The sequence below is a fragment of the Haemorhous mexicanus genome, chromosome 13 (genome assembly GCF_027477595.1).
Source record: "Haemorhous mexicanus isolate bHaeMex1 chromosome 13, bHaeMex1.pri, whole genome shotgun sequence".
Classification (NCBI taxonomy): domain Eukaryota; kingdom Metazoa; phylum Chordata; class Aves; order Passeriformes; family Fringillidae; genus Haemorhous; species Haemorhous mexicanus.
The window spans coordinates 4202531-4270364 of NC_082353.1; the positions used below are offsets into that span (position 1 = coordinate 4202531).

General features: G+C 57.5%; 5 protein-coding genes across 9 annotated transcripts; 3 read left to right on the plus strand and 2 right to left on the minus strand.

Annotated features, from left to right (window-relative positions):
* Positions 1-6226: 6226 nt before the first annotated feature.
* LOXL1 (lysyl oxidase like 1) lies at positions 6227-20648 on the plus strand. The gene is made up of 7 exons (XM_059857990.1): positions 6227-7208; positions 13277-13385; positions 14415-14552; positions 15443-15599; positions 16219-16314; positions 18547-18662; positions 20522-20648. The coding sequence occupies exons 1-7, from the start codon at positions 6227-6229 to the stop codon at positions 20526-20528; spliced, it is 1605 nt and encodes a 534-aa protein (XP_059713973.1). The 3' UTR covers positions 20529-20648.
* A 957-nt stretch (positions 20649-21605) lies between these two features.
* On the minus strand, positions 21606-30903 carry LOC132333174 (zona pellucida sperm-binding protein 3-like). Its single transcript, XM_059857988.1, has 9 exons — positions 29316-30903; positions 27718-27836; positions 26580-26683; positions 24103-24280; positions 22756-22876; positions 22572-22663; positions 22234-22358; positions 21973-22056; positions 21606-21884 (listed from the first exon to the last, which is right to left on the minus strand). The coding sequence occupies exons 1-9, from the start codon at positions 29721-29723 to the stop codon at positions 21775-21777; spliced, it is 1341 nt and encodes a 446-aa protein (XP_059713971.1). The 5' UTR covers positions 29724-30903; the 3' UTR covers positions 21606-21774.
* Positions 30904-33703: 2800 nt separating this feature from the next.
* Positions 33704-40676, plus strand: PML (PML nuclear body scaffold). 3 transcript variants are annotated; one of them, XM_059857973.1, is made up of 7 exons: positions 33704-34373; positions 35735-36312; positions 37427-38004; positions 38620-38657; positions 38932-39024; positions 39142-39334; positions 40150-40676. In XM_059857973.1, exons 1-7 carry the CDS (start codon positions 34218-34220, stop codon positions 40236-40238), a joined length of 1725 nt encoding a protein of 574 aa, XP_059713956.1. In that variant the 5' UTR covers positions 33704-34217; the 3' UTR covers positions 40239-40676. The 3 variants fall into 3 exon arrangements, with proteins under 3 accessions (XP_059713956.1, XP_059713959.1, XP_059713958.1); XM_059857976.1 differs by having other exon boundaries at positions 34197-34311; XM_059857975.1 differs by lacking the exon at positions 33704-34373 and adding an exon at positions 34516-35069.
* A 3193-nt stretch (positions 40677-43869) lies between these two features.
* Positions 43870-51301, plus strand: INSYN1 (inhibitory synaptic factor 1). Of its 2 annotated transcripts, none has more exons than XM_059858158.1 (4): positions 43870-44005; positions 45176-45346; positions 45887-46383; positions 50548-51301. In XM_059858158.1, exons 3-4 carry the CDS (start codon positions 46177-46179, stop codon positions 51181-51183), a joined length of 843 nt encoding a protein of 280 aa, XP_059714141.1. In that variant the 5' UTR covers positions 43870-44005; positions 45176-45346; positions 45887-46176; the 3' UTR covers positions 51184-51301. The 2 variants fall into 2 exon arrangements, with proteins under 2 accessions (XP_059714141.1, XP_059714142.1); XM_059858159.1 differs by lacking the exon at positions 43870-44005 and adding an exon at positions 44147-44177.
* A 3392-nt stretch (positions 51302-54693) lies between these two features.
* CD276 (CD276 molecule) lies at positions 54694-65920 on the minus strand. Of its 2 annotated transcripts, XM_059858049.1 has the most exons (8): positions 65855-65920; positions 62133-62250; positions 61200-61550; positions 60250-60546; positions 57884-58024; positions 56676-56717; positions 55462-55497; positions 54694-54865 (listed from the first exon to the last, which is right to left on the minus strand). In XM_059858049.1, the coding sequence occupies exons 2-8, from the start codon at positions 62170-62172 to the stop codon at positions 54843-54845; spliced, it is 930 nt and encodes a 309-aa protein (XP_059714032.1). In that variant the 5' UTR covers positions 62173-62250; positions 65855-65920; the 3' UTR covers positions 54694-54842. The 2 variants fall into 2 exon arrangements, with proteins under 2 accessions (XP_059714032.1, XP_059714034.1); XM_059858051.1 differs by lacking the exon at positions 56676-56717.
* Between the last annotated feature and the right edge of the window lie 1914 nt (positions 65921-67834).

Below are 67834 nucleotides of genomic sequence, written 5' to 3' on the forward strand. Positions count from 1 at the left end.
GACACTCAGGGATGTCCCCAACCCTCAGGGATGTCCCCAGCCCTCAATGTCCCCCCCCAGCAGGGGATCCCTCATACCCGAGCCTCCGGGCACGGCCGAGGCCGGGGCTCGCTGTCCCCCTGTCCCCGCGCGGGGGGGGACACAGGACAGGTCCCGCTGTCCCCCCAGAGGTGCCACCTCAGCGATGTCACCCCACAGGTGCCACCCTGGCGGCGCTGCTGGCCCAGAGGCGGCTGCGGGAGGAGCCGGCCGGACCCGCCCGGGCCGCGGTGAGAGCGGGAGGGAACACGGGGGTGGCGGCGGGGACACAGGGGACACGGGGGTGGCAGCGAGGACACAGGGGACACGGGGATGGCAGCAGGGACAGAGGGGACACTGCCCCGGGGACAGAGGGGACACGGCACGGGGCTGGCACCGGGGACAGAGGGGACATGACACGGGGGTGGCAGAGGGGACAGAGGGGACAGAGGGGACAGAGGGGACAGAGGGGACAGAGGGGACAGGTCCCCGGGCTGGCCGCGGTGCCGGGCCATCCCGACCCGCCGCTCCCGTGCCCGCAGCCGCTCGCGGGGGCCGGCGAGAAGCTGGAGCTGCTGGCCCGGCTGGAGCAGGCGCAGGGCCGGGCCCGGGTGCTGGAGAGGCAGGTGGGCACCGCGGGGTGGGGAGGGGTCACCCCATGGGGGCTGGGGTCACCCAGCCCGGTTTGGGGTCACCCAGCCCGGTTTAGGGTCCCCCAGGGAGGTTTGGGGTTCCCATGGCGATGTGGGGTCTGTCCCAGCCCGGTTTTGGGGTCCCCCATGGCGGTTTGGAGTCTCCCAGCCCGTTTGGGGTCTGTCCCAGCCCCTCTGGGGTCTGTCTGTCCCTCTGGGGTCTGTCCCAGCCGGTTTGGGGTCTGTCTGTCTGTCCCTCTGGGGTCTGTCTGTCTGTCCCTCTGGGGTCTGTCTGTCCCTCTGGGGTCTGTCCCAGTCCCTCTGGGGTCTGTCTGTCTGTCCCTCTGGGGTCTGTCTGTCCCAGCCCCTCTGGGGTCTGTCCCAGCCCCTCTGGGGTCTGTCTGTCCCAGCCGGTTTGGGGTCTGTCTGTCCCTCTGGGGTCTGTCTGTCCCAGCCCCTCTGGGGTCTGTCTGTCTGTCCCTCTGGGGTCTGTCCCAGCTGCAGGACACCGCCCGGAGCTGGGCCCGGGGCCAGCAGGAGTTGGGGACGCGCCTGCGGGAGCGGGAGCACGGCCTGGCCCTGGTGAGCGCGGGGACAGGGGACACCGGGGACACTGAGGACCCTTCAGGAACACTACAGGGACACGGGTGTCCTACAGTGACCCTTCAAGGACACCAGCAACCTACAGTGACCCAACAGTGAACCTACAGTGACACCAGTGTCTCTAGTGTCCCCTGTGACCCCTGTGACCCCCAATGACCCCCGGTGTCCCCAGTGTCCCCAGTGTCCTCAGTGTCCCCAATGCCCCCAATGTCCCCAATGTCCCCAATGTCCCCAGTATCCTCAATGTCCCCAATGTCCCCAATGTCCCCAATGTCCCCCAATGTCCCCAGTGTCCCCAGTGTCCCCAATGTCCCCAGTATCTCCAATGTCCCCAATGTCCCCAGTATCCCCCAATGTCCCCAATGTCCCCAGTGTCCCAGTGTCCCCAATGTCCCCAGTATCTCCAATGTCCCCAATGTCCCCAGTGTCCCCAATGCCCCCAACGTCCCTGGTATCTCCAGTGTCCCCAGTGTCCCCAATGTCCCCAATGTCCCCAAAGTCCCCGCTGTCCCCAATGTCCCCAGTAACCCCAATGTCCCCAATGTCCCCAGTAACCCCAGTGTCCCCAGTGTCCCCAGTGTCCCCAATGTCCCCAACATCCCCGGGATCCCCAGTGTCCCCAATGTCCCCAATGTCCCCAATGCCCCCAATGCCCACCCCAGAGGGGCTGGTTCCCCCCGGGTGCCCTCCCTCTGCCCCCAGACCCTTCGGGCCCTTTCCGAGCCCCCCCGGGCGCTGCCCCCCTGCCCCGACCCCGCGGGCGCCTTTCCCATGGAGCAGAGGCCAGGCACAACATTCCAGAACATTCCAGAGGCTCCAGGACATTCCAGAGGCTCGGGGCAGCTCGCTGGGACCCCCGGCCCCAGAGGGGACCCCCCACCCCCCAAATCCCCCTCCCCGCGGGGCGGCCCCGCTTTGTCCGCCCCGCAAAGCGCAGCCTCGAGCCCAGGCCGCGGCCCCGGGAGCGTCCCCGCTGTCCCCAAGCGCCACCGCGGGGGACGCGGGGGTGTCCCCGGGCTGTCCCCTGCTCAGGGCTGGCCCTCGAGGGGCCGCAGGGTCAGCTGGATGGGCTGGTCCGGGATCAGGATGAGGTCGAACTTGGTGCCGATCTCCACGCCCCGCGGGGTCTCGATCTTGAAGTTCTCCAGGATCTGGGGGGAGGGGACACGGCCGTGGGGCCGGGGGGCCTTGGGGACACTGGGGCAAGGCCCAGGGTGACCTTCCAGGCCACTCTGAGCAGAGCCAAACCAGGCTTCCACCAGATGGACCCCGCGGCCACCACGCTGTCCCCTTGTGTTGGGGACCGCACGGGGACAGACCCTGCGGCCACCGCGCTGTCCCCCGTGTGACAGACCCTGCGGCCACCACGCTGTCCCCTCACAGCAGGGACCCCGTGTGACAGACCCTGCGGTCACCGTGCTGTCCCCCGTGTCAGGGACTGTGCGTGGACAGAACCTGCGGTCACCGTGCTGTCCCCTCACAGCAGGGACCCCACGGGGACAGAGCCTGTGGCCACCACGCTGTCCCCTCATGTCAGGGACACCGCATGAAGGACACCGTGGACACTGCACTGTCCCCTGGCATTGGGGACCCCTCAGGATGGACCCCCCTGCCACCCCGCTGTCCCCTCCCATCAGGGACCCTGTGTGACAGACCCCATGGCCAGCAAGCTGTCCCCTCCTGTTGGGGACCCCGCTGGATGGAGCCCACCAACATCACGCTTGATCTTGAACTTCCTCCAGGATCTGGTCCCATCCTGCCCAGATGTTGGGACCAGATCCCTGCCCAGATGTTGGGATCGGGATCTTCTGGAGCCCCTGAATAATGGGATTTGTCCCCTCCAGATGTTGGGAGTTTCTCCTGCCCAGATGTTGGGATAAGATCCTTCTGGAGTGCCTGGATCTGGGGATTTGTTCTGTCCAGATGTTGGGATCGGGATCTTCTGGAGCCCCTGAACAACAGGGTTGGATCCCTCCAGATGTTGGGATCAGATCCTTGTCCAGATGTTGGGATCAGGATCTTCTGGAGGCCCTGGAAAATGGGATTTGTTCTCTCCAGATGCTGGGCTGGATTTAGGGATTTGGGATTTGGGGATTTGGAGATTTGGGACTTTGGAGATTTGGGACTTTTGATTTGAGATTTGGAATTGGGGATTGGGGATTGGGGATTGAGGATTTGGGATTGAGGATTTGGGATTGAGGATTTGGGATTGGGGATTTGGGATTGGGGATTGGGGATTTGGGATTGGGGATTTGGGATTGAGGATTTGGGATTGAGGATTTGGGATTGAGGATTTGGGATTGAGGATTTGGGATTGGGGATTGTGGATTGGGGATTGAGGATTGAGGATTTGGGATTGGGGATTGAGGATTGGGGATTGGGGATTTGGGATTGGGGATTGAGGATTGGGATTGGGGTTTGAGGATTGGGGATTTGGGATTTGGGATTGGGGATTGAGGATTGGGGATTGGGGATTAGGGATTTGGGATTTGGGATTGAGGATTTGGGATTGGAGATTTGGGATTTGGGATTTGGGATTGTGGATTGGGGATTTGGGATTGGGGATTTGGGATTTGGAGATTTGGGATTTGGAGATTTGGGGCTTTTGATTTGAGATTTGGGATTGGGGATTGGGGATTGGGGATTGGGGATTGGGGATTGGGGATTGAGGATCTGGGGACTTGAGGATTCTGGACTGGGGATTTGGGGTTTGGAGATTTGGGAACCCTCTCCACCCTCTGGATCTGGGAATTTCTCCTGCCCCGATGTTGGGATCAGAACCTTCCGGAGGCCCAGAAACTTCTGGAACATGGGGAATTCCCACCGGGAATGCCGGGACGGAGGCGATTCTCCAATTCCAGCCGGGAGTTTGGGGTTCCCCGGCCTCGCTATCCCGAGAAATCCCGATCCCAAAAATTCCCGGTTTTTTCGGGATTGGCTGCTCCAGGGCGGGCTGCTGGCGCCCCCTGGCGGCGGCGACACCTCCCGTGACACCCGCGGGGGTCGGGATTTGGGATTAGAGATTTGGGATCTGGGATTTGGGGTTTTGGGATTTGGGATTTGGGATCCGGGATTTGGGGTTTGGGATTTGGGGTTTTGGGATTTGATATCCGGGATTTGGGGTTTTGGAATTTGGAATCTAGGGTTCGGGATTTCATATCCGGGATTTGGGATTTGGGGTTTTGGGATCCGGGGTATGGGTTTGGGATTCGGGATCCTGGATTTGGGATCCGGAATTTGGGATCTGGGGTTTTGGATTTAGGGTTTGGGATCTGGGATCCAGGATTTGGGGTTTTGGGATTTGGGATCCGGGATTTGGAGTCCTGGATTTGGGATCTGGGATTTGAGATTTGGGGTTTGGGATCTGAGATTTGGGATCCGGGATTTGGGCTTCAGAACCTGCCCCCACTGTCCCCTCCCCGTGTCCCCATTATCAGTCCCGTGTCCCTGTCCCCATTCTGGCCATGGAAATTTGGGATTTGGGATTTGGGGATTTGGGAACTGTCCCGGATTTCCATCCCGCCCTGCTCCATCAACTCCAGCATTCCCAGAGGGGAAAACCCGGAAAATCCTGGGGGATCCAGAGGATTATGAGGATTTGGGGTTTAGGGATTCTCTCCTCCTATCCCATTTTTTATTGAACATCCCGAATAAAAAAGGAGTTTCCAGCCAAATTCCCGATCAATTCCAGGCGTTCTCCGCCATAATTCAGGATTTCATCTCCAGGGGGGAAATCCCAAACGGCCCCCGAGAGGCCAAATCTGGGAGAAAAGTCCCATTTTTGGGGCAGGGTTATTTTTCCTTTGGGAAGGGGCTTTTCCCGGGAAAATGGGGAAGCGGTAGGAACTGGGAGGGAAAAGGGATCCCCGAAGGGTTAAAAAAGCGGGGAAAAGGGAAATTCCACTTTTTTTTTTTTTTTTTTTTTTTTTTTTTTTTTTTTTTTTTTTTTTTTTTTATCCCGACTGGATGCAATTCCCGCCTTCTCCCGGAGGGCAGGACCCGCTCTGGAGGCGCTTCCCGGGACCGAATCCCGAGGAATTCCAGGCAAAATTCGCTCCGGGAGTGATCTTGGGGTTTAAAAAGTGGGGAAAAGTGAAAATTCCGAGTTTTTTCCCCGCTCGGATGCACTTCCGGAGAGCGGGAACCGCTCTGGGAGCGGAATTCCAGCAGAATTCCTCTTGGAGGAGGAGGAGGCAGAGGGAGAGGGAGGAAGGCTCGGAAAAGGGGGAGAAGGAAAAAGAGGAGGAAAAGGGAGAGGAGGAGGAAGAAGAGGAGGAAAAGGAGGGAGGAAGGCTTGGAAAAGGAGGAGAAGGAGGGGGAGAAGGGAAAAGAGGAGGAGGAGGAGGAGGAGCAGGGAGGAAGGCTCGGAGACGGAGGAAGAGGAGCAGAAGGAGGGAGAGGGGGAGGAGGAAAAAGGGGGAGGAGGAGGCGGGGTCGGGGGAGGGAGGAAGGCTTGGGGAAAAGGGGGAGAGGAGCAGAAGGAGGGACGGGGGAGGAGGAGGAGAGAGGGAAGGAGGAGGAGGGAGGAAGGCTTGGAAAAGGAGGAGGAGGAAAAGGAGGAGGAAAAAGAGGAGGAGGAGGAAAAGGAGGAGGGAGAGGAGGAGGAGGGAGGAAGGCTTGGAAAAGGAGGAGGAGGAGGCGAGGAGAAGGAAGAAAAGGAGGAGGAAAAAGAGGAGGAGGAGGAAAAGGAGGAGGAGGGAGAGGAGGAGGAGGAGGGAGGAAGACTTGGGAAAGGGGGAGAAGGAAAAAGAGGAGAAAGAGGAGGAGGAGAAAAAAGAGGCGGAGGAAGAGGAGGAGGGAGGAAGGCTTGGAAAAGGAGGAGAAGGGAAAAGAGGAGGGAGAGGAGGAAAAAGAGGAGGAGGAGGAGGAGGCGGAGGCGCTGCCGGCCCCGCGCTCCCGGCGCGCTCCGAGCGGGACGGGCCCGAGCGGCGCTGCCCCGGCCGGGGGTGCCAGCACCAGCGGTGCCACCAGCGATGGCGGCGGGGCTGTGGCGGCTCGGGGCGCTCTGGGCCGCGCTGCTGCTGCTGGCGACGGCTCAGGAGCCCTGGCGGCAGCTGATCCAGTGGGAGAACAACGGACGGCTCTACAGCCTGCTCAACAGCGGCGCCGAGTTCGTGCCCGCCGGGCAGGAGCGGCCCGCGGGCAGCCGCCTGTGGCTGGCGGGCACCGCGGGGACAGCGGGGACAGCGGGGACAGCGGGCAGCGTCCGCCGCCAGGCCCCCGCCTCGGGGACAGTGCGGGGACAAGCGCGACATCCCTTCGGGTTCGGCCAGGTGCCGCCCAACTGGCGGGACGGCCCGCTGGGCGACGGCGCGGGGGGACAGCGGCGACAAGCAGCGCGCGGGCGGCAGGCCGGGGCCACAGCCTCGGGGGTGGCCGTGTCGTCGTTCGCCTTCGCCTCGGCGGGACAGCCGCCCTTTGTCGCCGCGGGGGTGGCGGGACAGCCGCCCTTTGTCGCCGCGGGGGTGGCGGCGCACGGGGAGCCCCCCGAGAGTTTCCCCGCGTCGCGGAGCGCGGTGGCGACGGGAATGGGGACAGGGATGGGGACAGGGATGGGGACAGGAGTAGGGACGCCGATGGGGACAGGGATGGGGACAGCCATGAGGACAGGGACCGGGGCGGCGTTCCCGCTCCAGCCCCGCGCGCTTCCCGAGGATTTCGGGGAGGATGCCCAGCCCTACGGAGCGGCGGGAGTGCCGCTGGATCGCCGCTACTCCCACAGCCTGTACCACGACGCCGATCCCGAGGCGCAAGCCGGGATGGGATCCATGGAAAACCTGGGATTTGGGGCGCAGTTCCCGCCACCGCACGAGGCGCAGCCGCCGTTCCGGGCGCCCGAATCCTTTGGGGTGGCTCATCCCGAGCCCTTCGTTCCCGAAATTCCTCAGGCCGTGCCCGACAGCCAAGCCCGGCTCAGCGTGGGCAGCGTCTACAGGCCCAGCTTTGGGGCCAGGGGTGAGTTTGGGATTTCCTCGGGACGGGCGGAATTCCCGGGATTCGCCACAGGGGTTTGGGAATGATGGGAACGGGCAGGGGAGGAGCAGCTGGGATTGGGATGGGGCTGGGCCGTATCCAAGGTCATCCCATAATTTTGGGATGGGACTGGGCCATGTCCCAGGGCATTCCTGGGATCTGTCCCAGGTAACTCCGTGCTGGATCCCATTTTTCCATGGGATATTTGGGATGGGCCAGAGATGGATCCCATTTTTCCATGGGATATTTGGGATGGGCCAGGGCTGGATCCTGGTTATCCATGGGGTGTTTATCCCAGTTATCCATAGGATATTTGGGTTTTCCATGGGAAGAGACAGGGCAGGATCCCATTTTTCCATGGGATATTTGGGATGGGACAGGGCTGGATCCCATTTTTCCATGGGATATTTGGGATGGGACAGAGCTGGATCCCATTTTTCCATGGGATATTTGGGATGGGACAGAGCTGGATCCCATTTTTTCATGGGATATTTGGGATGGTCCAGGGCTGGATCCTATTTTTCCATGGGCTTTTTGGGATGGGACAGAGCTGGATCCCAGTTATCCATGGGATAGTTGGGATGGTCCAGGGCTGGATCCCATTTTTCCATGGGATTTTTGGGATGGTCCAGGGCTGGATCCCGCTTATCCATGGGGTGTTTATCCCAGTTATCCACAGGATATTTGGGTTCTCCATGGGAAGAGACAGGGCAGGATCCCATTTTTCCATGGGATATTTGGGATGGTCCAGGGCTGGATCCCGCTTATCCATGGGGTGTTTATCCCAGTTATCCACAGGATATTTGGGATGGTCCATGGGGATGGGACAGAGCTGGATCCTGTTTATCCCGGCCGGGACAGGCTCCATTCCTGGATTTTTGGGAATGACAGATGGACCAGTGCTCCGGGGTCACTCCGGGGTCGCTCAGGGGTTGCTCCCTCCCCACCCCGATAAAATCCCATGGATTCGGGCTGAGCTTTCCAAGAGTTGTTGAGCCCTCAGAGCAGCTCCCAGCCCATCCCTCGGGAATCCCATCCCAGCCTGACCCCGTGCCCTGCCCAGCCCCATCCCAGTTTTCTGGGAAAAGCCATCCCGGAGGATTTGGAGCGGTGGGAAGGGCCCGGCCCTGCCCTACACAGCCAGGGAGGGAACGCTGTGGGAAAAACTCGGGAATGGGGATTTTTGGGATGGCGGAGCAGCCAGGAATGGGGCACGGGGGGGTGAAGGATGGGAGGGATTCGGGGACACCTTCAGGGAATGCCAGAATTCCCGAGGCTCCGGAGGGACACCCAAGGACAGCTGCCCTGCCGATGACCCGGCAAAGATTCCGGCCAAATTCCCTGAGAAAGATTCTGGCCAAATTCCCCGTTGGCGGCATCCGTGTCCTTCCAGGATCCCGCGAGGTGCCGGTGGCTCCGCCAGGGAATTCGGGACACCCAAATTACCGGAGCTTCCCCCTTTCCCCTGGAGAAATTTCACGGGAATCCGGCCGATCCCCCTCCAATCCAGGTCGCTTGCGGTGTTTTGGGAATGCTGTCACTTCCCTGTCACCTCCCGGCGATCCTAATTGGAGCAAACGATGGCCGGCGCCGGGTCGTTGTTAATTATTAATTAATAATGATTAATTGCGCGGCCAAAGCTCCTCGGGAGCCTCCTAATCCCGGCCAGATCCGCCAGGAATGTTTGGCATTGCCGGCCCCTGGCCGGGGTTAATGAAGGAAGGAATCCGACCCCGCTGGTTCCAGCAGGGAATTCTTGGGGTTTCTGGGGGAATGGGGGCCTGGGGAAATCTGGGAATGGGGGCTGGGAAAATTCCAGGCCCGATGCAGAGGGGCGGGAGCAGCTCCTGGGGTGTGGAAGGGAAGGGGGATCCGGACCCCAAATCCCATTTCCAGGGGGTTTGTGGTCCCTGATCCCGTCTCCAGGGGTTCCTCATCCTGATCCCAAGGCTGATCCCATCTCCAAAACTTCCTGGCCCCAATCCCTGCCCAGATCCCACTTCCTGGGGCTCCTCACCCCAATCCTGATCCCGATCCCATATCCAGGGGCTCCTCACCCCAATCCTGATCCCGATCCCATATCCAGGGGCTCCTCACCCTAATCCTGAGCCTGATCCCATCTCCAGGGGTTCCTCATCCCAATCCTGATCCCGATCCCATCTCCAGGGCTTCCTCATCCCAGTCCTGATCCTGATCCCATCTCCAGGGGTTCCTCATCCTGATCCCAACCTCGATTCCATCCCCAGCGCTTTCCCAACCCTGATCCCAGCCCTGATCCCATCTCCAGTGGGGTTTCTCCCCCTGGTCCCGGGATTGGGTCCCCCAGGATTGGTTTTGGAAGGAAAGAGGGATTTGGGAATTCCATGGGGTGCTGGGAATTTGAGCGCCACCAAGTGGGAGTTTGGTGTGTCCCCCCCCAAATGGGCCAGGAGGTGTCGGAATTCCCAGGAAAGTCTCCCTTTGGTGGGGTCAGATTTTGGATTGGGGTGGTTCCAGGGGCTGGGAATCCCTGGATTCCGTGGAGATGGAGGAGGGAATCTGCTGGGGTGGGGTGGGATTGGGATTGGGATTGATGGGATGGGACTAGGAATGGAACTGGAATTGGGGTTGGGATTGGGAATGGAATTGAGATGAGATGGGATGGGATTGATGGGCTGGGATTGATGGGCTGGGATTGGGATTGTGAAAGGAATTGGAATCGGGATTGGGAATGGGATTGGGAATGGGATTGGGATGGGATTGCCAGGATGGGATTGGGATTGTAAATGGAATTGGGATTGGGATTGAGATTGATGGGATGGGATCGGAATTGGAAATGGGATTAGGATGGGATTGATGGGATTAAGATTGGGAATGGAATTGGAATTGGGAATGGGAATGGGATTGGAATTGGGATGGGATGAGATTAGAATTGGGATTGGGATGGGATTGGGATTGATGGAATGGCATTGGGATCGTGAATGGAATTGGAATTAGGATTGGGAACAAGATTGGATCGATGGGATTGGGAACAGGATTGGGATGGGATTGATGGGATTGGGATTGGGACTGTGAATAGAATTGGAAGTGGAATTGGGAATGGGATTGGGATGGGATGAGATTAGAATTGGGATTGGGATTGGGATGGGATTGGGATGGCATTGGGATTGATGGGATGGCATTGGGATCGTGAATCGAATTGGAATTAGGATTGGGAATGAGATTGGATTGATGGGATTGGGAACAGGGTTAGGATGGGATTGGGGATTGTGAATGAAATCGGGATTGGAATTGGGATTGGGAACGGGATTGGATTGATGAGATTGGGGTTGTGATTGGAATTAGGATTGGGAACGGGATGGGATTGATGGAATTGGGATTGATGGGATGGGAAGCTGGAATCCCCTGGGTCTCTCCGGCTCTCCCCATTTCCATTCCCTCCGTTCCCGGCCTGCCCCACTCCTGCTTTTCCATGGCTCCCAGTGGGATTTTCCCACTGATCCCACACACCTGCACAAACGGGGCCGATGATCCCGATTTTCCCTGGGAACAGATGGAAATCTCCTCTGGCAGCTCCCGGGGCACCTGAGGGGCCGGGCAGGAAAACCAAAAACTTTTTCCCAACAGGATTGTCCCGATCCAGGGCTGATTTTCCCTGGATTTTTGGGAAGCCTCAGCAAAACCCCCCAGAATCTGGGGTGAGACGGGGACAATTCCAGGGGTGGGGATCCCAATATCTCGTGAATTGACCCCAAAAAGGAGGCGTGAGATCCTATAAAAACAACTGGGCCATCCCAGGGCAGAATCCAGAGGGAAAGGGGGAAAATCCAAATCCCATAAAACTCCCCGTTGGTCCCGGAGTCGGATTTCGCTCCGGAGCTTCCAAGAATTCCTTGGAATAAACAACAGCAGGGAGGGGAAAAAAAATTCTGAAGGGATGGAAAACTTTTCCTTGGCCGGCCCGGGGTGGTTTTCCATGGGGTTTTTTTTGTTAGGAATGTTTTTAAGGGATGGGGGAGAAGTTTTTTTCCAAGCTCTCCTGGTTTGTTTTTTTTTTTTTTTGGGGTCCCCCCCGGGAATTACATCAGCGGGAATGGGGCAGGAAATGAGCTCCAAAGGAATGACGTGATCCCTCCCGGGAAGGCAGGCGCAGAAACAAGGAGGCATTGTTCTCCTTTCCAGGGAGAAACATGGAAAATGGGGAAAAAATGAGGGAAAATGGGGAAAATGGGGGGGGAAAAATAGGGAGAAAATGGGGGAAAAAAATTGGGAAAGCTGTTGTAAAATAGGGGGGAAATGGGGGAAAATGGGGGAAATGGGGGAAAAACATGGAAAATGGGGAAATTGGGGGAAAATGGGGGGAAAATGGGGGAAATGGGGGAAAATGGAGGGAAAATGGGGAAAATGGGGGGAAAATGGGGGAAAAAATGGGGGAAAAATGGGGGGGGAAAATGGGGGGAAAATGGGGAAAAAAATTGGGAAAATGGTTGTAAAATAGGGGGGAAACGGGGGAAAATGGGGGGGAAATGGGGAAAATGGGGGGGAAAAATGGGGAAAAATGGGGGAAAAGAGGGAAAAACAGGGGAACTGGGGGAAAAGAGGCAAAAATCCCATGGGATGTCCCTGTCCCCAGGGATGTCACCGTCCCCAGGGATGTCCCCATGATCATTCCCGGATCCTAAACATGTGCAGGCCTCCTGGAGCCATGTCCCCCATCCCAGAGGATGTCCCTGTCCCCAATCCCTGTCCCCAATCCCATTCCAATTTCCCAGCAGGTCTCCCGGACCTGATCCTGGATTTCCCCAATCCCGGATTTCCGCATTCCCGATCCCGTTTCCCAGCAGGTCTCCTGGACTTGATCCCGGATTTCCCCAGTCCCAGATTTCCCCAATCCCAATCCGATTTCCCAGGAGGTCTCCCTGACCTGATCCCAGATTTCCCCAATCCCAGATTTCCCCAATCCTGATCCCATTTCCCAGCAGGTCTCCTGGATCTGATCTTGGATTTCCCCGATCCCGGATTTCCCCAGTCCCGATCCCATTTCCCATCAGGTCTCAGATCCGATCCTGGATTTCCCCAGTCCCGATCCCGTTTCCCAGCAGGTCTCAGATCTGATCCTGGATTTCCCCAATCCTGATCCCGTTTCCCGGCAGGTCTCAGATCCAATCCTGGATTTCCCCAATCCCGATCCCATTTCCCATCAGGTCTCAGATCCGATCCTGGATTTCCCCAGTCCCGATCCCGTTTCCCGGCAGGTCTCAGATCCAATCCTGGATTTCCCCAGTCCCGATCCCGTTTCCCGGCAGGTCTCAGATCCAATCCTGGATTTCCCCAGTCCCGATCCCGTTTCCCATCAGGTCTCAGATCTGATCCCGGATTTCCCCAGTCCCGATCCCGTTTCCCAGCAGGTCTCAGATCTGATCCTGGATTTCCCCAATCCTGATCCCGTTTCCCGGCAGGTCTCAGATCCAATCCTGGATTTCCCCAATCCCGATCCCATTTCCCATCAGGTCTCAGATCCGATCCCGGATTTCCCCAATCCCGATCCCGTTTCCCAGAAGGTCTCAGATCTGATCCTGGATTTCCCCAGTCCCGATCCCGTTTCCCAGCAGGTCTCAGATCCAATCCTGGATTTCCCCAATCCTGATCCCGTTTCCCGGCAGGTCTCAGATCCAATCCTGGGTTTCCCCAATCCCGATCCCGTTTCCCATCAGGTCTCAGATCTGATCCTGGATTTCCCCAGTCCCGATCCCGTTTCCCAGCAGGTCTCAGATCTGATCCTGGATTTCCCCAATCCTGATCCCGTTTCCCGGCAGGTCTCAGATCCAATCCTGGATTTCCCCAATCCCGATCCCATTTCCCATCAGGTCTCAGATCCGATCCCGGATTTCCCCAATCCCGATCCCGTTTCCCAGAAGGTCTCAGATCTGATCCTGGATTTCCCCAGTCCCGATCCCGTTTCCCAGCAGGTCTCAGATCCAATCCTGGATTTCCCCAATCCTGATCCCGTTTCCCGGCAGGTCTCAGATCCAATCCTGGGTTTCCCCAATCCCGATCCCGTTTCCCGGCAGGTCTCCCGGACCTGGTCCCGGACCCCAACTACGTGCAGGCCTCCACCTACGTGCAGAGAGCTCACCTGTACTCGCTGCGCTGCGCCGCCGAGGAGCGCTGCCTGGCCAGGTGGGACACACGGACACCGCGGAGCGGGATACGGGATTTGGGATACGGGATACGGGATAGGGGATAGGGGGGATATGGGATAGAGGATATGGGGGATATGGGATAGGGGATATGGGGGATATGGGATAGGGGATAGGGGATGTGGGATATGGGGGATATGGGATAGGGGGATGTGGGATAGGGGATATGGGGGATATGGGATAGGGGATATGGGGGATATGGGGGATGTGGGATAGGGGATACGGGATAGGGGATACGGGATAGGGGGGATATGGGATAGGGGGGATATTGGATATGGGATATGTGATATGGGATATGAGATAGGGGGGATATGGAATATGGGATAGGGGGGATATGGAATACGGGATAGGGGGGATATGGGATACGGGATGGGGGATACGGGATAGGGGATACGGGATAGGGGGGATATGGGATAGGGGATATGGGGGATACGGGATGTGGGATATGGGATAGGGGATACGGGATAGGGGATATGGGGGATATGGGATCTGGGATATGGGACACAGGAATGGGAGACAGGGGATCCCAGGAATGGGAGAGAGATGGGAAAGGGAGGATTCCTGGGAATGGGAAGGGTCCAGGATGAGGAGAAGTGCCTGGCCAGGTGAGATTCCCGGGAATGGGGGAGAGGGAAGGGAAGGGAAGGGAAGGGAAGGGAAGGGAAGGGAAGGGAAGGGAAGGGAAGGGAAGGGAAGGGAAGGGAAGGGAAGGGAAGGGAAGGGAAGGGAAGGGAAGGGAAGGGAAGGGAAGGGAAGGGAAGGGAAGGGAAGGGAAGGGAAGGGAAGGGAAGGGAAGGGAAGGGAAGGGAAGGGAAGGGAAGGGAAGGGAAGGGAAGGGAAGGGAAGGGAAGGGAAGGGAAGGGAAGGGAAGGGAAGGGAAGGGAAGGGAAGGGAAGGGAAGGGAAGGGAAGGGAAGGGAAGGGAATTCCTCCCGAGGGGCGGGGCCAGCCACAGTGCCACCACCACCGCCCGCAGCAGTGCCACCACTGTCCCCTGTCCCTGTCCCCAGCACGGCGTACGCGGCCGAGGCCACCGACTACGACGTGCGGGTGCTGCTGCGCTTCCCGCAGCGCGTCAAGAACCAGGGCACGGCCGACTTCCTGCCCAGCCAGCCCCGCCATCGCTGGCAGTGGCACAGCTGCCACCAGTGAGTGTCCCCAGATGTCCCCAGCCTCGGCCCAGTCCCTGCTGGCAGCTCAAGGGGCTTTGGTGGCATCTTGGTGGCGTTTCCCCATGTGGTGGCTTTGTTTTGGGGTCTTCCATCACCTCTTTGTCCCCAAAGCCACCATCCATGTTGGTAGCAGTGGCACAGCTGCCACCGGTGAGTGTCCCGAGGTGTCCCCAGCCTGTCCCCTGCCTCTGGGGACAGCTTTGAGTGGCATTTCCCCATTTGGTGACTTTGGGACCTTGGTGGGTGGCGTCACCTTCCTTGGGTTCTTTGTCCCCAAAGCCACTGTTCATGTTGGTGGCAGTGCCACCGCTGCCACCAGTGAGTGTCCCCAGCTGTCCCCACCCCTAGCCCACCCTGGTGACACCTTTAAGGCACTTCAGTGCCATTCCCCACTCGGTGACGTGGCTCTGGGGGTGGTGTCACCTTCCTTGGGCTCTTTGTCCCCAGAGCCACCACGCTCCGGATTTGATGTCCCCTCTGCCCCAGTGATTGTCCCCAAGGCAGGAGCTGCCATCTGCTGTGTCCCAGCGCTGATGTCCCCTCGCCATACACCCCCTAAAGGGTGGGGACATCCCCATCGTGACACCCCCTGAGTGTCACCTGAATGTCCCCAGAGTGTCCCCTCACTGTCCCCTGATTGTCCCCAGATATTCCTCTGGTTGTCCCCTGGCTCTCCCCGTGACTGTCCCCCTGCTATCCCCTGATTGTCCCCTCACTGTCCCCATGATTGTTCCCTTAGTGTCCCCAGCCTGTCCCCATGGTGTCCCCAGCCTGTCCCCTGGTGTCCCCTGGGGTCCCCTGGTGTCCCCTGCCTGTCCCCAGCCTGTCCCCACGGTGTCCCCATGGTGTCCCCACGGTGTCCCCAGGCACTACCACAGCATGGCGGAGTTCAGCCACTACGACCTGCTGGATGTCACCTCGGGCCGCCGGGTGGCCGAGGGACACAAGGCCAGCTTCTGCCTGGAGGACACCACCTGTGACTTCGGCCACCTCAAGCGCTACGCCTGCACCGCCCACACCCAGGTGACACCGCGGGGACCGCGCCATTGGCACTGCTGTCACTTTTGTCCCTTTTGTCTTCCCTTTTTCTCCCCTTTTTGTCCCTTTTTGTCCCCATTGGTGGCGCTACATCTGCCCCACCCGCACCCCGGTGACGCCTGGGGACAGCGCCTGTGGCACTTCTATCACCTTTTGTCCCCTTTGCTCCATTTTTTGTCCCTTTTCCCCCTTTTTGCTTTCTTTTGGCCCCTTTTCCCCCCATTTTCCCCCATTTTTTTCCCTTTTCCCCCCCTTTTTTCCCATTTTTGCCCAATTTCCCCATTTCTCATCCCATTTTCCCTGCACTCTCACAGCCCAGGCTGTTACGACACCAAGAGTTCCCTTTTCCCCCCCATTTCCCCCAATTTTCCCCCCTTTTTAAATTTTTTTCCCATTTTTCCCCATTTTTGCCCAATTTCCCCATTTCTCACCCCTTTTCCCTGCAGCCTCTCATCCCGGGCTGTTCCCACCCCAAGGGTTCCCTTTTCCCCCCCATTTTTTTTACCATTTTTCTCCCTTTTTTTTTCAATTTTTTCCCCCTTTTTTCCCCCTTTTTTCCCATTTTTGCCCAATTTCCCCGTTTCTCACCCCATTTTCCCTGCAGGGGCTCAGCCCAGGCTGTTACGACACCTACAACGCCGACATCGACTGCCAGTGGATCGACATCACCGACGTCCCTCCGGGGAACTACATCCTCAAGGTTGGGGACATTCTGGGGACATTTTGGGGTGAAAAATCCCAATTTCAGCCCAGAGCAGCATTTTCCCACCCCTGGCAGTTTTTTTCCAGGCTGATTTTCCTGATTTTTTTCCCTTTTTCCTCATTTATTTTTGGGGGATTTTTTTCCCCCGGATTTTCCCATTTCCCTCTTGATTTTTTGGGGTTTTTTTTCCCTAATTTTCCCTTTTCATTTTGGGGATTTTTTTTTGTTCATTTTTGTGTTTTTTCCCTGGATTTTCCCATTTCCCTCTTGATTTTTGGGAATTTTTTTTTCCCCTTCTCTTTTTCCCTTTCAGGGCTTTTTCCCTCTTGATTTTTGGGGTTTTTTCCCTGATTTTCCCTTTTCATTTTTGGGATTTTTTTGTTCATTTTGGGGTTTCCCCCCCTGATTTTCCATTTCCCTCCTGATTTTTGGGGAATTTTTTCCCTGGATTTTCCCATTTCCCTCTTGATTTTTGGGAATTTTTTTTTCCCCTTCTCTTTTTCCCTTTCAGGGCTTTTTCCCTCTTGATTTTTGGGGTTTTTTCCCTGATTTTCCCTTTTCATTTTTGGGATTTTTTTGTTCATTTTGGGGTTTCCCCCCCTGATTTTCCATTTCCCTCCTGATTTTTGGGGATTTTTTTCCCTGGATTTTCCCATTTCCCTCTTGATTTTTGGGAATTTTTTTTTTCCCCTTCTCTTTTTCCCTTTCAGGGCTTTTTCCCTCTTGATTTTTGGGGTTTTTTCCCTGATTTTCCCTTTTCATTTTTGGGATTTTTTGTTCATTTTGGGGTTTTTTCCCCTGATTTTCCATTTCCCTCCTGATTTTTGGGGATTTTTTTTCCCTGGATTTTCCCATTTCCCTCTTGATTTTTTGAGGGTTTTTTTTCCTTCTCTTTTTCCTCTTTCAGGGTTTTTCCCCTCTTGATTTTTGGGTTTTTTCCCCTGATTTTCCCTTTTCATTTTTGGGATTTTTTGTTCATTTTGGGGTTTTCCCCCCTGATTTTCCCATTTCCCTCCTGATTTTTGGGGATTTTTTCCCTGGATTTTCCCATTTCCCCCTTATTTTTTGAGGGTTTTTTCCCCTTCTCTTTTTCCCTTTCAGGTTTTTTTCCCTCTTGATTTTTGGTTTTTTTTCCCTGATTTTCCCTTTTCATTTTTGGGATTTTTTGTTCATTTTGGGGTTTTTCCCCCTGATTTTCCATTTCCCTCCTGATTTTTGGGGATTTTTTTCCCTGGATTTTCCCATTTCCCTCTTGATTTTTTGAGGTTTTTTTTTCCTTCTCTTTTTCCTCTTTCAGGTTTTTTTCCCTCTTGATTTTTGGGCTTTTTCCCTGATTTTCCCTTTTCATTTTTGGGATTTTTTGTTCATTTTGGGGTTTTCCCCCCTGATTTTCCATTTCCCTCCTGATTTTTGGGGATTTTTTCCATGATTTTCCCATTTCCCTCTTGATTTTTGAGGGTTTTTTTCCTTCTCTTTTTCCTCTTTCAGGGCTTTTTCCCTCTTGATTTTTGGGTTTTTTTCCCTGATATTCCCTTTACATTTTTGGGATTTTTTGTTCATTTTGGGGTTTTTCCCCCTGATTTTCCATTTCCCTCCTGATTTTTGGAGATTTTTTCCCTCCTGATTTTCCTATTTCCCTCTTGATTTTTGGGAATTTTTTTTTTCCTCTTCTCTTTTTCCTTTCAGGGTTTTTTCCCTCTTGATTTTTGGGTTTTTTTCCCTGATTTTCCCTTTTCATTTTTGGGATTTTTTGTTCATTTTGGCGTTTTTCCCTCCTGATTTTCCCATTTCCCTCTTGATTTTTGGGAATTTTTTTTTTCCCCTTCTCTTTTTCCCTTTCAGGGTTTTTTCCCTCTTGATTTTTGGGTTTTTTTCCCTGATTTTCCCTTTTCATTTTTGGGATTTTTTGTTCATTTTGGGGTTTTTCCCCCTGATTTTCCCATTTCCCTCTTGAATTTTTGGGGATTTTTTCCCTGGATTTTCCCATTTCCCCCTTGATTTTGAGTTTTTCCCCAGATTTTCTCATTTCCCAGTTGATATTTGGGATTTCCCCCAAATCTTTATTTAAATAAATTCCCTTCAGGCTCCCACCCTGACCTCTTCCACCACCCAAGACCTCCTTTTGGTCCCTTTTTTCTCCTTTTTCACTCCTTTTTTCCATTTTTCGATGTTTTCCTGCCCTTTTTGCCCAATTTCCCCTTTTTTCAGCCCGTTTCTCCCCCGTCCCAGGTCCAGGTCAATCCCAAATATTTGGTGCTGGAGTCGGATTTCACCAACAACGTCGTGCGCTGCCACATCCACTACACCGGGCGCTTCGTGTCCGCCTCCAACTGCCGCATCGCCCAGTAGGGAATTCTGAGCCCAAAAAAACCCCCAATCCCCCCAAAAAATCCCTAATCCTAAAAATAAACCATCCTGGAAAAAAAAACCCCGATTCCAAAAAAAAAAAGCCGGTCCCAAAAAATCCCCATCTGAAAAAAAAAAATCCCCAACCCAAAAAAATCCCTAATCCTAAAAATAAACCATCCTAAAAAAGCTCCCATTCCAAAAAAAAAAACCTAATCCCCAAAAACCCCCCCTAATCCTAAAAATAAAGCATCCCAAAAAAAACACGATTCCAAAAAAAGCCGGTCCCAAAAAAACCCCATCTGAAAAAAAATAATAATTGGAAAAAATTGCCAGCCCAAGAAATCCCCATCCCAAAAATAAACCATTCCAAAAAAACCCTAATCCAAAAAATAAACCATCCCCAAAAACATCACAATTCCAAAAACACCCATCCCAAAAAATCCCCATCCAAAAAATAAACCATCCCCAAAAAATCACAATTCCAAAAACACCCATCCCAAAAAATCCCCATCCAAAAAATAAACCATCCCAAAAAACTCCTGTTCCAAAAAAGAACCCCATCCCAAAAAATCCCCAATCCCAAAAAATCCCCATCCCAAAAATCCCCGATCCCAAAAAAAAAAACACCATTCCAAAAATCCCTGATTCCAAAAAACCCTGATCCCAAAAAAACCCTGATTCCAGAAAAAACCCATCCCAAATAAAACCCCATCCCAAAAAATTCACATTTCAAATAAAAAAACCCATCCCATTCCAAAATACCACCATCCCAAAAATCCCTGATTCCAAAAAAACCCTGGTCACAGAAAATCCCCATCCCAAAACCAGCCCTATCCAAAAAAACCCATGATCCCAAAAACCTCCACCCTAAAAACTCCCCTTCTAAATAAAACCCCATCCCAAAAAATCCCCATCCCAAAAAAAAACCAATTCAAAAAAACCCTGAGCTCAAAAAACCCCATTCCAAAAACCCCCAATCCCAAAAACCTGTGATCCCAAAAATCCCAGATTCCAAAAAAAAAAAAAACCCTGATTCAAAAAAAACCTAATCCCAAATAAAACCCCATCCAAAAAAACTCCCATTTCAAAAAAAAAAAAAAAACCACAGCCCAAAAAAACCCATCCCAAAAAAACCCATCCCAAAAAAATACCATCCCAAAAAAATACCATCCCAAAAATCCTCCATCCCAAAAATCCCCAATTCCAAAAAAACCCTGGTCACAGAAAACCCCCATCCCAAATAAAACCCCATCCCAAAAAACTCCCATCCCAAAAAACTCCCATCCCAAAAAATCCTTGATTCCAAAAAAACACCATCCCAAATAAAACACCATCCCAAAAAGCTCCCGTTCCAAGAAAACCCTAATCCCACAAAAGCCCCATCCCAAAAATCCCTGATTCAAAAAAACCCCTGATCACAGAAAATCCCCATCCCAAAAAACCCATCCAAAAAAAAAAAAAATCCCAAAAAAACCCCTGAGCCAAAAAAAAATTCCAAAAACTCCCAATCCCAAAAATCCTTGATCCCAAAAAATCCCCATCCCAAAAAATCCCTGATCCCAAAAACAGCCCCATCCTAAAAAAACCCCATCCCAAAAAAACCCATCCCAAAAAAATCCCCATCCCAAAAGAACCCCAGGTGGGAATTGGGATTTTCCTTCTTTCCTGTGGAATTTTCTAGGATTTGGGGTGGGAATTGGAATTTGTCTTCTTTCTAATGGAATTTTATGGGATTTGGGGTGGGAATTGGGATTTCCCTTCTTTCTCACGGAATTTTCTAGGATTTGCCCATTTGGGGTTGGGTTTTTTTCCCCTTTCCCACGGGATTTTCTGGGATTTTCCCGTTTTCCCACAGATCCTGACGGCAGCCCAACCCCAGGAGCGTCTCCGGTCCCTTTTCCTGGGAATTCCCAAGGTGGCTCCGCGGTGTTTCCAAAGTTCCCAAAGTTCCCCCTTTTCCCAATAAAAAAGCGGGGAAGCTACGAGGACTCTTGGGAATCGTTTTGATCCCAAATTTTCCCGGCATTCCCGGGGGAATCTGATCCCAAAATGCTCCATGAAATCCTCGCGATCCTACACATCCTCAGGAATTTCTGGGAATATCCCCAAGGGGGGGAAGAAACAGGTCTGGGGATTTGGGGAGGGAAATCCCATAAATTTTTTTAGGGAATTTTTTCTGTTTTCCTGCTGGAGAGAGCAGAAGTTGGGATTGGGGAATTTTTGGGTTGGGAATGGGGTTGGAGATGGGAACAGTGGGGTGGAATGGGGACATTGGGAATGGGAACACTGGGATTGGGGACACTGGGATGGGAATGGGGACACTGGGAATGGGGGCATTGGGAATGGGAATGGGGACATTGGGAATGGGGACACTGGGAATGGGGATGGGGACACTGGGAATGGGGGCATTGGGAATGGGGACACTGGGAATGGGGACACTGGGAATGGGGACACTGGGAATGGGGGCATTTGGAATGGGAATGGGGGCACTGGGAATGGGGGCATTGGGAATGGGGACACTGGGAATGGGGACACTGGGAATGGGGATGAGGACACTGGGAGGGAATGAGGACACTGGGAATGGGATTGGGAATGGAGTGGGACACTGGGATGAGAATGGGGACACCAGGACAGGACTGGGGACATTGGGATTGGGGATGGGGACATTGGGAATGGGAATGGGATTGGGGACACTGGGAATGGAGTGGGAACACGGAATGGGGATGGGGGCATTGGGATTGGGGACATTGGGAATGGGGACACTGGGAGGGAATGGGGACATTGGGAATGGGGACACTGGGAGGGAATGGGGACATTGGGAATGGGGATGGGGACATTGGGAATGGGGACACTGTGAGTGGAATGGGGACACTGGGACGTTGTCACCCTCCCCGCCCCACTCCCAGCATTCCCTCCCAGAGTGACCCTCGGACACCGCGGGTCCTTCCGGGATTTATTGGGATTTCCATTGGTCCTTGTGGGATTTCTTGGGAATTCCGTCAGTCCTTGTGGGATTTCTTGGGAATTCCGTCAGTCCTTGTGGGATTTCTTGGGATTCCCATCGGTCATTCCAGGATTTTTTTGGGATTCCCGTCGGTCATTCCGGGTTCACGGGGAATTCCGGCGCCTGAGGCTGATGGCCAGCGCGGCTCCGGCCACGGCCACGCCGGCCACCGCACAGGCCAGCGCTGTCCCCACGGCCAGCGGCGCCACCGCGCCTGTGAAGGGACACCGAGTGACACCGAGGGGAGCCGGGATTGTCACCGGGTGCCACCCAGTGTCACCGGTGTCACCTCAGGGACTCACCCTGGTGGCCCTCAGGGCGCTGGCCATGCTGGGCACTCGAGAGCAGCACGGGACCGATGACAACGTCAGCTTCGGAGGTGGCACCTGGGGACATGGGGACAGTGAGGGACAGTGAGGAGGAATCACCCCACCTCCACAGTCCCCATGTCCCCAGTGTCCCACTGTCCCACTCTCCCATGTCCCTATGTCCCCAATGTCCCCATGTCCCACTGTCCCTGGTACCCCCAGTGTCCCCCCGCTGTCCCCCCGCTGTCCCCTCACCGTCCCCGTCGTGTCTCCGGTAGCGGTGGCCGCTCCAGGGCTCCGCTGCCCTCAGGCCGCGCTGGCCGCAGTTGCCCAGCTCGCAGCAGCTGCAGATGTCCCTTGTCCCCTCCACGGGTGCCCAGCTGCGGCGGGGAGGTGACAATATCAGCCAGTGCCACCGGGGCGGGCAGGTGCCACCAGGGAGGTGCCACTGGGAAGATGCCACCAGGGAGGCGACACTACAGAGGTGACACCGGGGAGGTGCCACCGGGGAGGTGCCACCGGGGAGGTGCCACCAGGGAGGCGACACTACAGAGGTGACACCGGGGAGGTGCCACCGGGGAGGTGCCACTCACGTGTTGCGCGCCTTGCTGAAGGAACAGGCCTTGTTGAGCGCGTCCGGGCTCTGCTCGGCCGGTGTCACCTTCAGGTGACACGTGATGTAGATCTGCGCCAGGGGACACTGCTGGGGACACCGCGGGGCCACCGGGGCGGCGCTGGGGACAGCGGGGTGTCCCCTGGGTGTCACCCGGGCCTTACCAGGCTGCGGGGGTCACCGGCGAAGCGGAAGGCGTCGATCTGGAAGCGCAGCATGTCCTGCCGCGGGCGGGGGGTGACAAAGGCCGAGCTGGTGGCATCGGAGCGCCCGTCCACCAGGCAGCTGTGGGGACAGCGGGGTCACACCACGGGGACAGGGTCACACCATAGGCACAGGGTCACAGCCACGGGGACATAGACATGGGGACAGCGGGGTCACAGCCATGGGGACAGCGGGGTCACACAGCCACAAGGACAACAAGGTGACAGCCCCGGGGACAGAAGGGTCACAGCTCTGGCTGGCATCGCAGCGTCCCCAAGCGTCCCCAGACTGGCTGAGGAAGTGACAAGGGCTCAGCACCTCCTGGGTGTCCCCAGATGCCAAAATGTCCTCAAATGTCCCCCAAATGATCCCCAAACTTCCCCAAATGTCCCCAAACTCACCCATGGAAGTCAATGACGGAGCAATGGGGCAGGATGAGGTGTCACCACCCCTGACCATGTCCCTCACCCCAAATTGTCCCCAAATGTCCCCAGAATGTCCCCAGATCTCTCATTGAAGTCAATGACGGTGCAGTGAGGTGTCACCACCCCCTGAGTGTCCCCCAGACCCCAAATTGTCCCCAAACACCCCAAAATGTCCCCAGACCCACCCACTGAAGTCAATGATGGCACCTGAGTGTCCTCCAGACCCCAAAGCGGCCCCAAACATCCCCAAATGTCCCCAAACCATCCCCAAATGTCCCCAAACCATCCCCAGCTGTCCCCAAACCATCCCCAGCTGTCCCCAGATGTCCCTGGCGCACCCATTGAAGTTGATGATAGTCCAGTGAGGTGTCACCACACCCTGGGTGGCCCCCAGACCCAACTGTCCCCAAACGCCCCCCAATGTCCCCAGACCCACCCATTGAATTCAATGATGGCACCTGAGCGTCCCTCAGACCCCAAAGCGGCCCCAATCATCCCCAAATGTCCCCAAACCATCCCCAGCTGTCCCCAAACGTCCGCAGCGCACCCATTGAAGTCAATTATGGCGTAGTGGGACAAAGAGAGCTCACCAGCCCCTGAGTGTCCCCCAGGCCCCAAATTGTCCCCAAATGCCCCCAAATGTCCCCAGACCCACCCATTGAATTCAATGATGGCACCTGAGCATCCCCCAGACCCCAAAGCGGCCCCAAACATCCCCAAATATCCCCAAACATCCCCAAATGTCCCCAGATGTCCCCGGTGCACCAGTTGAAGTCGATGATGGCATAGTGGGACAAAGAGAGCTCACCAGCCCCTGAGTGTCCCCCAGGCCCCAAACTGTCCCCAAATGTCCCCAGCTGTCCCCGGCTGTCCCCGGCGCACCCGTTGAAGTCGATGATGGCGTAGTGGGGCTCGTTGCCCGCGCCGGGGCCCAGCGAGGCCACGCAGGAGTCGACGAAGAGCCGCAGTGGGACGTGGCTGTGGGCGCCCACCTCGGCCTGGATGTTCAGCACGTCCCCCAGGCGGAAGGCCGAGAGATCCCGCTCCGAGCTCCAGTCCTCTGGAAAACCCCACGGGGTCAACCCCACAGCCATCCCAGAAGGGGAAAGGGATGGGAAAGGGGGAATCCTAAAAAATCCCACTCGGAGCTCCGGTCCAATGGAAAGCCCCACAGGATCAACCCCAAACTGATCCCAAAAGGGGAAAAGGGGTGGGAAAGGGAGAAATGGAGGAATCCTGAGAAATCCCGCTCAGAGTTCCAGTCCTCGGGAAAACTCCACAGGAAAGGGGATGGGAAATGGGGAATGCCAAGAAATCCCGCTCAGAGTTCTAGTCCTCGGGAAAACTCCACAGGAAAGGGGATGGGAAATGGGGAATCCCAAAAAATCCCACTCGGAGCTCCAGTCCTCTGGAAAACCCCACGGGGTCAACCCTGAACTGATCCCTAAAGGGGAAAAGGGGTGGGAAAGGAGGAATCCCGAGAAATCCCACTCTGAGCTCCAATCCTCTGGAAAACCCCACGGGAAAGGGGATGGGAAATGGGGAACGCCAAGAAATCCCGCTCAGAGTTCCAGTCCTCTGGAAAACCCCACGGGGTCAACCCCAAACTGATCCCAAAAGGGGAAATGGGGTGGGAAAGGAGGAACTCCAAGAAATCCCTCTCTGAGCTCCAGTCCTCTGGAAAACTCCATGGGAAAGGGGATGGGAAATGGGGAATGCCAAGAAATCCCGCTCAGAGTTCCAGTCCTCGGGAAAACTCCACAGGAAAGGGGATGGGAAAGGGGGAATCCCAAAAAAATCCCACTCGGAGCTCCAGTCCTCTGGAAAACCCCACGGGGTCAACCCTGAACTGATCCCTAAAGGGGAAAAGGGGTGGGAAAGGAGGAATCCCGAGAAATCCCACTCTGAGCTCCAATCCTCTGGAAAACCCCACGGGAAAGGGGATGGGAAATGGGGAACGCCAAGAAATCCCGCTCAGAGTTCCAGTCCTCTGGAAAACCCCACGGGGTCAACCCCAAACTGATCCCAAAAGGGGAAATGGGGTGGGAAAGGAGGAACTCCAAGAAATCCCTCTCTGAGCTCCAGTCCTCTGGAAAACTCCATGGGAAAGGGGATGGGAAATGGGGAATGCCAAGAAATCCCGCTCAGAGTTCCAGTCCTCGGGAAAACTCCACAGGAAAGGGGATGGGAAAGGGGGAATCCCAAAAAAATCCCACTCGGAGCTCCAGTCCTCTGGAAAACCCCACGGGGTCAACCCTGAACTGATCCCTAAAGGGGAAAAGGGGTGGGAAAGGAGGAATCCCGAGAAATCCCACTCTGAGCTCCAATCCTCTGGAAAACCCCACGGGAAAGGGGATGGGAAATGGGGAACGCCAAGAAATCCCGCTCAGAGTTCCAGTCCTCTGGAAAACCCCACGGGGTCAACCCCAAACTGATCCCAAAAGGGGAAATGGGGTGGGAAAGGAGGAACTCCAAGAAATCCCTCTCTGAGCTCCAGTCCTCTGGAAAACTCCATGGGAAAGGGGATGGGAAATGGGGAATGCCAAGAAATCCCGCTCAGAGTTCCAGTCCTCGGGAAAACTCCACAGGAAAGGGGATGGGAAAGGGGGAATCCCAAAAAAATCCCACTCGGAGCTCCAGTCCTCTGGAAAACCCCACGGGGTCAACCCTGAACTGATCCCTAAAGGGGAAAAGGGATGGGAAAGGAGGAATCCCGAGAAATCCCACTCTGAGCTCCAATCCTCTGGAAAACCCCACGGGAAAGGGGATGGGAAATGGGGAATGCCAAGAAATCCCGCTCCGAGTTCCAGTCCTCTGGAAAACCCCACGGGGTCAACCCCAAACTGATCCCAAAAGGGGAAATGGGGTGGGAAAGGAGGAACTCCAAGAAATCCCTCTCCGAGCTCCAGTCCTCTGGAAAACCCCAAGGGAAAGGGGATGGGAAAGGGGAAACCCCCAGAAATCCTGCTGGGAGCCCAATCCTCTGGAAAACCCAACGGGATCAACCCCAAAGCGATCCCAAAAGGGGAAAGGGATGGGAAAGGGGGAACCCTGAGAAATCCCACTCTGAGCTCCAGTCCTCTGGAAAATCCAGCAGGATCAACCCCAAACTGATCCCAAAAGGGGTGGGAAACTGGGAATCCCAAAATAATCCCACTTGGAGCTCCAATCCTCTGGAAAACCCCACGGGATCAACCCCAAAGTGACCCCAAAAGGGGAAAAGGGGTGGGAAAGGGGGAAAAGGGATGGGAATGGGATGGGAAAAGGGATAGGAAAGGGGGAAAAGGTGGGATGAGAAAAGGGATGGGGGGAAAAGGGATGGGAAAGGGGGAAAGGGTGGGAAAATCCCGATCCCGCACCGTTCATGAGGCGCAGGGAGAAGAGGAGCTTCTCCTGGGAGGCCAGGGCCGAGTTGAAGGGAGACCAGGTGGGACGGATGGAGCCGCTGGAGACGTTATCCCGCCTGGAAAAGGGAACGGGGTTGGGAATGGGATTGGGAATGGGACACTGGGATGGGAATGGGACACTGGGAATGGGGACACTGGGATGGAATGGGGCCATTGGGAATGAGGACACTGGAGACGTTATCCCACCTGGAAAAGGGAATGGGGTTGGGAACGGGACACTGGGAATGGGGACACTGGGATGGAATGGGGCCATTGGGAATGGGGACGCTGGGAATGGGGACACTGGAGAGGGTATCCCACCTGGAAAAGGGAACAGGATTCGGAATGGGGTCGGGAACAAGACACTGGGACGGGAATGGGACACTGGGAATGGGGACACTGGGATGGAATGGGGACACTGGAGACTCTATCCTGACTGGAAAAGGGAACGGGATTGGGAATGGGATCGGGAATGGGACACTGGGAATGTGACACTGGAGATGTTATCCCACCTGGAAAAGGGAATGGGGTTGGGAACGGGACACTGGGAATGGGGACAATGAGATGGAATCGGGCCGTTAGGAATGGGGACGCTGGGGAGGGTATCCCACCTGGAAAAGGGAACAGGATTCGGAATGGGGTCGGGAACAAGACACGGGGACGGGAATGGGACACTGGGAATGGGGACACTGGGATGGAATGGGGCCGTTGGGAATGGGGACACTGGAGACGTTATCCCACCTGGAAAAGGGAACGGGGTTGGGAATGGGATTGGGAATGGGGACACTGGGAATGGGGACACTGGAAATCCTGGGAATCCGGGATGGGGTCTGGGAATGCCAGGAACACTGGATGGGATCCAGGATGGGAATGGGATTCCTGGGAATGCCGGCATGGGATCCAGGATGGGAATGAGATTCCCAGGCATGCTGGGAATGTGGAATGGGGTCTGGGATGGAATCCTGGGAAGGGAATGGGATTCCTGGGAATGCCAGGAAGGGATCCTGGGAAGGGAATGGGATTCCTGGGAATGCTGGGAACACAGGATGGGATCCCAGGAGGGGAATGGAATTCCTGGGAATGCCGGGGTGGGAATGGGATCCGGGAGAACCTGGGATAGTGGCACTCAATGGGAATGACGGCCGGGTCGCTGCGCACGATGGCCGGGTTGCTGCCGGGGCTGGGATCGTAGCTCAGGAGCGTCCGGTAAATCAGGGAATCCGGAGTGACCTGGGAATGACAGCCGGGAATTCCGGGGGAAAAGGGCTCCTCAATCCCGAGTGAGCGGGAGGTGGAGGAAATCAGGGAATCTAGGGTGGTCTGGGAATGAAAACTGGGAATTCTGTGGGAGAAGGGGTTCCTCGGTGCCGAGTGGGTGGGAATTGGAAGAAATGAGGGAATCCGGGGTGTTCTGGGAATAAAAATGGGGAATTCCGTGGGAGAGGTCAACCCTCATCCCGGCATCACCACTGGGCTGACTGGGAGTGGTGGGAGAATCCATGGAAAAGGGGGAAAATGGACGGAAAATCGCATTTTCAGGGAGTTAAATCAAACCCGAGGGAAAAGGGGCTTTTCCCAGGGGAATGGGAAAAGCTGAGGGAAACCCGCTCCAATTTTCCAGGAAATCGCGGCTCCTCCTTCCCCGGGAATGATCCCGGATCCAGCCCCTGGATCGCCTTAAAACCGGGAACAGGCGCGGCCCCTGGAGCCGCTCCCGGTTGGAATTCCGGGATCCGGACAGGAACTCACCGGGAGCTCCCTCAAAACCTGGGATTTGCACCGACCCGGGAGCCGCTCCCGTTAGGAATCCCGGTGGGAATCCCGGGATAGGAACGGGACTCACCTGGATCTCCCCCGACACCCCGGGATCTCCTGGAGCCTCTCCCGGGCGGAATCCCAGGATCGGGGCGGGATCCCGGGATCGGGACAAGGACTCGGGAATCCGCACGATCCGGGGAGCCGCTCCCGGTGGGAATCCCGGGACAGGAACGGGACTCACCTGGGTCTTCCTCGAAGCCTGGGATTGGCACGCACCCGGTGGGAATCCTGGTGGGAATCCCGAGATCGGGGCGGGGCAAGGACTCACCTGGATCTCCCTTAAAACTTGGGATTTGCACCGATCCGGGAATTCCGGGGTCCCGACAGGACTCACCTGGATCTCCCCGGACACCGCGGGAGCCGCTCCAGGTGGGGATCCCGGGATTAGGAACACGGGCTCACCTGGATCTCCCTTAGATCCGAGATTTGCACGAGCCCGGGAGTCGCTCCAGGTGGGAATTGCGGGATGGGGGCGAGATGGGGCTGGGAATGCCGGGATCGGGACGGGACTCACCTGCACCTCCCCCAAAACCGGGGATTTTCACCGATCCGGGAGCCGCTCCAGGTGGGAATGCCGGGATCGGGACGGGACTCACCTGGATCTCCCTTAAATCTGGGATCCGGACAACCCCGAGAGCCTCTCCCGGCGGGAATTCCGGGATAGGAGCGGAACCCCGGGATGGGAACGGGACTCAGCTGGATCTCCCTCAAAACGTGGGATGTGCACGGACCCGGGAGCCGTTCCCGGTGGGAATCCCGTGGGAATGCCGGGATAGGAGCGGAATCCCGGGATGGGAACGGGACTCCCCTGGATCTCCCTCAAAACCAGGGATGTGCACGGACCCGGGAGCCGCTCCCGGTGGGAATGCCGGGATGAGAGGCGGGGCTCACCTGGACGGTGCTGCCGCACTCGTGCAGCCCGGCGCTGAAGGTGACGGTTTTTCGGGACGGATCCAGGCGGGAATGCTTGCAGGCGGCGGGGCCCAGGCTGAGCTCGGCGGCGCTGACCAAGCGGCCGGTGCCGAACAGGTCCCGGTGCACCGTCACCACCAGCTGCGCCTCCTGGCACTGCACTTCCACCGGGAGCTGCGCCCGGGAATGCGGCGGCTCGTCCCGCCAGCCCCGGGGGCCGGGATCGCTCCATGCCGGATCCCAGGGAGGCGCCGCGGCCGCGGGGCAGAGCAGCGCCGGCAGCAGGAAAAGGATTTGGGAGCGCATCCCGGGAATTCCCTGCGGTTCCCAGCGCCTCAGCCTGGGTTTATATCCCGCTGGGAACGAGCCCGGCTCATCCCCCCCCATCCCCACTCCCACCCCCTCTTTGGAATTCCAAGGGCGCCCCTGAGCGCGCCCCCGTCATTTCCGGGGTGCCAGGGGTCGGGATGAGCGGTCCCGGCGGATTTTTGGGAATTGTTTGTGCCGGCAGGAGCCGCTGAGCCGAGAGCAGAGGGAATTGTTTGGGCTCCGCGCTGATAAGGAGCGAGCCGAGGCTCCGCTTTTCCCGGGATCCCGAATTCCAGGGATAACCCCGGAACTCCCGGAGCGCTGCTCTCCCCTCGGATGGGGAATTGGGGGTGGGGGGAATTATCCCCAAAAAACCGAAGGAATTTTCCTTCCGATCTTGCTCCCAGGCTTGGAATTTTGGGGTGGCCGGTGATCCAAACTCCTCTGGATGCGCAAATCCCGGGGTTGGAATTTTGGGATACAACCTGGAATTCTCCTCCCCCATTCCCAAAAATCCTCATCCAAGGCTCCGCTTTTCCCGGGATCCCGAATTCCAGGGATAACCCCGGGAACTCCCGGAGCGCTGCTCTCCCCTCGGACGACGATTTTTGGGAAGGGGGGGGAGGGGAAGAACGTCCTATCCCGAAATAAAAATGGGATTTGGGGGGGGGGGGGGGGGGGTCGCTGTCATCCCCGAATTCCAGCCAAAATTCCTTCGGGTTTTTGGGACGGAACGAAGGGAAAACAACGCTCCGGGCTGATCCCTGGAATTCGGGATCCCGGGGAAAGCGGAGCCTTGGATGAGGATTTTTGGGAAGAGGGGGAGGGGAAGCTCTATCCCCAAAAAAAAGGAGGAATTTTGGCTCCGACCTCGCTCCCAGGATTGGAATTTTGGGGTGTCCGGTGATCCAAACCCCTCTGGATGCAAAAATCCCGGGGTTTTTTTTGGGACACAGCCTGGAATTCTCCCCACCCCCATTCCCAAAAATCCTCATCCAAGGCTCTGGGATCCCAAATTCCAGGGAAAATCCCTCATTCTATCCCCCCCAAAAACTGGGAATTTGGGTTTGGATCATCGGGAATCACCGAGACACCAAAAATTCCTTCATTTTCCTCTCTCCATTGGATCCAAGGAAAAGGGCAAAACAGGCAAAACTCATCCCTGGAATAAACCCCATAAATTTTCCAGGCTCATTCCCAATTTTCCTCATTTTTGTGGGTTTGTTTTTTTTCATTCCTTTTGTTATGCCAGTCCTTTTTTTTTTTTTTTTTTTTTTTTTTTTTGGAACTTTTATGGAATTCTCCTTTTTTAAATGGAATTTTAAAATGGATTTTTAAATGGATTTTTTTTAAATGGAATTTTTTAATGGAATTTTAACGGAATTTCTGTCCCTCCTCATCCCTCCCCCCCCCCCCAACCCCTTTCCCAGTTTTCCATCAGCTCCATTTTTCCCAAAATTCCCCTTTTTCCCTGGAAAAATCCCCTCAGATTTGGGATTCCCCCCCGCCCCAAAATCGACCCCAAATGAATTCCTCGTGTTGATCCCAAAAGAATTCCCGGGGTTTTGGAGCTGGAACAGGCTCGGCATTCCCAAAAAAACTTCTGGATCAGCATCAACCCCTCCGCTGCTTCCAGGGGTTTTCCTCTCATCCCAAAATCCCCCAATCCCGGGGGTTTTCAGTTATTTTTTCCTGCTCTGTGTTTAAAATACTTTGGAAGCGGCGCGGAAATTCCCGGAATTCCAGAGGCTGAGCTCCTGCGTCAGGGAGATATCGGGAATTCCGGGAATTTTCCCCGAGGAGGGGGGGGAAATCCTTGGATTCAAGGCTTCTCCTCACCCCAGGAAAATTCTGGGATCCTTTTGGGATTTTGGGGAAAAATCCCTCGGGATGGAGCCAGAGGGAAAAAAAAAATCTGGGAATGAGGGGGGGAGGTCCCATAGGGAAAAGGGGATTTCTGATTTCCCGGGAAAAAACGGGAGAGGGATATTTTGGGAATTCCCGAGGAGTTGGGAAAGCAGCAAATCCGGGGGTTTTTTTTCCCCATCCCGTTTTCCCTAAAAAGTGAGTTTTAACCCCGAGAATTCTGGGAGCTCCAGGAATTCCAAAGGTTTTCCCTCATCCCAGATTTCTTTGGGGTTTTTCCCCAGATTTTCCCGAGGTTTTCCCTCATTCCCGGCTCCGGGGTTGGGATTTGGGCTCTTCCCGAGTTTTTAGGGTCCCAGGAAAACCCCAAGGGGTGATCCCCAAAAAAAAACCTGGATCAGGAAGGAATCCATGAGGATTTGGGGCCTGGGAAGGGATTTGGGATTCCTTTCCCAAATCCAAGGATTTGGATCACCCCAAATCCCAAATCCCCCTTTGGAATCTCATCCCAAAGAATTCCAGCTGAGGTGATCTCACAATTCCCAGTTTTCCATGGCCAGAAATCCCAAATCCAAGGGGGAGCAAATCCCCAAATCCACTAAAAACCCCAAAATTCCCTCCAAAATTCCTAAGATTTTTCCTTTCCCAGCCCCACAAAATCCCAGGATTTGGGGACAGGAGTGGGAAAAACCCCAAAATCCCATTAAAAAGAAAAAAAAAAAAAAGAAAAGAAAAAAAAGCAGGAAAAGGGAATTGCAGAGCCACTTTTGGGATCGGGGGAGGGAATTCCGAGCGCAGGAATTCCAAGGATTGTTTATCCTTGGAGAATTCCAAACAATCCTTGGAGCAGGGGGTTGGAATTCCGGGGTTTGCAATTCCTGGGGGTGCAATTCCCGCCTCTCTCTCATCCCAAACTGGGATTTTATCCCAAAAAAAAGACACCCCGGATTTGTCCCCATTCCCAGATTTTCCAGAATAAAAAAATCCGTGGAAAAATGAAAGTTTGGGAAGAGTTTTTTCCTTTTCCCCTGAGGTTTTTCCCAGGAGAAAATCCCAACTGGAGGAGGGGGGGATCTGATTCCAGAGGGATTTTTGGGATTTTTGGGATCAGGGAGCTCCAAAGGCAGGAAAAATCAGGAAAAATCCCATCCAGGATCCCAGATTCCCTCCTTTTCCTGGGATTTCTCTGCTGGAAAAAGGCCGATTGCAAATCCCAGTGGGAATTCCCAGCTCTTCCCCCTTTTCCAAGAACCAAAAATCTGGGGGAAAACAATTGGATTTTGGGGATTTGGGATCCCAGAATTCCCGATTTTTCCAGTCCCAAACTGGGATTTGGGATCCCGGAATTCCCAGTCCCAAACAAGGATTTGGGATCACAGAATTCCTGATTTTGCCAGTCTCAAAGTGGGATTTGGGATCCCGGAATTCCCAATTTCAAACAAGGATTTGGGATCACAGAATTCCTGATTTTTCCAGTCTCAAAGTGGGATTTGGGATCCCGGAATTCCCGTTTTTCCCAATCCCAGATTTCCCTCTCCAGCCCCTCCAAACCCCTGGGAATTCTTTCGGGGTGGATTTCCCGGGAATTTTGGGGCGTCCCTTTGGGATATTCGGGAATATCCCAGGAATTCGGGGTTTCCATGGGAATTCCAGCTGGGAACAGGAGGATCCCATGGGATCGTTGGGGGTTTGGGGGTTGGGAAGGGGACCCCAAATGGGGCAAATCCTCGGGAATTTGGGGATCCCCGTCCTGACTCTTATGGGGTTTGGGGTCCCCTGGGGTTGGGGACACTTGAGGGACACCACAAAAGGGTTTGGGGTCACCTGGGGTGGGGACACTTGAGAGATACCAGGGAAGCATTTGGGGTCACCAGGGATCAGGGTGACACTCGAGGATTTGGGGTCACCAGGGATGGGGACACTCCAGGGACACCACAAAAGGGTTTGGGGTCACCTGGGGACAGAGTTTGGGGTCACCTGGGGTGGTGACATTTGAGGATTTGGGGTCACCTGGGGCTGGGGACACTTAAGGGACACCAGGGAAGGGTTTGGGGTCACCAGGGATGGGGACACTCGAGGACTTAGTGGGGAGACCTCAGGGACAGCAGGACAGGATTTGGGGCCACCAGGGTGGGGTTTGGGGTCCCCTGGGCTGGTGACATTTGGGGATTTGGGGTCCCCTGGGGTCAGGGTGACACTCAAGGACCTGGGGTCCCTTTGGGTGGTGGCACTGGAGGGTTTGGGGTCACCCTGGTTGGGGACACTCCAGGGCAGGGTTTGAGGCCACCTGCGGGGGGCTTGGGGTCCCCTGGGCTGGTGACACTCGAGGGACATCACTGAAGGGTTTGGGGTCCCCTGGGGTTAGGGTGACATTGACAAATTTGGGGTCACTTGGGCTGGGGACACTCCAGGGACACCAGGACAGGATTTGGGGTCAGCTGGGGCGGTGGCACTTGAGGCTTTGGGGTCACCTGGGCTCGGTGACATTCCAGGGACACCAGGACGAGCTTTGGGGTCACCTGCGCTGAGGACTGATAACATTTTGGGGTTTTCTCGCTGCCACCTCAGGTGACAAACCCGAGCGGCGCCACCTCGGGTGCCACCTCAGGTGACAATTCCCGGAGCTCCGGGATCCTCCCGCGGTCCCGGCCCCGCTCTGGCGACGCTGGCGACACTCGGCGAGGTGGCGTTGTCGCCGGAGCGGGGATGGGGACAGGAAAGAGGAGCGGCGGCGCTTCCTGGTGGCGTTGTCATGTGACAGGCGGGCGGCGGAGCGGATCCGATCCCAAATCCGGGGGCGGTGAGCTGATCCCGTTCCGGGAACGCGGGGATTTGGGATCGGCGGCACCCCGGCCCCAAAAGGTGGGGGGGGGGTGTTTTGTCCCCAAAATCCCCGCCCCGGCCGAGTGGCGGTGCCACCCCCTCCGTGTCGCGGGGTGGGAAGGGAGGGGATGCTGGGATTGGGGCCGGGATTGGGGCCGGGATTGGGGCCGGGAATGTCCCTGCGGGATGGGGCGGGGCTGGCACGGCCCCACGCGCGGGGACAATGGGGACGGAGCGGGCCCGGAGCGACCCTGGCACGGCGGGGGCGGGGCTCGGCCACCGGAACCGCCCCCACGGTACCGGCAGCGCCTTCCCGGGGCCGGGATCGCCTTCCCGGTCCCAAATCCCCATCCCGATCCCGCACCCCGATCCAGGTCCCTGAATCCCGGTCCCGCACCCCCATCACGGTCCCTGCATCCCCATCCCGGTCCTATATCCCACATCCCTATCCCACCATCCCTATCCTGGTCTCAGAATTCCCATCCCGATCCCACAATCCCGATCCCACAATCCCGGTCCCGCTCCCAACCATCCCCATAACCTCGATCCCAAAATCCCCATCCCACAATCCCTATCCCAATCCTGCATCCCCGCACGCCCTTATCCCTCCGCACCGCCCCACAGCTCCCGGTCTCCCGTCCGTCCGTCCGTCCGTCCGTCCGTCCGTCCCTCCCTCTCCCCGCCCTCTCCCCCGCTCCTCCTCCCGCCGCTCCCGGCCCCGCCGCGACCCCGCAGGTACCGGGGGGGACACGGGGACAATCCGGAGCCCCCGGGGGGAACACGGGGACAATCCGGAGCCCCCGGGGGGGACACGGGGACAATCCGGAGGACCCGCGGGCGGTTCCTGCCCGGGAGAGGGAGCGGGCGGATTTTTAAGGCGGGGTGGGAAGGGGGTCCTGGCTTTTTCTGGATCCCCAAATATTTTTTTGGGGACACGGGGGGGGGTTTGTCCGCGCTGCCGAGCTGGGGGTGAGGAGTGGCGAGGGCGGCATCTCTGGGGACACTTCTGGGGACAGGGTTAGGGACACCTTTGGGGGCAGGGCTGGTGCTGGGGACAGCGCTGCCGGGGGGTGGTTTTGGGATCGGTGCCGGGGGGATTTTGGGATCACGGCCGAGGGGGTTTTGGGGTCGCTGCCGGGGAGGTTTTGGGGTCGCTGCCAGGGTGTTCCCACTTTTCCCTCAGTCGAGGCAGGAAGGGGCGGTGGCGGTGACGGCACCAAAACCGTTTTGCTTTCGTTTCCACGGCCGGCGCTTGGGAAATCCCAAATTGCAGGAAGGCCGAGAGCTCGGGGAGGGAGGGGAGGAACCTGCGAGGGGCGGGACAGCAGAGCCCCGAGCGGGATTTACGGGCCCGAGCCCCAACTTCCTCCATCCCACGGGAGAATCCCTCATCCCCGCAGATGGAGACGGAACCGGAGCCAGAAGCGGAACCGGAGCTTCACCCAGAGCCGGGCCCCGCCGCGCCGGCCTCCCCTCCGTGCCAGCCCGCGGAGGGCGAGGATGAGGACGAGGAGGAAGACGAAGATTTCCAGTTCCTGCGGTGCGACGGCTGCGGGCAGGACTCGGCGCAGCCGCGGCTGCTGCGCTGCCTGCACACGCTGTGCCCGGGCTGCCTGAGCGACACCAAGCAGTGCCCGCGCTGCCAGGCGGCCACGGGCGCTCCGGCCGTGGACAACCTGCTCTTCTGCAACCTGCGGAGCCGCCTGCAGCTCTGGCGGCAGATCCGCAGCTCGGGCGGGCCCGGCTGCAGCCGCTGCCGCGCCGAGGCGGCGCTGGTGTGGTGCTCGGACTGCGAGGAGTTCTTCTGCGGGCGGTGCCTGGAGGAGCACCAGTGGTGGCACAAGAAGAAGGCGCACAGGGTGCGCAAGGTGGAGGAGCTGCGGGCGGGCTCGGCGCGGCAGTTCCTGGAGGACACGCGTGGCTCCTGCAGCCTCTTCTGCTCCAGCTCCAGCCACCCCGAGGAGAGCCGCGTGTGCAGGTGGGAGCCGAGAGTGTGGGCGTGGTGACAAATCATGTCCCGGCCCCAAATCTTGTCCTATCTCCAAACCTCGTCCTGGCCCCAAACGTCGTTCGGTTCTCAAATCTTGTCCTGTCCTCAAATCTCACACTGTCCCCACACCTCAGCCTGTCCCCAAACACTGCCATGGCCCCAAATCTTGTCCCATCCCCAAATCTCATCCCATCCCCAAACCTTGTCCTGTCCCCAGAACTCATCCTGTACCCAGATCTCACCCCGCTCCCAAATGTCCCCATCCACAAATTTCATCCTCTGCCCAAACCTCATCCTGTCCCCAGATCCCATCCTGTCCCTGAATCTCACTCTGTCCCCAAATCCCACCCTGCTTCAGGAGGTTTGGGGATGATGCTCCAGCCTGGAATGTGCAGGAGCGGGATGGCCCCAAATCTCATCCTGTCCCCAAAGCTCTGCCAAGGGGTTTTCCCCCCCCGTGTTTGGGGACTGATGGCAGTGACCCCACATAGACCCCAGGGAGCTCCAGCGGGGATTTGGGGAAAGGTTCCAGAGGGGGCTGGGCACAGCCTGGGCTGTCCTGGAATGGGCACTGACCACTGACCATCACTGTCCGTCCCTGACCCCTGTCCGTCCCTGACCCCTCTCCATCCCTGTCCATCCCTGACCCCTATCCATCACTGACCCTTGTCCGTCCCTGACCTCTGTCCATCCCTGTCTGTCCCTGACCCCTGTCCATCCTTGACCCTTGTCCCTCCCTGACCCCTGTCCATCCCTGTCCATCCCTGACCCCTGTCCATCCTTGTCCATCCCTGTCCATCCCTGTCCATCCCTGTCCATCCCTGTCCGTCCCTGACCCCTGTCCATTGCTGTCCATCCCTGACCCCTGTCCATCCCTGTCCATCCCTGACCCCTGTCCATCCCTGTCCATCCCTGTCCATCCCTGACCCCTGTCCATCCCTGACCCCTGTCCATCCCTGTCCATCCCTGTCCATCCCTGACCCTTGTCCATCTCCCCATCCCGGGAGCCAATCCCGGTACCCCGGACTACCTCCCGGCCATACCCACCCCCGCGTGTCCCTGCCACCCCTCCCTGAAGCCACCCGTGTGTCCCCCCTGCCAGCATCTACTGCCCCCGCTGCGAGCGGGCTCTGTGCTGTCCGTGCGCGCTGCTGGACACTCGCCACGCTCCCTTCCGCGACCTCCGCGCCGAGAGCCGCCGGCGCCAGGACGAGCTGCGCTCCCTCCGCCGGGACATGCAGCGGCTCCGCCGCTCCTTCGAGGCGGCGCTGGCGCGGCTGCGGGGCGAGGCGGCGCGGCGAGAGGAGCAGCGGGAGCGCCTGCGGGAGCGCGTCCTCGCCAGCGCCGAGCGGCTGCAGGAGCTGGTGCGGAGCGAGGCCGAGGAGCTGCGGGCGCTGCTGGAGGCGCGGCCGGAGTGCGGCCGGAGCGCGCTGGCGGAGGAGCTGCGCGGAGCCGAGGGCACGCTGCTGCGGCTGGAGGCGGCCGAGAGGCTGGTGGAGAGGCTGGGGCGCTACGGCGGCGAGCAGGAGCTGATGGACATGCAGCCCTTCGTCAAGGCGGCGCTGCTGGAGCTGCGCCGGCTGCGCCCGCCCGAGCCCCCCGAGCTCCGAGAGCCCCCCGACTTCGCCGAGTGCCGGGCGCGGCTGCGGGCGCTGGTGGAGCGCGTCACGGGCCGGCCAGGTGAGGGCTGGGCCGGGCCGGGCTGGGCTGGGGAGGGAGCTCTGGGCTGGGAGCTCTGGGCTGGGCTTCCTGCAAAGCGCCCTCCGTGAGCAGGGGCAGCGCTGGATTCTTCTTTTTCTTCTTCTTTTTCTTCTTCTTCTTCTTCTTCTTCTTCTTCTCCTTCTCCTCCCCGTCTTCTTCCTCCTGCTCTTCTTCCTCCTTCTTCCCCTTCTTCTTGTTCTCCTTCCTCCTTCTCATTTTCCTCCTTCTTTTCCTTCTTATTCATCTTTTTCTTCTTTTTTTCTTCTTTTTTTCTTCTTTTTCTTCTTCTCCTTCTTCTCCTTCTTCCCCTTTTCCTCCTCCTCTTCTTCTCCTCCTTCCTCCTCCTCCTCCTCCTCTCCCCCGTTTCCCTGCTCTGGCTCCTCACCCGCCAGAGCTGGGATTTGCTCCGTTGTTTTCCCGGAGCCCTTTGGGTGTCCCCCAATCCCGATGGCTCTGGGCACGCTCATTCCTGGCTCCCGGAGCCTCCCGGGGCCACTCCAATCTGGAGGGAAGGGGTGTGGAGCTGCTGGGTGGGATTTTCCTGGCTCCAGAGGCTCTGGCATGCGGTCTCATCCCGGTTTTCTTCGTCCCCAGACGTCCCTGAGGTCGAGGTGGCCCTGGAGAACAACCTGGTGAGACGTCGGTGTTCCAAACCCGCACCTCCCCTTTCCCTCCCCATCCCAGAATTCCCGGGCTTTCCTCACCCACGAATTCCCACATCCCACTGGTGCTTCCGACCCTGTCCCACTGCTCCATTCCTGGGGAATTCCACGACCATGGCACTGACCACAGGAGCGGCCCCCAGACCCATCCCAAACCCTCCGTGCCTCAGTTTCCCCATTCCCGAGGGTGTTCCCGCCCTTCCATGGGACCCAAGTCCATCCTAACTCCCCGCTCTTCCCGCAGGAGGAGGATCCGACCCATCCCAAACCCCACAGCGTCTCCCCCAGCCTGGAGGAGATCCACGTGCAGGAGGTCAGGTCCCTCCATCCCATCCAGGTGAGATCCGCTGGGATCCCAATCCCAGTCCCACCCCAATCCCAATCCCAGTCCCACCCCAATCCCAATCCCAGTCCCACCCCAATCCCAATCCCAATCCTAATCCCGCTTTTCCAGCCTCTCCCGCTCCCCTGCTGGAAGAAGCGGCCGCTGCCCAGCATGGAGAGGGGCAGCCAGGTGTCTCCCAAAATCCTGAAGCTGGAATGTGACCACGAGCCGGGCCCCAGCCATCCCAAATCCCAGTGGGAATTCCAGACGGAGCCCGGCCCCTCCGCGTCACGGCACAACTGCGTCCGCGCCGGTGACACAGGTGGGCACCGGGAATGTCACTGTCCCTGCTATCCCACTTTTCCTCATCCCCTGGGATCCTGCCCGGCCCTTCTGTGCCCCCGTTCCATGGGAATCTTGGCCAAGGGTGGGGATGAGGCAGATCCGTGGGGTAAGGGATCCATGGGGTGTGGGATCTGTGGGATGAGGGATCCTTGGGGTGAGGGATCTGTGGGATAAGGGATCCCTGGGGATGAAGGATCCATGGGATGAGGGATCCATGGGGATGAAGGATCCATGTGGTGTAGGATGCATGGGATGAGTGATCTGTGGAATTCAGGATCCATGGGATGAAGGATCCGTGGGATGAGGGATCTATGTGGTGTGGGATACATGGGATGAAGGATCCATGGAATTCTGGATCCTTGGGGTAAAGGATGCATGGGATGAAGGATCCTTGTGGTGTGGGATGCATGGGATGAAGGATCCGTGGTATGAGGGATCCATGTGATGAGGGATCTGTGGGATAAGGGATCCATGGGGATGAAGGATCCATGGGTGTGGGATCCATGGGATGAGGGATCCATAGGGATGAAGAATCCATGGGGATGAAGGATCCATGGGGATGAAGGATCCATGGGATGAAGGATCCACGGAGTGTGGGATCCATGGGATGAAGGATCCATGGCATGAGGGATCCCTGGAATTCAGGATCCATGGGGTGAGGGATCCCTGGCATTCAGGATCCACGTGGTCACCACCATTCCGGGGGTTGCCCCCGCGCTCTGGTTGGCTCCTGGCGCAAAGCTCGGGAACGTCGATCCCGTGGGATCCGGAATTTTGGGCTTTCCCTTGCAGAGGGCAGCAGCATCATCATCTGCAGCTCGGAGGACAGCGACGAGGACACCGTGCTGGTGACGGTGACACCGGAGCCGCCTCCCTGCTGACATCCCGCGGGATCCTCCGGCCTCATCCCGCCATTCCCGGCCTCCCGTTCCCAGAGTTCCGCTTGGGCTTTCCTCTCCTTGGCCAATCCCAAATCTATTCCTGGACTGAGCTCAGAGCGGCCCCAAATCCTGCCTGGATCTGCTGGGATCTCCCCTCGGGTGATCTGAGGTTTCCTGGGAATGATCCTCTCCTCTTAAATCCCATCTGGCTTGATCCCAAAATTTGGGATGGGAGTTGGGATCCACGCTGGTGGATCCCGTTCCTGAGCCCCACCAAAGGTGGGGAGATGATCCCAAGGGTGGGATCCCCCATCAGCCCTTGGAGCAGGGAATTCCTTGGGATTGGGGTTGGGGTTGGGGTCGGTTTCCTGATCTAACAAGGGATTAAAATCCCGGGTTTTTTATCTCTCCCCTCAATAAATTTGCTCTGGGATAAAATTCCAGCCCTGCCACTGCTTCCTCTTCTTCCCACCCTGCTTTTCCCAACCCATCCCGAGCAGAGGGAAAACCAGGAATTCTGGGGTGAAACCTGTCCCTGCTCCAGGCACTGATCCTGGCATTTTAGGGACAGGAGAGATCCCAGGGATAAAATTCCCACATTCCATGAGGGGAGGAGCCTGTTCCAGCCACATTCCCACAAAAATCCAGGGCTGCCAGGAGAGAGGGAAATGGAATTTCCCTTTCCCAGGAAAATGGGATTGTCCTGAGGGAAAAGAGGAATGAATTCAGGGCTCTGCTTTTATCCCAGATCCCTTTTTTATTTGGGACACCCCAGCTCCAGGAATGTTTTCCATGGATTAAATTCGCAGGATTTGAGTGTTCCTGCCTCAATCCCGGCTGGATTTGGGATTCCCAGATCCCGTTTTTGAGGCTCCCAAAATTCCCAGGATTTGAGCATTCCTGCCTCCATCCCGGCTGGATTTGGGGCTCTGTTTTTATCCTGTATCCCTTTTTTTGGGGGGACGACGACATTCCCAGCTCCAGCAATGTTTTCCATGGATTAAATTCCTGGGATTTGAGCATTCCCGCCTCAGTCCCAGCTGGGTTTGGGATTCCCAGATCCCAATTTTGGGGTTCCCCACCCCAGGAATGTTTTGTATGGATTAAATTCCCAGTATTTGAAAATTCCTGTCTCAATCCCAGCCAGATTTGGAATTCCCAGATCCCATATTTGGGGCTCCCAAAATTCCCGGGATTTGAGTGTTCCTGCCTCAATCCCAGCCAGATTTGGGATTTCCAGATCCCAGTTTTGGGGTTCCCCACCCCAGGAATGTTTTCCATGGATTAAATTCCCATTCCTGGCTCCCAAGGCTGTTCCCACCCAGCCCCAAGCCACCAGCCAGGACTGGGATCCCTTTTCCAGGATTTTGGGGACAAGGGGACACCGGCCTGTGGGTGGCACCTGGCCCCATCCCCATCCCGGCCCTTGGGATTCCCAGATGGAGCCAGGAATTCTGGAATTCCTCGGCCTCAAGGGTGTCCCCAAAAGTGACATTGTCCGGGGAATGTGGGGACACTGAGGGACCCCAAAATCCCCATCCCAACCCCTTTTCCCAGGATACCATGGAGGTGGCACCGGGTGTGTCCCATGGAGGTGGCACTGAGTGTCCCATGGAGGTGGCACTGAGTCCCCATGGAGGTGGCACTGAGTGTCCCATGGAGGTGGCACTGCTGTGCCCGGTGTCCCCATGGAGGTGGCACTGGGTGTGTCCCATGAAGGTGGCTCTGGGTGTGTCCCATGGAGGTGGCACTGGGTGTCCCATGGAGGTGGCACTGAGTGTCCCATGGAGGTGGCACTGCTGTGCCCGGTGTCCCCATGGAGGTGGCACTGGGTGTGTCCCAATGGAGGTGGCACTGCTGTGCCCGGTGTCCCCATGGAGGTGGCACTGAGTGTCCCATGGAGGTGGCACTGCTGTGCCCGGTGTCCCCATGGAGGTGGCCCGCGGTGGCAGTCACCGAGCGGGGCTGGCTGTGACAAGGCAGTGCCACCACCAGGTGTCCCCTTCGCACAGCGGCTCGCGGGCTGGCGCTGCTCTGGGGACACTGGGGACACTGGCACTGTGACACTGACATTGGTGACAATGTGGCACTGACACGGTGGCAATGGTGACATTGACACGTGTGACACTGACTGTGTGACACGGACGCTGTGACACGGTGACACTGGGGAGACCGACACTGGTGGCACTGGTGACACTGACACTGTAACCCTGTGACATTGACACACTGACACGGTGACACTGTGACACTGTGACACTGTGACACTCACACGGTGACACCGGGGACACGGACACGGTGTCACTGCCATTGTCACACTGCCATTGGTCACGCGCCCACCCGGCCCCCCGGCGTGTCCCCCCAAATGTCCCTCGGTCACCCCCGGGTGGGGGGAGGGGAGGGGGAGCCATCCCAAAGGATCAGGGCGTTACTCCCGATCCCACAGCAGCGATCCCAAAGGATCAGGGCGTTACTCCCGATCCCGCAGCAGTGATCCCAAAGGACCAGGATGTTATTCCCGATCCCACAGCAGTGATCCCAAAGGATCAGGGTGTTATTCCCAATCCCACAGCAGTGATCCCAAAGGATCAGGACGTTATTCCCGATCCCACAGTGATCCCAAAGGATCCAGGATGTTATTCCCACAGTCCCAGGCTCTGGGATCAGGATCGGATTTCCCTGCCCCGATCCTGCCCCTGAGCTCATCCATGCCAAAAAACGGGGCTGGAACTTCCAGGGGAGCAGAACAGCTCCCAAAAACCCCAAATCCTGGAGAAAGGTGTCTAAAAATTCCACAAAACCCCCACTGTCCCAAATCTCCCTTCCATCGCAGGAAAATCCCATTTTCCAGGGGTTTTTGGGGCCGTGAATGGCTCTGCTGGAATGACGCTGATGATCCCGATGGGATGTGATCAATAATTCCCAACCCCATCAATCAATTCCCAAACCAAGGCTGGGAAAGGGAGCCAGGAGAGGGAGTGAGGAGTGGGATGGGAACATCATGGGATAAATCTGGTGTGGGGATGGAAACGGATCTGTGCCCTCCATGGATCCATCCATTCATCCATCCATCCATCCATCCATCCATCCATCCATCCATCCATCCATCATCCATCCATCCATCTATCCATCATTCATCCATCCATCCATCCATCCATCCATCATCCATCCATCCATCCATCCATCCATCCATCCATCCATCCATCCATCCATTCATCCATCCATCATCCCTCCATGGATATTTCCCTTTCCTGGGGTCCCCCATCTCAGCTGGGTTTTTCCCAGATCCCACAAAAATCATCCTTAAATCCCCCTGGAGTGGGGGTGAGGGGAGGGAGCATCTTTGAAGGAAGGGGGAAAAAGCAGGAAAAAGGAGACACATCCCAAGCGAATGTCCCCAGCGCTGCTCCAGTTTCCTGAGATCCTTTCCCCCTCCATCCCCACTCCATCCTCTCTCCATTCCCTCTCCATCCCTCTCCATCCCCACTCCATCCCGCTCCATTCCCCCTCCATCCCCTCTCCATCCCCTCTCCATCCCCTCTCCCTCCCCGCTCCGTTCCCGCTCCCGGTGCCTTTAATTCCCGTTTCCCGGCGCAGGCCCGGCCCCTCCGGTGACACAGCAGCGCCGGCGCGGGGCCGGGCGGAGCGCGGGGAGGCTGCGGCCGGAGCGGGGCCGGGCCGGGCCCTCCGCCGCTCATGGCCCTGCCCGGGGCCCGCTCCGCCCGCCCGGAGCCCGGGGAGAGCCCGGCCCTGAGCCCGCAGCGCCGCCGGTGCGTCCGGGGGGGCACCGGGACAGGGGCACGGGGGGTCCGGGCGTGCGGGACCGGGGGGAGGTTCCGGTGCGTCCCGGGGGAGCGGGAGCGGGGATGGGGGCACCGGGGGAGGCTCCGCCCGCCCCGAGCACGGGGACAGCCCGGCCCTGCCGAGCCCGCAGCGCCGCCGGTGCGTCCCGGGGGTCCCGGAGAGGGGAGCGGGGGAGAGGGGATTCGGGAATTGGGGAATGGGGATGAGGGATCCGGGGATGGAGGATGCAGGGAGCGGGAATCGGGGATGGAGGAACCAGGAACGGAGGAACCGGGAACGGAGGATTCAGGAACAGGGGATGGAGGATGCGGGAATAGGGAATGGAGGAACCGGGGATGGAGGATGCGGGAACCGGGGATGAAGGCTCGGGGAATGGAGGATGAGAGCGGCGGGGACATACGCAGGGGGATGTGGGGAGCGGGAATGGGGAATCCGGGATGAGGGGATGGAGGATTCGGAGCTGGAGAATTCGGGGACGGAGAATTCGGGAGCCGGGCTGGAGGATGCGGGGCTGGATGATTCGGGAACCGGGGCTGGAGCATGCGGGAATCAGGAATTGAGAATTCGGGAACCGGGGCTGGAGGATTCGGAGAGCGGGGCTGGCAGCTGCGGATACTGGCACCCTCCATCCCCGGAGCCCCGGAGGATGCGGGGACCGGGACTCGGGGATGACGGTACCGTGGCTGCGGGATGCCGGTACCGGGGACGGTGTATGGCAGTACCGCGAATGGAGGATGTACCGGGAATGTACCGCTACCGGGGCTGGGAGATGCCGGTACCGGGAATGGAGGATGTACCGGTACCGGGGATGTACCGGTACCGGGGCTGAGGGATGGCGGTACCGGGGATGGGGGATGCCGATACCGGTGGGGGAAACGCGGCCCTACCGGCTCCCCCTTCCCCTGCGCACCCCCGAACCGGCTCCCCCGCCCCGCTCCCCCCGCGCCGTTCCCGGTTCCCGGGGGGCACTCGGGGGCACGGCGCGTTCTCCCCCCGCCGCGGCCGGGGCGGGGCCGGGATCCGGAGCACTCCGGGAGGGGGGGATGGCGGCGGGAAGGGCTCCGGGAGGGGTCCCGGGGCCGCCGCCACCCCCCCGTGGGGCTGTCCCCGCCGGTAACGTGTCCCCCCCGCGACAGCGAGCGGAGCAGAGCGGCCCCGGCCCCCGCGGAAAAGCCCTGAGGGAGGCGGGAGCCGGCGGCGAGGAGGAGGAGGAGGAGGAGGAGGGGGAGGAAGCGAGGGAAGGAGCCAGGGGAAAACAGGAGTGGGAAGAGCTCGGAGCGGAGCCCGGGAGCGGCCGGAGCGCGCCGGTGAGTGCAGAGTGTCCCCGTGTCCCCCGGGGTGTCCTGCCCGTGTCCCTCGGTCCCTGCGTGTCTCTCTGTCCCTGTGGGTGTCCCCCCCTCCCCGTGTGTTTCCCCCTGTCCCTGTGCGTGTCCCTCTGTCCCTGTGCGTGTCCCTCTGTCCCCCTGGATGTCCCTCTGCCCCTGTGTGTGTCCCCTGTCCCTGTGGGTGTCCCTCTGTCTCTCCGGGTGTCCCCTGTCCCTGGATGTGTCCCTGTCCCTGTGCGTGTCCCTCTGTCCCCCTGGATGTCCCCCTGTCCCTGTGTGTGTTCCCTGTCCCTGTGTGTGTCCCCTGTCCCTGTGCATGTCCCCCTGTCCCTGTGTGTGTCCCCCTGTCCCTGTGCGTGTCCATCCCCCAGAGGCCACACCGTGCCCAGGCTCAGCCTGGGGACACTGAGGGACGCCACGGGGTTGGGGGGATGACATTCCCAGGCCCCCATAAACTGGGGGAAGGAGCGTCCCGAGCCCTTCCCAAGGATCTTCCCGGCCCTTGTCCCTCTGTACCCGCAGGAGGACAGCCGGACACCCCCGCAGCCACCGCCGGACCCGCCACCCCTCCTCGACGACACCGCGCCTCCCTTCCCAGCTGGAATTCCGCTTCCCGGCAAACCCCATCCTCTCCTCCTCCTCCTCCTCCTCCTCCTCCTCCCGCTGCCACCAGCGGTGTCACCGCAGGGCCACCAGCGGAGTGTCCCCGCATGGTGCGGCCGTGAGCGGCGGCGTTAAGATGGTGAGAGCTGCCCGGGCCGGGCCGGGCGGGGAGCAGCGGCATGGACACCGGCCCGGCCGCCTAGGGAACGATGGACTCGCGGAGCCGCCGGGATGCGCAGCGCACGGAGCGGCCCGCCAGCGGCACCGGCAGCGCCGGCACCGGCACCGGCACCGGCAGCGGCCGTAGCGAGGGCGAGGGAGAGCGGGAGCGCATCCGCGGCCGCATGAGGATGGTGATCGGGCAGCTCGAGGGCATCCTGCGGGAGCTCAAGGAGGTGGCCAAGGAGCTCCGCGAGGTGGGAAAATCCCGGGAGAACCAGAAGGGAAGGGGTTGGACCGGGTTGGTTCGTTTGGAAGCGCAGGGTGGGGGGTTTCCCTGAGGGGGATTTCCAAAAGAGAGGAGGAAATTCGGGTGTCTCTGGGGTGGCTTTCCAAAAAACTGGAGGAAATTTGGGCATCCCAGAGGTGGATTTCCAGAAGAGAGGAGGAAATTTGGGAGTTCGTGAGGTGGATTTCCAAAAAACAGGAGGGAATTTGGGTGTTCCTGAGCTGGATTTCCCAAAGAGGAAATTTTCCAAAAATTCGGGTGTCCCTGGGCTGGATTTCCAAAAGAGAGGAGGAAATTTAGGAGTCCCTGAGATGGATTTAAAAAAAAAAAAAAAAAAAAAAAATTCAGGAGCTCCTGAGGTGGATTTCCAAAAAAAGGAGGAAACTCAGATCTCCCTGGGCTGGATTTCCAGAAGAGAAGAGGAAATTTGAGTGTCAGAGAGGAGGAAATTTGGGGGTCCCTGAGGTGGATTTCCAAAAGAGACGAGGAAATTCAGGTGTCTCTGGGGTGGCTTTCCAAAAAAGAGGAGGAAATTTGGGAGTCCATGAGGTGGATTTCCAAAAAAAGGAGGAATTTCAGATCTCCCTGGGCTAGATTTCCAGAAGAAAGGAGGAAATTTGGGTGTCCTTGAGGTGGATTTCCAAAAAAGAGGGGGAAATTTGGGAGTCCCTGAGCTGGATTTCTAAAAGAGGAAATTTCCCAAAACTTCGGGTGTCCCTGGGCTGGATTTCCAAAAAAGAGGAGGAAATTCGGGCATTCCTCACTGGTGGCTCCGAGCTGAGGTGGGATCACGGATTGAGATCCCCTCAGGGCCACCAAAGTGTCCTGAACTTGTGACATCCCAGTTTTCCCAGTCTCCCTTCCCATCCCTTTGTGTCCAGAATCATTCCCGGGCGTTCTGTGCCTGGGAAAATGATTATTAAAATCCTTGGATGGAAAAATCCCATTCAAATCCCCCAAAAATTCCCATGGGAAGGGCTCATCCCCTCTGGAATTGCTGGAATGGGATCCATGGGGTTCCCTCCCAGCCTTTTCCTTGGAAAATCCTATTGGGATTCCCTATGGGAATAAATCCCCTAATAATGCTGGGATCAACAGGGGATTGACCAGGAACGTTTGGGGAGGTCCCGGGATTGTTATCCCAAAAACAACAGCTTTGGGAGAGGGTTGGGAATTATTTACAGGCGGGGTTTTGGGGAATTTTTGGAGCTGGTTTGGGGGATTTTGGGAATGGGTTGGGGGATTTTGGGGAGCTGTGCTTTGGGGGATTTGGGAGCTGGGTTTGTGGGATTATGGGAGCAGTTTTGGGGGGGTTTTGTGAGCAGTTTTGGCGGGATCCAGGCCTGGATCTCTCCATCCTGGCCTTGGATTGACTTCCCAATCCTCTTCCCAAATCCCTGCAGGGATGGAGGGGCCATCAGATCCCACCTTTGGATCCTGTCAGATCCCACCCCTTTGATCCCACTGGATCCCAGCTCATGGATCCCATCCTTTGATCCCACTGGATTTCAAACCCTTGATCCCCTCAGATCCCATCCTTTGATCCATTGAATCTCAAACCACTGATCCTATCAGATGCCATCCCTAACATCCCATCAGATCCCTTCTCTTGATCCCATTGAATCCCATCCCTTGGATCCCATCAGATCCCAACCCTTTGGATTCTGACATTCCATCCCTTGGATCCCATCAGGTCCCAATATCTCAGCCCTCTGACCCCATCAGATCCCACCCTTGGATCCCATCGGATCCCACCCCTCCAATCCCAGCCCAAAATCCAGGATCTGGAGCCACCAATCCCAACCCCCAGCAGGAACCTCAGGCTTGGCCTGCAGCCAAAATTCCCAAAATCCCCTAAAAACAAGGGTGGGGCTCCAGCTGTCCCACATCTGTCTGAGCTGGGCGAGAACATTCCGGCTGGGATTTTATTGGGACGCTCCTGGGAATTCCCCCCAGCTCCTTGGGAACATCCCCAGGTATTCATCTCAAACCTCTTCCTCCATTTATAGGGGAAAAAAGATCCCCTGCAATTCCCTGGGGGACAAATCCCCCCAATTCCCTTGGAATATCTCCAGGGATTCATCCCAAACATCCTCATGTGCTTGGAGAGGATAATTCCCCCCAAATTCCCTCATCCCAAACCTCTTCCCCTGCTTGGGGGGGATGAATCCTTCCCAGAGTCTGGGAATTTGTGCCCTACAAGCAGGAAACGGGTTTGGGATGAATCCCTAGGGATGTTCCCAGGGAACTGGGGGGATTTTTCCCTTATAAACAGAGGAGGACATTTGGGGTGAATCCCTGGGGATATTCCCAGGGAATTGGGGGGATTTTTCCCCCTCCAAGCTGGAAAAGCACTGCCAGCTTCTGTGAGGGTGGAAAAGGGGGGGAGCAAATCCCAAATCCTTCTTTCCGTGTTAATCCCCCGCGGGAGCCAAGTGTCACCAGGGGATTTAACCCCCGGCTTAAAATAGGGAATGATCCTAAAAATAGCCCAGAGTGACACTAATCCTGCCATGGAGACAGCCACAAGTGACACCAATCCCGGGATGGGGACTAGATTGGGATTGGGATGGGGACAGCCATGAGTGGCATCAGTCCCAGGATGGGGACAGGATTGGGGTGGAGACAGGATTGGGATGGAGACGGGATTGGGGTGGGGACAGGATTGGGATGGGGACAGGATTGGGATGGGGACAGTGATTGGGATGGAGACAGGATTGAGGTGGGGACAGGATTGGGATGGAGACAGGACTGGGATGGAGACAGGACTGGGATGGAGACAGGACTGGGGTGGGGACAGGACTGGGATGGAGACAGGACTGGGATGGGGACAGGATTGGGATGGGGACAGGATTGGGATGGAGACAGGACTGGGATGGAGACAGGACTGGGATGGAGACAGGACTGAGATGGAGATGGGATTGGGATGGGGACAGGATTGGGATGGGGACAGGATTGGGATGGGGACAGTATTTGGGATGGAGACAGAATTGGGATGGGGACAGGATTGGGATGGGGACAGGACTGGGATGGAGACAGGATTGGGATGGGGACAAGGATTGAGTTGGGGACAGGACTGGGATGGAGACAGGATTGGGATGGAGAGGGAATTGGAATGGGGACGGGATTGGGACGGGGACGGGATTGGGGTGGGGACAGTGATGAGTGACACCAGGACAGGATCAGGATGGGAACAGGACTGGGATGGCAATGGCCAAAAGTGACACCAATGACCACTGGAATTGGAATTGGGATTGGGATTGGGATTGGGATGCATTTGCTGCTGTCCCTGCTCTATCCCAGTCCCTTTGGTGAGGCTGGGAAGGGACCTGATGTGACAGGGACGTGCTGGCCCTGTCCCAGTGCTGAAATTCCCATTGGGAACAGAGGAGATCCCATTGCAGCAGAGCCATTTGGTAACTGGGTATTCCCAAAGACTCCCAGCCTTCCTCACAATTCTCTCTTGTCCCAAAAATGAAGGGGTCAGAAAATCCCTTTTTTTACTCTCTTTCTCAAGTTTAGCTCTTTCTTTTCCCAAAAAGAAGAAAAAATAAAATGAAAAGGGATCTGGAAAGGGAAAAGAGTTTTCCTGATTTCCAGGATTCCCTGGGGATATTCACAACAAGCTTCAAAGCCAAAGCTTGAGGGATGCAGGGATCCCACTTTCCCTGAAAGTTTTGGGGGGGAAAACAATGCAGCAGTTCAAGTCCATCCATGGATCCATCCATCCATGGATCCATTGATCCATCCATCCATCCATCATCCATCCATCATCCATCCATCCATCCATCCATCCATCCATCCATCCATCCATCCATCCATTCATCATCCATCCATCCATCCATCCATCCATCCATCCATCCATCATCCATCCATCCATCCATCCATCCATCATCCATCATCCAATCCATCCATCCATCCATCCATCCATCCATCCATCATCCATTCATCCATCATCCATCATCCATCATCCATCCATCCATCCATCATCCATCCATCCATCCATCATCCGTCCATCCATCATCCATCCATCCATCCATCCATCCGTCCATCCATCATCCATCCATCCATCCATCATCCATCCCTCCATCCATGGATCCATCCATCCCCGTGTCCATCTCTCTCTCCGCAGGTCGTGTCCCAGATTGACCGCCTGACGTCGGACTTCGCTCTGGACCTGGAGCCGGATGCTTGGACTCCGGCCACGGCCAGCAGCACGTCCAGCAGTGACCGGGGCGGCGCCAGCCTCGAGCTGGGCCCACTGGACTTCGCCGCCTCCGACATCCTCTCGGACAGCTGGGAATTCTGCTCCTTCCTGGACGCCTCCACGCCCTCCGACCCCGGCGACTGCCCGGAGCCTCCGCGGCCTCCGCTGGCCCGCCTGATGAACGGGGGGGTCCCCGTGGCCAACGGCCCCCGCGGGGGCGGGGGGACCCCGGATTCCTCCAGCGAGGAATGCTTCGGGAGCACCGCCGTTCCCAAAATCCCGGCCCAGCGGCCGGCGGGGACGCGGGAGCGCGTCCGCTTCAGCGACAAGGTGCTCTACCACGCCCTGTGCTGCGACGACGACGGCGACGCCGACAACGGCGCTGACGTTCCCGACGATCCTGCCAGGAAGGGGCCTCGGGAGCAGCTCCCGAGGAAGCCGGGCGTGATCCCGATCCGCAGGGCCACGAGGAACAGCAGCACCCAGACCGTGGCAGATAAAAGCACGCAGACGTTGCTGCCGTACGTCCCGGCCAGGCAGAGAATTCCCAACAAAAACTGAGCCCGGATCCGGGTTTGGAAAGGGTTTGGGGGAGGGGGAAAATCCCTGGGAAAGGGGCTGGAAAAGATCTCTATATAAATATAAATATATATTTCAATAAATCCATACTCCTCATAAACGCCGAGTGAGAAGGTGGCAACAAATATCCCGACATCGCCATATCCCGGTATCCCAATATCCCCATATCCTGATATCCCAGTATCCCAATATCCCGACGGTTTTCCAGGCTCAGGGAATTTTAATTTTTTTTTTTTTTTTACTGGATAGAAGGAGCTCAATAAATCATCCGGCACAGAGAAATCCTGCCCACGACAGGAATGTGCCAGGAGAGGCCAGCCTCCATTCCGGAAGGCAGGAATGGGGCAAGGGTTGGAATGTAGGAATGCTGGAGAGGGTGGCGGGGTCAGGGAGGGGGAATTTCCCTTTCCTGGGGTGAGTTATCCCCGTTTGGTTTAGGGAAAATCGGTGGGGTCGGACTTTTCTGGCTGAGGAGATTCGGGAGGACTCAAGGACATCCCTGGGATGTCACTGGAATGTCGCTGGAATATCATTCCCAACTCCAAGAAGAACAACAAGGGGATCACCAAAACCCCCCAGGAACGAGGAGCTGGCCTCGGGAACTCCTTCCCCCTCAATTCCCAACTTTTCCAGCAGAAATATCCCCGACCCTGATTCCTGCATCCACCCGAAAAAAGTCCTGCTTTTCCTGAGCTCCCTAATCCCTCTTTTCCATGTCCAAGCACTGATCTTTCATAGAAAGAAATCAGGTCCCACTTGGAAATGGAGGAATCTGGAGCTCCAAATCCACCCTGGGTGTTTTTCCAAGGTATCCAAAAGGGTCGGAGCAGCAGCTGCTCCCAGGACAATGCTCCTATGTCCTTCCCGCCGGCAGCTCATCCCGCAGGGACACATTTCCATCCCAGAGCATTCCTGGCACGAGGCTTTTCCAAGGATTTTCTGAGCCAAAAACGCCACCTCGGCTCCTGATGGTCAATCCAGGTGGGAGGAGCTGCATTCCCAAGCAGCTTTGGGATGGGAAAGCAATGCAGGAATCCAAGGGGAGGAGTTGGGACAAACCATCCATCCATCCATGGATCCATAGATCCATGGATCCATGGTCCATCCATCATCCAATCCATCCATCCATCATCCATCCATCCATCCATCCATCCATCCATCCATCCATCCATCCATCCATCCCTCCATCCATCCATCATCCATCCATCCATCCATCCATCCATCCATCCATCCATCCATCCATCCATCCATTATCCATCTAATCCATCATCCATCCATCATCCATACATCCATCCCTCCATCCATCCATCCATCCATCATCCATCATCCATCCATCCAGGTGTCATCCCAGAGCCGGAACCGTGGGATGAGCAGAATTCCTCTCGATCCAATCCCAATCCGAGCAGGGTGAAACGAGCTTTGCCCCCAGATTGTGCTGGATCCAATGTATTTTTTGGGAATCCTGGGGAGGACCAGACTTGGAGCATCCTGGGTTCCCACGGGAATATCCCACACTCTGTCTTGATGCTGGGAATGGACGCAGGACTCCCGGGATCTCTGTTTTCCCAGCTGCCCTGGGATACTGGGCATGGGCAGGCAGAGCCCAGAGCGCTGTCCTGGCAGGGACCGGGCTGGGCACGTCTCCAGCTCCCACCAGGATCCGGGGGACAGGGACAAGGAGGACATGGTTGGGAGAGCCTCGCGGGCCACAGTTGGCTATGGTAGGGTGAGGAGGGCCTGGCTGGCCCCAATGGCCCCATGGCTGGCCCTGATGGCCCTGCAGCTGGCCAAGATGGCCTCGTGGCTAGCCCCAATGGCCTCACAGCTGGCCCTGATGGCCCTGCAGCTGGCCCCGATGTCCCCACAGCCGGCCCCGATGGCCCCATTGCTGGCCTCAATGTCCCCACAGCTGGCCCTGTAGTTGACCAAGATGGCCCCATGGCTGGCCCCGATGTCCCCACAGCCGGCCCCAGTGGCCCCATGGCTGGCCCCGATGTCCCCACAGCCGGCCCCAGTGGCCCCGTGGCTGGCCCTGATGGCCCTGCAGTTGGCCAAGATGACCCCACAGATGGCCAAGACGGCCTTTGGGATCTTCCCACAGCCCTTGAAAGCTCCTGGGCTCCAGGGAGCACCAGGAGCGAGCAAAGAGGGGATCCGAGGGTGTGGCCATATGGGCGTGGCCGTAAGGGGCAGAGCCTCCCTTTATCCGGGCTGGAGATCAACTCCCGGGATGGATCCACCATTCCATCCCTCTCCATCCCAGCCTGAGGCCGGCACACTTCTCCCGGGCTGGATTTTGGGAATGTTCTCCCATCGGGATGCAGAGCTCGGGGAAGGAAAACCAAAAACCATCCCCCATGGGGGATCCAGGAAGGGCCTTGGGAAGGATCCCCCTGGAATTCTCACCCCATGGGGAAGGATCCCTTGGGAATTCCCACCCCATGGGGATGGATCCCCCAGGAATTCTCACCCCACGGGAAAGGATTTCCCGGGAATTCCCACCCCATCTTGGCAGTGTGATTTAATCCAGGAGCCAGCCTGGGTATCCCTGGGGGATTTCCCAACAGGCCCCAGGAATCTTTTCCTCTGGGAATCCCGACCCTGAGACCATTCCCTGCCAAACCCCCTGGAGCACACGGAGCCGGGAGGGATCGACCAACACTGTCCCAGATTTATTTGCCAAGGCACGAGAAACCTTCCAGATCCCGGAATTCAAAGAAGGACTCGACCCATGGAGCCCTCGGGGGACCCCAGGATGCGCCCGGAGCCCCCAGTCCCACGGGAATGACGAGCTCAGGATGTCCCCAGAGGTGGCCCTGCAGCAGGACCTCACCCGGCCAGCGGGTGCCCCCTTCCCAAAAAGGCCCCAGGATCGCTCCCGGTGGGACAAACCCCGCCGGGATCCAGCGGTTTAAGGCAGGACGAGTCCGGAGGGACTCGTGGAGCGGGGAAAGGAGCGTGGGGAAGGGGCTCTCGGAGCCCCCCCGCGCTCCGGCCGCCATTCCCGGGGCTCCGGGCTTGGGAAGGGCAGGGAAAGGCGCCCGGGGCAGCTCCAGAGCAGGGAACGGGGAATGTCCCCCTGGGATGGACACGCACAGGGACACGGGGACACCGGGCAGACCCTGACCCGCCTTTCCCGGGAAGGACGGGAGGCGGGGAACGGGAATGGGAATGGGGCAGGCGGCAGCTCCGCGGCGACCTGGGGATGTCACTGCCCCAGGGGTGTCACCACTCCCGGAGTGTCACCGCCCCGGGGGTGTCGCCAGCTTGGAGGTGTCATCAGCCCAGGGGTGTCACCACCCAGGGGGTGTCGCCAGCTTGGAGGTGTCATCAGCCCAGGGGTGTCACTGCCCGGGGGGCGTCGCCAGCTTGGAGGTGTCGCTGCCCCAGGGGTGTCGCCGGATTGGAGATGTCACCACCTCGGCAGTGTCACAATCCCAGGGTTGTCATTGGCCCGGGGGTGTCACCACTCCTGGAGTTTCACCACCCCGGGCGTGTCACCGGCCTGGAGTGTCGCCAGCTTGGAAGTGTCACTGCCCGGGGGGTGTCACCGGCTCGGAGGTGTCGCTGCCCCGGGGATGTCACCGCCCCAGGGGTGTCGCCGCTCGCTCGGGGACACGCGGGCGGGGCCGGGGCTGGCGTCAATCGATCTCCTGCTCCCGGCCTGGGCGGGGGAAAAGGGAATGGAGAGGGAAAACACGGAAATGATAAATCAACAGATTAATGAACAAATGAATTAATAAATCAGTAGGTTAATGGATTAATGGAGTAATAAATTAATAAATCAATAAATCAGTAAGTCAGCGAATTAATGAACTGATAAATGAATAAATTGGTACGTTGATAAATTGATAAATTAATACATTAATGGATTAATGGGGCCACAGCTTGGAAAACTCTGGATCCTTTTCCAACCCCAGCAATTCCCATCATCCCAGAAAATCCATGGCAACCCCCCAAAAAACCTCCAAATTCCTTCCAGGGTTGGGTGTTGGGAGGCTTTTCCCCAATCCCAGAGTGACCGGGAAAAGGAGGGATGAGGGATGCAGGAGCCATTGGATGGCAGGAAAAACCAGGAAAACCAGGAAACACCAGGAAAAACTGGGATAAAGGGAAACGGAAAACCACAATTTGGGAAAATCTGATGGAAAATGAAAATAGGGAGGGGGAAATCCCCCCTAAAACCCAACGAGCGTTTCCCACGCAGATTTTAGGGAGAAAATGGGAATTATCCCGGATTTGCCAGAAACATCCACTCACCCTCTCTGCTCTCCGTGTTTTCCAGCAGCTGCAGAGCTGGGAAAAGGGAAAAACCATCCTGGGGTCAATCCCATCCCATTCCCAAAGGAAACGGCTCCGAAATCCCATTTTTGGGGGGATCAACCCCAAAAGCGACCCCCATTCCCGATTTCCCTGCAGAATTCCCAGGGTTTGGTCCTGTGCCAGTGGATAAAGGGATCTCCAGGAACACCATGGAGCTGCTGATCTGGGAATTCTGTCATCTTATTATGGAATTGGGAGGTTGGATTTGGGAATTCTGTCATTTTATGAAGGAATTGGAAGGTTTTATTAAGGAATTCTGTCATTTTATTATGGAATTGGGAGGTTTTATTATGGAATTCCATCATTTTATGAAGGAATTGGGAGGTTTGATTTGGGAATTGGGAGGTTTTATTTGGGAATTCTGTCATTTTATTAAGGAATGGGGAGGTTTATTAAGGAATTTTGTCATTTTATTAAGGAATGGGGAGGCTGGATTTGGGAATTCTGTCATTTTATTAAGGAATTGGGAGTTTTAATTAAGGAATTTTGTCATTTTATTATGGAATTTGGGAGGTTTGATTTGGGAACTGGGAGGTTTTATTAAGGAATTGGGAGGTTTTATTTGGGAATTCTGTAATTTTATTAAGGAATTGGGAGGTTTTATTATGGAATTTGGGAAGTTTTATTTGGGAACTGGGAGATTTTATTTGGGAATTGGGAGGTTTTACTTGGGAATTGGGAGATTTTATTGAGGAATGGGGAGGTTTATAAAGGAATGAGGAGGTTTTATTAAGGAATTGGGAGGTTTATAAAGGAATTCTGTCATTTTATTAAGGAATTGGGAGGCTTTGTTTGGGAATTTGGAGGTTTTATTAAGGAATGGGGAGGTTTATTAAGGAATGAGGAGGTTTATAAAGGAATGGGGAGGTTTGTTTAAGGAATTGGGAGGTTTTATTTGGGAATTTGAGAGGTTTTATTTGGAAATTGGGAGATTTTATTAAGGAATGGGAATGTTTATGAAGGAACTGGGAGATTTTATTATGGAATTCTGTAATTTTATTAAGGAATAGGGAGGATTTTTTTGGGAATGGGGAGGTTTATGAAGGAATGGGGAGGATTTATTTGGGAATGGGGAGGTTTATCCAGGATCAGGGATGTCAGAAAACGAGGAATAGGGAAGGGGCCACCCCGAACCAGGATGGGGCACCCACCTGTCTTGGGCTCCTCCCCCTCCTCATCCCGCTCCTCTGGCCCTGGAAAACAAGGATCCCGAGGTGGGAACCCCATTCCCGGGATTCTGGGGGTGCCCCTTGGAGCATCCTGACATTCCCAAAAATCCCAGCGGGAAAAGCCCCAGCTCCGAGGGACAGCTGGGGCTTGGGCACAGCTAAAAACCACCTGGAGAGGGATCCATGGATCCCCCAAAATCTGGGATTCCCCAAATTGGGAGGGTCCTCCCTCCCTCCAATGCCCACCGGGATCCCGGGAGGTTCCCAGCCCCTGCTGCTGATCCTGGGAGCAAAATCCATGGGAAAATCCCATGGAAAAAAGGTCATTCCTGAGGGAAACTGGGAGAAAAGCCATGGAAAAAAATCCACGGAAAAAAGGTCATTCCTGAGAGAAATGGGGAGCAAAATCCATGGAAAGAAATCCATGAAAGAAAGGTCATTCCCAATAGAAACTGGGAGCAAAATGTATGGAAAAAAATCCATGGAAAAAAGGTCATTCCTGAGGGAAACGGGGAGCAAAATCCACAGAAAAAAGGTGATTCCCAATAGGAACTGGGAGTAAAATCCATGGGAAAAAATCAATGGAAAAAAGGTCATTCCTGAGGGAACTTGGGAGCAAAATCCATGGGAAAAAAATCCATGGAAAAAGGCAATTCCTGAGAGAAAAGGGGAGCAAATCCACGGAAAAAAATCCACGGAAAAAAGGTCATTCCTGAGGGAAATTGGGAGGAAAATCCATGGAAAAAAGGTCATTCCCAATAGAAACTGGGAGCAAATCCAAGGAAAAAAACGTGGAAAAAAGGTCATTCCCAACAGGAACTGGGAGAAAAATCCATGGGGAAAAATCCATGGAAAAAAGGCAATTCCTGAGGGAAACTGGGAGCAAATCCATGGAAAAAAACATGGAAAAAAGGTCATTCCTGAGGGAAATTGGGAGGAAAATCCAGGGGAAAAAAGTGATTTCCAAGGGTGGCAGAGTCACTCTGGGAGCTCTTTCGGGAACAAATCCCCCTGCGGTGCAAACACCACCCCATAAAAATGTGGGATGTGACCCAAAATGGGAGAGGGACGTGGGAAAGGAGCCTGGAGGCACCGCGGATGTCCTGGCCGTGGGAAAAGGGGACACGTGGCAGTGCCACTCCCCGGTGTCCCTGCGGTGCCATCCCCATCTGTCCCCTCCCGGGAGTCACCTGCGCGCTCCTCGTCCTCCCGGCAGCTCTCCCGGATCTTCTGGTGGCACACGAAGGCCAGGACGCCCAGCAGGGCCACCACGCACACGGCCAGGGCCACTGTCACCCACAGGGCCACCGCCGGGAATGCCAGGGGCTGGCCTTGCGGGGAGGGACGGAAAAGGGCCTGGATCAGCACCCGGGAACGCCGGGGGGACCCCACAGCCTGGGTGACCCCACAGCCTGGGTGACCCCACAGCCTGGGTGACCCCACAGCCTGGGTGACCCCACATCCAGGGTGACCCCACATCCAGGGTGATCCCATATTCAGGGTGATCCCACATCTGGGGTGACCCCATATCTGGGGTGATCCCACATCCGGGGGGATCCCACATCCAGAGTGACCCCATATCCAAGGTGATCCCAAACCCAGGGTGACCCCATATCCAGGGTGATCCCATACCCAGAGGGATCCCATGTCCAGGGTGACCCCACATCCAGGGGGATCCCACATCCGGGGGGATCCCATATCCAGAGTGATCCCACAGCCAGAGTGATCCCATATCCAGGGTGATCCCATATCCGGGGTGATCCCACATCTGGGGTGATCCCACATCTGGGGTGATCCCAAACCCAGGGTGATCCCATATGCAGAGTGACCCCATATCCAGGGTGATCCCAAACCCAGGGTGATCCCACACCCAGAGTGACCCCATATCCAGGATGGTTCAATATCCAGGGTGACCCCACATCTGGGGTGATCCGACACCCAGGATGCCCCAAAACCCAGGATGATCCAACACTGGGGGTGACCCCACATGCAGGATGATCCAGGCTGACCCTATATCCAGGTTGACGCCATATCCAGGCTGACCCCATATCCAGAGTGACCCCATATCCAGGGTGATCCCATATCCAGCGTGATCCCATATCCAGCGTGATCCCATATCCAGGGTGACCCCATATCCAGAGTGACCCCATATCCAAGGTGATCCCATACCCAGGGTGACCCCATATCCAGGGTGATCCCAAACCCAGGGTGACCCCATACAAAGGGTGACCCCAGATCCAGGATGATCCCATATCCAGGGTGACCCCACATCCAGGGTGACCCCACACCCACTGTGATCCAGGACGATCCAGGGTGACCCCACATCCAGGCTGGATCCCAACCCAGCCCCAGGAACTGCTTCCTGGGGGCACGGAATGTCCCCATGGAAGACTTCAAGGTCACCTGCTGCCACCCCCTGCCACGGGCAGTGCCACCTCCCCCCGTCCCAGGCTGCCCAAGCCCCGTGCCACCCGGCCTGGGACACGGCCAGGGATCCAGGGACAGCCACGGCACTCTGGGAATGCCCAGCCAGGAATCCCTTCCCAACACCCACCCTCGGGGTGGCTCTGGGTGGCAGTGCCACCTCCCCCAGCCCTCCTGGCTGGCTTTGCCTGCCACTGACCTTCCTCAGCGCTCCTGGGTGCCACCGTGGTCACCTCCCTCAATGCTTCCTGAGTGGCTCTGGGTGCCAGGGTCACTTCCCCCAGCCCCTCCTGGGTGGCTTTGGATGATGTGCCACCATGGTCACCTCCTCCAGACCTCCTGGGTGGCTCTAGGTGCCAGTGTCACCTCCCCCAATGCTTCCTGGGTGGCTTTGGGTGCTGGTGCCACCACGGCCACCTCCCTCAATGCCTCCTGAGTGGCTCTGGTTGCCAATGTCACCTCCCCCAGCCTTCCTGGGTGCCACCAGAGCCACCCCTCCCAATGTCTCCTGGGTGGCTTTGGGTGGCAGTGTCACCTCCCCCAGCCCTCCTGGCTGGCTTTGGGTAGCAGTGTCACCTCCCCAGCTCCTCCTGGCTGGCTTTGGCTGCCATTGTCACCTCCCCAAGCCTCTCCTGGGTGGCTCTGGGTGACAGTGCCACCTCCCCAGCCCCTCCTGGGTGACATTGGCTGCTACTGCCACCTCCTCCAGCCTGTCCTGGGTGGTTTTGGCTGCCACTGTCACCTCCCCCTGCCCTCCTGGCTGGCTTTGGCTGCCACCGCCACCTTCCTCAGCCCCTCCTGGCTGGCTCTGGGTGGCAGTGCCATCTTCCCAGCCCTCCTGGCTGGCTTGGGCTGTCATGGCCACCTCCCCCAACTCTCTCAGCTGGCTTTGCCTGCCACTGTCACCTTCCTCAGCCCCTCCTGGCTGGCTCTGGGTGGCAGTGCCAACTCCCCCAACTCTCTCAGCTGGCTCTGGGGGGCAGTGCCACCTCTGCCAACTCTCTCAGCTGGCTCTGGGTGGCAGTGCCACCTCTGCCAACTCTCTCAGCTGGCTCTGGGTGGCAGTGCCACCTCTGCCAACTCTCTCAGCTAGCTCTGGGTGGCAGTGTTCCCTCCCCAGCCCCGGGCTCACCCGTGATGGTGACAGAGGCGTGGCCGTGCTGGCGCAGCGCGGCGTTGAGCACCAGGCACGAGTAGGTGACGCTGGGCTCCACCAGCACGCGCAGGACGCTGCGCACCTCGAAGAGCCCCTCCTCGTTGGCCACCTGCCACGTGGTGACGTTGGCGGTCAGGTTGGCACCCCGGCTGTCCTGCCACAGCACGCTGGCCTCGGGGTAGCCGCGGGACGCGTGGCACGTCACCTCGGCCACGTCGCCCGGCTTCAGGTCCTTGCTGGGCTCCAGGTGCACGCTGGGCTTGGAGTAGGGAGCTGTGGGGACAGAGGGGACAGCAGTGAGGATTGGGAGCAGGAGTGGGGCCAGCTGGGATTGGGATCCTGCAGCTGCCAGGACTGGGATCTTCCAGTGCCAAACCCATCCTCAGCTGAGGGACACTGCTGGCTGAAGTGGCCCCTCTCTGTCACTCCCCTGGGAATACTTTGGGGACATGCTACAGGGGACAAGGAGGGAGGACTGGAGTGAGGATTGGGATGGGGAGCTGGGCCAGCCAGGACTGGGATGGGCTCTTCCAGCTGCTAAACCCATCCTCACCTGAGGGTCACTGCTGGCTGAGGTGGCCCCTCTCTGTCACTCATCAGGGAATATTTTGTGGAGGTGCTGTGGGGGACAAGAGAGGACTGGAGAAAGGATTGGGATGGGGAGCTGGGCCAGCAGCAATTGGGATGGGGCTAAACCCATCCTCAGCTGGCTGAGGTGGCCCCACAGAGAGGAGCCTCAGCAGCGCATGGATGGTGCTGCCCAGGGAATATTTTGGGAACTGGGGGGGACCAGAGTACGGATTAGAATGGAGAGCTGGGCTAGCCCTGAGACGAGCCTAAACCCATCCTCAACCCCTCTCTCTCCATGCCCTGGGAACACTTTGGGGCGGCACAACCGCCTCTCCCCCACCTCCAGGGCTCCTCACCCGCCACCTGCAGCGCGACAGCGGCGCTGTCGTAGTCGCGCACGCGCACGAAGCAGGTGAAGCTGCCCTCGTCGGAGATGCGCACGCGGCGCAGCAGCAGCGACACGTTGCCCTGCTGCAGCTGGTCGTAGAAGAGCGCGGTGCGGTTGGCGTAGCCGCGGCCCTGGTCCTGCAGGCGGTCGCGGCCCCCAGAGAAGCCGTGCACCAGGCGCTTGGTGTCCGTCAGCTGCCAGATGAGGCTCAGCTCGGCCACGCTGAAGTTGGCCTCGGGAGAGAAGGAGCACAGCAGCGTGGCGTCGTGGCCAAACAGGGCCACCACGGGCTCCTCCGGCACCTGGATCTCCATGGCACCTGCGGGAGGGGATGGGGACACGCTGGGACATGCTGGGACACCTGCGGGAGAACCTCCTGGGTTCTGCACCTGGATGGCGTCCAGAAAATTGAGGGATACCCATGGGAGGGACATGCGGGCAGGTGGCATCTCAGGATTGTCACTGACCATGCTATGCTGATGGAAGGGGGACAGTCCCACATCCAGCACCAAACCAGGGCACCTTCAGCTGCCAGGAGCAGCCATGGGCACCCAAATCTGCTCCGGGACACAGATCCCGGATTGTCCCCACGGGGACAGGACAGCTGGTGGCAGTGCTGGGGACACGATCCCCAAGAGGAGGTAGCCCTGGCCAGGCTGGCAGCACTAGGTGGCACCAGTGCTCCAGCACGGTGCCAGCTGGGGTGGCACAGCATGATTCCAGCCCCATCCCAGTGCCATGGCACGATTCCAGCCCCATCCCAGGGCCATGGCACAATTCCAGCCCCATCCCAGTGCCCTGGCAGGATTCCAGCCCCATCCCAGTGCCCTGGCAGGATTCCAGCCCCATCCCAGTGCCCTGGCAGGATTCCAGCCCCATCCCAGTACCCAGCCCCACCCACCTGCCAGACCGAGTGCCAGGATGAGCAGCGGGAAGGGCATCCTTGGCACGGGAAAAGCCGGGATGAGGGAGCAGGAGCGGGAATCCTGGTGAGGAGGATCCTCTCTGGGAAGCCAGAGCTGGAGGAAAACACAAGGAAAGGCTGGGATGGTGAGACAGAGCGAGGGAACAGGCTGGGGATCCCACGGCATTCCCAGGGATCCCATGGCAGCCATTCCCAGGGATCCTGGGGATCCAACACCAGCCATTCCTGGGGAGCACCACCCTATCAGACACTACAGGAAGGGGTGCAGCTCCAGCCTGGCACAGCCAGAGGGATCGCTGCATTCCTGGCCCTGATGGAGCCGGCAGCTGTGCCCCGGGGAAGCCACATGAGCCCCTTCCCTTTCCCTTTCCCTTTCCCTTTCCCTTTCCCTTTCCCTTTCCCTTTCCCTTTCCCTTTCCCTTTCCTTCCCTTAAGCCCAACGGGAGCAGCTCCAAGGGACGGGGTTGCGAACTCCCGGCAGCTCCGGGGCAGCGAGGCTCACTCCCGCCCGCAGGGAGGCAGGAGAAGCTCCGGGATGGGTGCCCGGAGAAGGGGAGCTCGAGCGGAGCTGGATGGAAGGTGAGGGCAGAGCGCCCGGCCCCGCTGGATTCCCGAGGAGCCGCGTGACCCGCAATGCTCCCGCCGCTGGAATCAGCTCCGGGCAGCGGCGCCACTGCGGGTCCCTCCCTGTCCCCTCCCTGGGCCACCCCGGGTCCTGCTCTGTCCCCTCCCTGGGCCATGCCAGCCCATCCCAGGGTCCTGCTGGGATCTGTGGGGTCCTGTGCCGGTGGGGTCACGGCACTGCCACATCTGTAGGGTCACGGTACTGCCCTTCCCTGTGCCAGCCCATGCCAAGGTCCTGCTGTGTCCCCTCCCTGTGCCAGCACATCGCTGTGTCCCCTCCCTGTGCCATCCCATCCCCGGGTCCCGCTGTGTCCTGTCCCTGTCCCCTCCCTGTCCCATCCCATCCCAAGGTCCCCCTGTATCCTGTCCCTATCGCAGCATATCCCAGCGTCCTGCTGTGTCCTGTCCCTGTCCCCTCCCTTTCCCCTCTCTGTGCCAGCACGTCCCACGGTCCCACTGTGTCCCCATCCCATCCCATCCCATCCCATCCCATCCCATCCCATCCCATCCTATCCCATCCCATCCCAGGGTCCCGTTGTGTCCCCTCCGTGTCCCCTCCCTGTCCCAGCCCATGCCAGGGTCCCTGCCTGGAGCCCCTGGCACTGGCACCCCCACCCCTGTGGGGTCACGGCACTGCCACATCTGTGGGGTCACGGCACTGCCACATCTGTAGGGTCATGGCACTGCCACCCCTGTGGCTCCCATGGGGAAACTGAGGCATGAGGAGAAACTGAGGCACAAAGAGGGGAAAAGGTCCAGGGAATGAGGGAAAAGTGAGGCACAAAGGGGGAAACTGAGGCACAGTGAATGGGGGAACTGAAGCACGGGGAACGGGGGAAACTGAGGCACCATGGGAAAACTGAGGTATGGGGGAAACAGGTATAGAGGGAAACTGAGGCACAAGGGGGAAACAGGCACAGGGAATGGGGGAAACTGAGGCACAAGGGGGAAACTGAGGCACGGGGAATGGGGGAAACTGAGGCCCGTTTCTACCCCAAGAGCCCTAAGAGCGTTTCCCCTCTCCTTCCCTCCCGAGCACGAGGCAAAACAAACAAGGATTTTTCCCACCCCCTGTCCCAAAGTTTTCCCAACCAGACCCATCCCAAGCAGCCAGGAAGGAGGGAAAGGGCGATGGGGGTGGGATCCCCAAGACCTCACGTGGGGATAGAAGGAATCCCACAAAAACTCGCCTCCAGAAAGCCAAGGAATAATTAAATGCCCCAGCACCACACCTCACCCTTCCCTGGTTTTTCATAATCCCAAATTATCCCCCTGAGGTGTCAAGGAAACACCTCCGGGTGCAGGGAGGGATCCTTGCCTCCCACTGACCATTTGTTAACCCTTTCAGTGCTTCAATCCTCCCTCGAGCGAGAGAAAGGAACAAGATGTTCAAGAACAACATGAAGACATGGAAATCGATGAAAGAGAAGTCCCAGATGGGAGGGATGAGGAGAAGCCTGAATTTCAGGGTAAAAATCCTCTTGTAAGCTTTAAAGAAAAAGACTCTTTTTCCTTATAACACATGAAACTATGGGGAGATGAAGGGGTCAGATTAATACTGAGCAGAGGCCTCCATGCTGAAGTAAGCAGAAGTTTAAACAGAGAGAAAAAGAAAAGAGTTTTCTTTTCCTTCCTTCTTGATCTCTGTTCCCAGAGATGAAGATAATTTTAGAGATAGATAACGAAAAGTTCTACCTCCAAACAGCTCATCTTTAAAACAATACCCCATAGGTGAACACAACCCGTAAACGAGCTGTGGGAAGGCTGGTAGGAAATAAGAGGGGTTTCAGGATAACAGATCTCCCCAAATTTACAAACTGAAAGAGCCATGAGAGAACTGTTCTCCTGCCTCACAAAAAAGTCTCCATAACATCAACAAGAAAGACTTCTCTCCCTAAGAGAACTAAAGAAAGATTATTTTAGTAGTAAACTAAATAAAAATTTAATTTTTGGGGTGCCTGGGACAACCCCTCCTCTGCCCTTCTCCTTGAGCCAAGAGCCAGGCTCTGCTCAGGACTATTTTTAGGTCCTGCTCAAGTTGTGGGCCTGCAGCAGCAACGCCTCACGTGGGGCTCTGTGGGGATGGGTGAGGACACAGCCCTCAAATCCCACCGGGGGTTTGGGGCGGGGAGTTTGGGGCTGGGAGGGGACAAGGATTCAGGGTGACACCTGGCAGGAAGAAGGGATGAGGATTTGGGGTGCAATACTGGGAGGAAGAAGGGATTTAGGGTGATAGGAAGGAGGAAAGGATGAAGATTTGGGATGGAATACTTGGCAGAAGGAAGGAACGAGGATTTGGCGTGAATAGTGGGAAGGAAGAAGGGATGAGGATTTGGGGTGGAATACTTGGCAGAAAGAAGGGACGAGGATTTGGTGTGGAATACTGGGAAGGAAGAAGGGATGAGGATTTGGGGTGGAATACTGGGAAGGAGGAAGGGATGAGGATTTGGGGTGCAATATTGGGAAGGAGGAAGGGATGAAGATTTGGGGTGCAATACTTGACAGAAGGAAGAGATTGGGATTCAGGTTGTTCCTTGCCGGGAGAAAGGGACTGGGATTTGGGGTGATCCTGGCCGGGAGGAAGGGACAAGGACTCGGGTTGATCCTCGCCGGGAGGAAGGGATTGCGATTCGGGATGCCCCAGCGGGCCGGAGGAAGGCTGGGCGGGCTCTCCCTTGTGTGGCCGGGGGAAAAGGGGAACCAGCGCTTCCTCTCGGGACTGCGGGCCGCCGTCAGCCCCCGCATACCCAAGCGGGCGCTTCCAGTGGCATTCCCGAGCATCCCGGGGTGCCACCCTCCCTGCACCCACCCCCGCCTGCGCCCCGGGGGCCCCCCCGCAGCCCCCAAACCCCCGCGGGGCTCCCCGAACCCGCCGGGGGGGACCCATTCATTCCTCCCTCCTTCCCTCCCTCCTTTCTACCCCCGTCGTGCCCGGAACCCCGCCCGGCGCCGAGCGCGGCCCGCGGGAGGGGCGGCCGAGCGGGGCGGCCCCGCAGCTCCCCCCGGGCTCGGGGGCCCCGCTCCGCCCCAGCCGCAGCCGCAGCCCCGGAGCCCCCCGAGCCCCCGGCACTCACCGGGCCCGCGGCGGAGGCAGCGCGGGCGGCGGGCGGCGGCCCCAGCAGGATTGGCTGAGAGCGCTTCCTGCCGGGAACGGCGCGGGAGGAGCCTGGAGCGGGACACGGAGCCAGGGGGTTGGGGAGCCGGGAATGGGGATTGGGGAGCCTGGAGCGGGACAGGGAATGAGGGACTGGGGAGCCGGGAATGGGACAGGGAATGAGGGACTGGGGAGCCGGGAATGAGGATTGGGGAGCCTGGAGCGGGACACGGAGCCAGGGGACTGGGGAGCCGGGAATGGGGATTGGGGAGCCGGGAATGGGACAGGGAATGAGGGACTGGGGAGCCGGGAATGGGGATTGGGGAGCCTGGAGCGGGACACGGAGCCAGGGGGTTGGGGAGCCGGGAATGGGACAGGGAATGAGGGGCTGGGGAGCCGGGAATGGGGATTGGGGAGCCTGGAGCGGGACACGGAGCCAGGGGGTTGGGGAGCCGGGAATGGGGATTGGGGAGCCTGGAGCGGGACACGGAGCCAGGAGATTGGGGAGCCGGGAATGGGGAGCCAGGAATGGGGATTGGGGAGCCGGGAATGGGACACAGAGCCAGGAGATTGGGGAGCCGGGAATGGGGACTGGGGAGCCGGGAATGGGACAGGGAATGAGGGACTGGGGAGCCGGGAATGGGACAGGGAATGAGAGACTGGGGAGCCTGGAGCGGGACACGGAGCCAGGGGGTTGGGGAGCCGGGAATGGGGATTGGGGAGCCGGGAATGGGACACGGAGCCAGGGGATTGGGGAGCCGGGAATGGGACAGGGAATGAGGGACTGGGGAGCCGGGAATGGGGATTGGGGAGCCTGGAGCGGGACACGGAGCCAGGGGGTTGGGGAGCCGGGAATGGGGATTGGGGAGCCTGGAGCGGGACACGGAGCCAGGGGGTTGGGGAGCCGGGAATGGGGATTGGGGAGCCGGGAATGGGACACGGAGCCAGGGGGTTGGGGAGCCGGGAATGGGACAGGGAATGAGGGGCTGGGGAGCCTGGAGCGGGACACGGAGCCAGGGGGTTGGGGAGCCGGGAATGGGGATTGGGGAGCCGGGAATGGGACACGGAGCCAGGGGGTTGGGGAGCCGGGAATGGGACAGGGAATGAGGGGCTGGGGAGCCGGGAATGGGGATTGGGGAGCCTGGAGCGGGACACGGAGCCAGGGGGTTGGGGAGCCGGGAATGGGGATTGGGGAGCCGGGAATGGGGATTGGGAAGCCTGGAATGGGAAAGGGCAGCAAGGGGATTCGGGAGCCTGGGGAATTGGGTAATGGGAGCCTGGAGCAAGCATTGGAGGAGGATTGGGGAGCAGCGATCTGCGGATTGGGGTGCCTGGGATTTTGGGGATCTCAAAGTCAGGATGAGGTGCAGGGAACCGGGGATTTTGGGGATCTCAGATTTGGGATGAGGTGCACAGAATCAGGGATTTTGGGAACGTCAGATTCAGGATGAGATACACGGAAGCGGGGATTTTGGAGATCTCAAATTAGGGATTTTGGAGATCTCAAATTCAGGATTTTGGGGATCTCAAATTCAGCATGAGCTGCATGGAACCAGGCAGGAGGGCTGAGCCATCTCCCGTGGGGAGGACAGAAAGCAGCTGGAATTTGCCAGGTGGAGCCTAGGCTGCTTCCCAGGCAAATCCTGGTTAATGATTTCCCCACCCCGTGCCTGGCAGAAAGCACTGCTGGGAACACGGGGTGTTGTAGTTTGACACAGGAGGAATTTAGGGAAATTAACCTGAATTCACCTCAAATTAGAGATTAAAAATCTCAAAAAAAAAAAAAAACTAGGTTTTTTTTTTGAGAAATCTAAAAAAAAAAAAATCTCAAATTTGAAAAAAAAAATCTCAAATTTTCAAATTCGATCTCGAGTTGGAAAAATCAAATAATAATTTTTTTTTTTTCAAATCAAATGAAATCTGAATAGAGCAAACCAAACCCAGGGGAAACCCCAAATTT

Excerpts from the sequence above, each read along its gene's own strand:
- CD276 (XM_059858049.1), bottom strand. The coding sequence starts at position 62,172 with ATGCCCTTCCCGCTGCTCATCCTGGCACTCGGTCTGGCAG. Across the intron at positions 56,718-57,883 it reads GGAGGACGAGGAGCGCGCAG|GGCCAGAGGAGCGGGATGAG; the intron begins GTGACTCCCGGG and ends CTTGTTTTCCAG. Across the intron at positions 54,866-55,461 it reads AAACACGGAGAGCAGAGAGG|GCCGGGAGCAGGAGATCGAT; the intron begins GTGAGTGGATGT and ends TCCCCCGCCCAG.
- LOXL1 (XM_059857990.1), top strand. The coding sequence starts at position 6,227 with ATGGCGGCGGGGCTGTGGCGGCTCGGGGCGCTCTGGGCCGCGCTGCTG. Across the intron at positions 14,553-15,442 it reads CAGTGGCACAGCTGCCACCA|GCACTACCACAGCATGGCGG; the intron begins GTGAGTGTCCCC and ends CGGTGTCCCCAG. Across the intron at positions 16,315-18,546 it reads CGGGGAACTACATCCTCAAG|GTCCAGGTCAATCCCAAATA; the intron begins GTTGGGGACATT and ends CCCCCGTCCCAG.
- INSYN1 (XM_059858158.1), top strand. The coding sequence starts at position 46,177 with ATGGACTCGCGGAGCCGCCGGGATGCGCAGCGCACGGAGCGGCCCGCC. Across the intron at positions 46,384-50,547 it reads TGGCCAAGGAGCTCCGCGAG|GTCGTGTCCCAGATTGACCG; the intron begins GTGGGAAAATCC and ends CTCTCTCCGCAG.
- LOC132333174 (XM_059857988.1), bottom strand. The coding sequence starts at position 29,723 with ATGGGGGGGGATGAGCCGGGCTCGTTCCCAGCGGGATATAAACCCAGG. Across the intron at positions 26,684-27,717 it reads ATTGAGTGCCACTATCCCAG|GCGGGATAACGTCTCCAGCG; the intron begins GTTCTCCCGGAT and ends TCCCTTTTCCAG. Across the intron at positions 22,877-24,102 it reads GCCATCATCGACTTCAACGG|CTGCCTGGTGGACGGGCGCT; the intron begins GTGCGCCGGGGA and ends CTGTCCCCACAG.
- PML (XM_059857973.1), top strand. The coding sequence starts at position 34,218 with ATGGGGACAGGAAAGAGGAGCGGCGGCGCTTCCTGGTGGCGTTGTCAT. Across the intron at positions 38,658-38,931 it reads TGGCCCTGGAGAACAACCTG|GAGGAGGATCCGACCCATCC; the intron begins GTGAGACGTCGG and ends CTCTTCCCGCAG. Across the intron at positions 39,335-40,149 it reads CGTCCGCGCCGGTGACACAG|AGGGCAGCAGCATCATCATC; the intron begins GTGGGCACCGGG and ends TTTCCCTTGCAG.